We start from the raw sequence: 72,089 nt of genomic DNA, 5'->3' as shown, positions 1-72,089 counted from the left end.
CTAGTGCTTCTTGAATCCTTTCTCATGTGTACATTTTTCCTACTCCCAGAAGTATATCCTTAAGTAGTTCTTTCATAAGAATTGGTTAGTAGAGCATTACCCTCCCCTCTACTTAGAACATGACTTCCAGGAGTATAAGTTGCCCTTGCATGTCTCCCAGCGATGAGCCTGCCCCTGGCATCATGGGAATGAGGAAGCCTTCCTGACCAAAAGGGGAAAAAGAAAAGTAGCAAAATGAGGTTTCAGTAGCTAAGAGATTTCAAATACAGTTGAGAGGCTGTTGTAGGGGTTACTCTTATGCAAGTTTAAGCTAGATATTTCAAATTGCCATGATATGTCATGCCCCAACCAACAGTATTCCTAAAAACCCTGAAGAATACCCAGGGCTATATTTGAGACTCTATAAAAAGTTTCACTCGCTATGTTTATTTTCCAGGAACTTAAAACCTCCAGTTTGTTCTTATGCCAGATAAGCCCTGAAAACCAGAGGTGCTGATCTCCCCAAGAACATCAACCAGTTGCATCCTCCTACCCCATAATGTCAACACCCCTTCTCAACGTGAAGAAGTTCAAATGGCCATTGCCAAAATATCCCATAAGACTGAGAGAATGATCAAATGTGAGGAAGGAGATGTAACAGAGAAGATAAGATTTAACAACCGATTATGACTAATGAATCATTATACAGATATTTTTTTTAGTCTCTAGTGTATTAGAACAGCTAGAAGGAAATAACTGAAATTGTGTAACTGTAATCCATACCATATCTTGAAATTTGCTCTATAACTACTTGTAAAATTGTACTTTGAAAGTCATCACTTTTCTGCATATGTGTTATATTTCACAATAAACAATGTTAAAAAAAAAAAGGACTAAAAGGGGACCTGGTCCTTGAAAAAATCATAAACTAACTTACTTTTCCCTGAACCTCCCTCAGAAGAGCTCATAAAGTGAACAGTAAATGTCCTTATGGATTAAACTGTGTTTATAAAAAAAAGAATTGCTGACTAGCAAATTATCTTAGTTCATGCCTGAAAATCTCTTTATTTGACCCTTACTCTTGAATGATGGTTTAACTGAGTAGACAGGTGGCCTAGGTCAGCAGTTCTGAGGATATTTTTCTATTATATTTTGGACTCAATTTTTGCTGCTGAGATGTCACCTCTCACGCTAATTGTTGTTCCTTTGTAGCTAATACGACTTTTTGTCAGGTGGTTCTAAAATTTGCTTTTGAGGTTCCACAGTTTCACTGCTATATATCTAAATGGACTTTATTTGTTCTATTCAGCATTTGTTGTCCTTCATCAAATGTCTTTTATTAATTCTAGAATATTTTCAGCTACTAACTACTTAAGTATGTATTCTCTCTATTTTCTATTTCTAGAACTTCTGTTGATATTTTACCATTTCATTTCATTGTCCATGTGTCTTTATTTTTCTGTTATTTAAAAACATATCCATCTCTCTGAACTGTAATTTGAATACTTTTCAAATCTATGCTCCATTCTTTGTTGTGCTTTTTTATTTACTACAAAGCAGTGGTGTTAATGCTCCTCAAAAATAATCTTAAATCTTAAAAGGAGAACTGCAGGTTGATCCAAGGCAAAGGAGGGAGGACATTTCCATTAAAAAGGACACTATGCCTCCTCCAATCATACCCATTTAAAATAGAGAATGATCATAGGGCTGCTGTGATTTTTTTAACATAAATATTTGTTAAATAAATGGATTTATAATTTATCCAATTACAATTTACTGTCCTGTTTTTACCTGTTAAATCTGACAGGTCAGTAGGATGCAAAAGGACATGTGGTTTAGGGTCAATCAGATATGGTTTGGATGTCAACTTTGCCATTAACCAATTGTGAGACTTTGGCAACTTATTTTAACCTCATCGAGCCTTTCTTAATCTTAGTTTCATCAACTATAAAATAAATCCATCAGCATTGTCATGAGGAACCAGTGAGACAGTGTATATAAAGTCCCTCGTTGCAACGCCTAGCCAACAGCAGGTGCTTCATCAAAGGCTATCATCATTTCTTGTGTAAGAATCTTAATCAGAACTGGTGCCATCATGTGGATTATCCTCATTTAGTATTTGAGATCTTCTCATTAATCATGTCCTATCATAACCCCTTCACTGTGACTCTGTCCTATCTAGAATACACAGATTAATAATTTATCTAGGTAAGGAATGAAATAATTGCTTGCAGAGATAACTGTGGTAAGTGATATTTCATGCACTTTTCTCCTGCAGCAGTCCCTTTGGACAGCTACTGAAATCCAAAAATAAATCAACTGGGGTCCTTTCTTGCAGCAGCTGGTGTAACACAAATTCTACCTGGGAGGCACACCCTGCAAGAAAGACCTCTAGGACTGTTAAAAGACAAACACTTAGAAAATTGAGTCAATCAAAATAGAACTGTTATAAGCACACTTTCCCTGTAATTTTTCAAACTAATATATTTAATTCTGTCTGGCAGTCTTCTAAATTGAACTCACATTAGGTAGGTAAGCCCATTGGAAGAATATAATATAGTGATGCAGGAATTTCTCTGCTTTTGATGCGGGCACTTAGTGTCTACAAAAGTTGAGGCTGCCATGTACTCAGGATATGACGGTAAATATTGCCTTCACTAGGCTGTCCTCTTGAATTCTTTCTCTTGTGATAATTATGATAGTAAATGGGATTTTTCCTGAATGTACATTTCAGTGATTAACATCCCTACATGTGCAGTGCACTCAGATCCTTTCCTTGGATGGGCTTCTTGATTGTACAGCCCCTGGGAATGGAAAATAAATGGCCATCTTTATTAAACAACATCAATTAGCCTATTATCTGCAACCCACTATTGCACGTGCCATCATTACCCAGAACACACAGAATGTCTGGACCATTGGCAAAATGGTTATCCCATTATTAATATTTATCAAATAGTCTTTGTGTGCCTGATAGTATGCAAAGCACACACATACATTAATATATTTTAATATATCTAATATATATTCAATTTGGGCTTCATGATAACCCCATGAGGGCAGTACTGTTATTAGCCCCATTTTATTGATGAGGAAAATGAAGTACAGGAGTTAAATAATTAGCTCAGAAATGCACAGGTAGGCTGGGACCAACAGGAAGTTCATCTTACCTTCGATACATGAATGTGAGGAGTCCTCACTGCTGGCTGATTCCTGGAGTCAGCTGTCATGAGGAAGCCATGCTTCTACCCACCAGGCCAGCCTGTAATTCCTCCAGATAGACTGTCAAAAAGGCTAAATTTCAGCCCTGCTCTAATTTAAATTGCATATTTACTTTATACCTACCTTTATAACTCCACTCTCACTTACACAATGTTCTCCTCTTTCTTTTCTTTTCCTTTCCTTTTATTTCCTTTACTTTCCATTTCCTTTTTCCCCTTCCTTCCTCCCTCCTTCCCTCCCTCCCTTCTTTCCTTCCTTCCTTCCTTCCTACCTCTTTCTTTTTCCCTCTTTTATGTTTGCTACATGCTTTGGGGATAAAAGGAGGAGGAAAAGGAAGAGGAGGACAAGGACAAAGAGGAGGAGAAGAGAGTCTCTCCACTTGGGAGGTTTTCATTCTAGGTAGGAAACAGGTTGCATAAATGTGAAATAGCTGAAGAATGACATGATACTATCTTATCATGGGCTGATCATACACTTAGGTGGCTCTGGATGGATGAACCATCTTAACTTTTTCAGCCTCTTCCTCACACACATTTGTCCTCTAGCCTCACCTCTCTCTGTGGCATTTGTTCACCACATCCTTGCCTTGTGGCATTCAGGCCAATTTTCTTAATCCTGCCATAGTCCTCCTTGTATCCCTCTTTGCTGCTCATACCTTGTAAGACCTTCTTAATAGAGCAGGGGCCAAAGCCTCCTGACCAACTTGACATCATAAATGTCAAACCACTGAAGGTGAAGTGGAATTCTACCTGACCAGCTGACAGAGGTCCAGTGAGAACAGTAAGTTAGCTTAAGTACGCACCCTTTATGTGTCTTCAAAGGGATGTGGAAACTTTGAGACATAACAAGCATTTCAGAAAGTACTTCTTGCCTCCCGGTTCCCCTGGCTGGGTCTTCACACCTTCCCCAGGAGATTTCCTGCCATGTGGGGCATTTACCTTTAAGATCAGAATAACTCATTTCCCACAGTGCCCCACCACTACTAGTTTATAGACAAAAGAAGTTACTTTATGTAAATACTTTATGTTATAGAACTTCAGAAGAATCTAACTCTAACAGATATTTCTGTTTAAAATTATTTTTTGTAATACTTGCACAAAATCAAAGAATATGAAAAGAGCATAATATTCATTTGTCAAAACTCATCAAACTGTACACTTAAAATAAGTGCACTGTATTGGATAGAAATTATAATTCAGTAAGATTGATTTGAAAAGGAAAAAAAAATGGTTAGGACATTAAAAGCAAGTTCCTCTCACATCCCTGTCCCCCAGCCACCCTATCCCTCTCTGGAAGCCACCACTGTTATACTTTTTGGGAAAATGAGTATCCAGACGTACTCCCTGCATACATGCCTTTCTAGTCCTTTTAAAAACGCACATGCACACACACAGGCAGCATTTTTACACTCTGTTCTGCTCCTTGCTTTTGTCTCTTAATAACATATCATGGAGATGGTTCCATGACAGCATATTCGGATTGCTTTGTTCTTTTGAAGGGTAGCAAATTTTTCCCTCTATAGATACAGCATAATATCTACATCATTTCTTTTTAAAGAACTTTTAGATTGCTTGCAATCTTTTGTTATTATAGACAATGCTTATGTATGAGCAAATCTCTAGGGCAAATTCCTTTAAGTGGAATTATTGGGTCAAATGGTATGTATGTTATAAAAACTGGAAATAGTTTAAACACACAAAAAGTTTAAAGGATAATATAACTAACACTCTACCCAGAATTAATATATCTCAACAAGGAAAATCACATTTCGTTTAGGAAGCACTGAAGTGTAAAATAACTAATTCATGGGTAATATATTAATGATTGGAATAAGGAGGTTGTCTGATTTTACTTTAAGATCTGGAAGCCTGCATTCCAGTGTTGCTAGGATTGTAAATGTATTCCAGCTAGCGGCCTCAGCTGGGTCCCCAGTGAATTGTTATTTCTAAGCCATCACCTATGTGTTCCCAAATATAGGACTTAGGCGTGATTGACTCTCTCTAAGCAATGAGAAGACCCAGGCCCAGCCTCAGAGGTTGTAGGGTCTGGCAAGAGACCTGTATTAGCCAAAAAGCAACTGCACAGACTATGTAGAATCTCCCCCAAGTGTCCAGCCTTATAAGTAAATGACTTTACAGGGATTAGTTTTATTCCTTATAAAATGGAATGAGCTTTCAGTCTTATCTTTTAAATTGGTTGTGGCTTAATCTCTTTGGAAAAGCATATGTGTGTTTGTATGTGTATTATGATTTCCTTTATATTTTCATACTGCATACCGTCTGCAAGGATTTTAATAATGATTTCCTGAATAGGAATCCAGGGGTTTGCTCTGTATCCCACCCCCTGCCCAAATTGTGTTCATTTTCTTTTAAGGTTGCATATAGAGTTAAAGCTTTCCAGTTTCCTTTAATAATGACTGCAGTATTAAACGGAGCCTAGTAACTTTCAGGCTATTATTTGTGTGGATGGCTCTCTAGTGCTTTTAAATTTACTTAATTAAAATTCTAGAATGATATGATTCCAGTGGGTTACATTAGTCTCACCCTCACCTTTCTCCATTAGTTTTCTCTTATAGCCCTTTTCTTTGCAAGAAATTTCTCATTGAAAATGACTAGAGCTTAGCAGACTGCTTAACTCATAATTCATTAAAAAAAAATACCCATAAAAATAATTAAAAGCTTTCATTGGTGAGCACAACAGAGTTAAACTCAGCTTGATATGTGTACAACATTTCACTGCCCCAACGATATATCTAACATCCCCTTAAAATGAAAAGGGAAAGGCTGTTGTTTCCAGAGACTTCCTATCAATCTTTTATTTCTCTTTTTATTTGAGCTGAAATTATCCCATCAGTTAACCACTGAGTTTGATTTTGTAATCTACTTGCAGCTGAAGAGGAGGGAACAAAATACTTTGCACTCTCTTTTCCCTCTGAGTTATGCCTAGGACATAGTGAGATTAGCACAGCACAATTCATTGCCCAGGCATGCAAGCATCGCATGCACGTGACAGACCTGTTGTGCCTCTAATGTTTTCCCTCCCTTAGTGACAGCAAACCCACTGGCCTCCAGTAACAGCTGAGCTCTAGCAGCCATTGGCTCCAAAGCCCTCCCTGCGCCTTTCATAGGGACAGGCTAGCTGGGGCGGTGGCCAATCGCGTGGTTTGTATCCAGGAGAACATGGCACAGTTAGCTATTTAAATCCAACCAGGATGATGTAAGCAAGCGTGGCTGAACGGGTTGGCAGAAAGGCAAAAGCAAGGGAGAAATCTTGTCAGGCCGCATTATTTACGGTGAGCCGCGCTGGGCTCTGCAGAGACAGGCACTGCGACCAAACCCCAACACCTGGTGCTGCCCTCGCCGACCCTCCGGGAAGGAAGAATGGTTGCAGAAAATAATTTGACGCTAAATTACGTAGGGACTCATTAATTCTTACATGATTCTTTTTTTAATTGGAAGAGCAGGTCTTTACTTACGCAAAAGCACAAACCTGCTCTGGTTTGCCAGTTGCAAGAGGTTTCTCAGGAAAGCTGGGCGCTCCCTCTCTAGCTGATAAGAGAGAGCGTTTGCATCCGCCCCTGGAGGGCTGTGGTCCCAATAACTCTGAGATGAATGAAACTTGCAAAAAGAGTTCTCAGCTTGGACGCTGTTTTGCAGCACAAGCAAATGTTCAGGCTCAGGAAATGATGCGAAAGACACTTTGAAAACTGTAAGATGGGCTTGACACAGCATTGGCACAGGATACGCGAGGGGAAGCGGCGTGGTGAGTGGAGATAACGGTCCCTGCGGCCACACAGAGAGCTGGTTTCACACCCGAGCCTTAATCCCCTCGGCAGCAGTGGTTTAGTGCACTGAGGCGCGTGGGCCTCCGGGTGGGGCCGCAGGGTGCCAGCGGCAATCTGGCTGCTCCTGTGGGGCAAGGAAGGGGGACAGGCCAGGTGGAAGGAGGGCGGGGCCCTGAGAGCGCCTTCTTACCAGCGAGGACTTGACAGTTCACCTGCACACACACACACACCATACACTCCTCTTGAAAACTGCATTGGCTTTGGTTGTTTTTGGCTCTGCTCACACATACTTTTCCAAAGCACCTCCTGTAGACAAAGCTGGCTTGGGGACAAGAGGATGCAGGATTTGTCCTTCGGATCGCTCGGGCGACAGGCCATGCGATGCCACATACACAGGTGCTCAGTAAAAAGTAGACTCAGAGGACAACACTGATTACTTGTAACAGGCGGGTAAGTTAATAAAAGCAAGATGCCTGTTTCCGGGCAAACGCGCCCCGGTGCGAGGGAACCTGGTTCCTGCTGTCGATCTGCTCCGGAGGATCGCTTTTCGTCCAGACGGCGGTGCCCTTTGTGTCAGGAGAGGGCTTTCTTTCAAAGTGTGTTGCTCCGCTTTTGTGATGCAGATTAGGAATCCGTTTTTACTTGCCTGCTCTTAAAAAGGAAACATTCTGAGCACAAGAAAGGGAGCTTTTCAACCCTGAGAGTGTCCTGCGGGTCTGGGTACATATGGTGAGACCCTCTCTTTGATAATTAGCTAGGGCTCCTGGCGCGCTGGCATTATTCCACGCGTCAGCCCCCGCCCCGTCCTTGCTCTGTTAGTTCTGTTCTTAACGAGTAACTAACATTCGTTTAGTGACTTTTGCTGTAGAGAGGGGAGAGAAAAATTTGACGATGCTATAAATTTACAGCAATGATTAGATTTGGTTTGTTTTTCTCCCCCAATATTCTTCTTTTAAGGAGTAGGAAGGGAGGGATTCATATCTCTTTGCCATTTTGTTTCCGTAATGTTGTTATTGAGGCTGTAATTTTAATGAGTTAAGGAAAGCAGAACTATTCAAGGACTCCTTCAACCAACGATTCTGCATGAATTCTGGAGGGGCGGCCAAATGTAAATGATGTAATAGAACCGATGCAGGTGATAGGTAGAGCAAGAGAATAATTCTACAATATTGCAAAATCCATGAACAGTATCTCATTTCTGTCACACACTCCCAGGCAAAGGATGATAAAAATCTTCCTCTATAGGTAGATATGACTCCTGTTTCAGGGTGCTCAAAATCTAGTAAAGAAAACGGGCATGTACGCAAATAACTCTCAGATAAGATATGTAAGGACAACCGTGAAGTAAACCAAATATAACAAGAGTGCTGAAGAAGCGATAATCCATTCCAGTGAGTGAGACCTCCAAGTTGAGTCTTGAGGGATGAGAAAGATTTCAGTAGGCAGATGGGGTAAGGTCCAAGAAGCACAGAAGGTCCAAGAAGGCCATATGAAACTCTGTGGCCTTACAAAAGAATACTCTAAGTCTATACAAACAAATATAGCAACATGTCCCATATAGAATATGAAAAACGAGGTTACTTAGCAAAATGTAAAGAATTCCTACTTTTACAGTTAAAAATATATATATGCATAGAAGTTAAACTTTTAAGTTCTAAAGACAGTCGGGGTTGAAATTCCAGCTCACTACTTTCAGTGGATTGTATTTATGCTGAAAATATTTACTGGGAGTGGGGGATATTGTTCTCTCCTGTCCATTAATTCCAGCCATGGTCATGTGACCTGCTGTCATTAATGAAATGTAAGCAGAAGTGATGGATGCCCGTTCTGGGTAGAAGCTTTAAGAGCCATTAAATCTTCTGCCATGTTCTCTTTTCCCTATGTCACACTGATTGGCTGAGTCCCGGAGTCCCAGATAGAGCTGCTCTGAGCCTGGGTCCTGGGATGAGGACAACATGGATCAGAGCCACAAATGGTTCATTTGCACGAGCAAGAAATAAATCTTTGCTGTTATAAGTCACTGAAATTTTGAAGATGTTTGTTACTACAGCATAACTCAGCTGGGTTGACTGATAAACCCCTTACAACCTGTGGAATCTAATTTGATCTCTTTAAGTCTCAGTATCCTTGCTTACAAAATAGGGACAATAATAGTATCTACCTCTGAAGATCATTGTGAGGATAAAATGAGTTAATCTAAAGGGCACTGCATGGAATCTAATCTATAATAAGAATTAGATAAGTCGTTGCTATCTTTAAATATGCATAGAAAAATGTCTGGAGGAATAAACACCAACCTATTACAAACACTTCTTTCTTGAACGTGAGATCACAGGTGCCTTTCATTTTCTATTTTATTTTTTTCTTTAATCAGATTGTTTCTAATGAGCATAAGTTATCTTAATCATCATAAAAATAGATATTTTCACTTTGGAAAAATACACAGCAGCCTGTACATTCCTCTATCACAATGCTTATTGCACCAAACTCAGCTATTTGAAGGAAGGGACACATGCATGCATTGCCCTGTGCTACTAGTGTCTCGCCTGCTGGATGGCACAAAAATAGATTCTCAGGACACATTTACACAAACGTAATTCATCAAAGTTTCCAGTCTTGGATGGCTGGCTGAATGGTAGGTCATTTACTGAGATAAGAAATACAAGAGCAAGCAGTACATGGGGTGTAAACTCAGAATATGATATATTATAGCTAATCGGGAAGCTAGAAACATGATTTGGAGCTCACAGATTTTGTGGTTCATCCAAATAGAGATGATGAGTCAAATCTGAGGGTAGAGAGTGGGAGTATGAGCCCTTTGGTCCCCACCACCCCTAATCATCTCCCCAAGACCGAGTCCAAGTACTTTTCAACAACAACATTCAGTGCACAGATATCGACTGAGCACCTACCATGGTCCCAGCCTGAACAATAAAATAAAATGTCTCTGCCCTCAGCAGTTTATATTCTCTGGCAGGAGGCAGACAAAAACCAATAACAAAATAAATAAGTAAAATGAATAGTGTATCATGTAGTGATCAGAGAAAAATAAAAGAAGGAAGTGGAAAAGGGCACGCTGGATAGAGGGAGAGGGTGCCATTTTCAGCAGGGTAAGTCATGGTAGGCCTTGCTGAGGACATGACATTTGAGCATAGACCTTGAGGAGGTGTGAGATATCTGTGAATGTGGGGGGAAGACAGCCCAGAGAGAGGGATCAGAAAGGGCAGAGGCCTTGAGGTGCAAACATGCTCGTGTTTAGAGGAATCACAAGGAAGTCTGTGTGGCCGGAGTAGAATGACTAAGGGAGCTCAGAGAGAGAATTGGGGTAGGAGGGAGGGTTTACAGATCATTTAAGGCCTCATCAGCAGGCCATTGAAGGGACTTTGGGCTTTATTCTAAATGATATGGGAAGGCCCTGAATTTTGATTATAAAGGCATAACATAATCTGGTTTATGTTTTGAAATCATCAGTCTGGTTATTATATTGCACACAGATTGATCAAGGGCAAAGGTAGAAGTGGGAAAACAGTCAGGAAGTTATTGCAGTAATAGCTGATGGGTGGCTTGTGTGGGAGTGGTAGCTGCAGAGGTGATGAAAAGAGGTCAGATCCTGGATATGTCCTGAAAGTGCAGCGAGCATAATTTGCTCATGGATTTGCCATGTTATATAACAGAAAGAGAGAAAACAAGGACAACTCCATGGATTTTGGCATTAGCACTGTAAGAATGAAATCACTGAGAGGGAAAGACTTCAAGAGGAGCATTTTGGGGTAGAAAGTTAGGAGTTCAGTTTTAGACATGATATCTTAAGACTTTCTTGGATGTCCAGGTGGAGATGCTAAGTAGTGGTTGGATCTGTGAGCCTGGGGTTCAGAGAAGCGATCCAGGCTGGATACATATGTTTGAACATTCTCAGCCTCTAAGCAGTATTTAAGTTGTGAGGATGGATGAGATCACCTAGGAAGTAAGTGCAGAGAGAGAAGGCATCTGGGGACTGAGCCCTGGGGCCCTCCAATATTTGGAAGCTGGGGAGAAAAGGAGAATGTGAAGGAGAATGACTGAGCATGAACGAGGGAGGAGGAGAACCAGAGGTGTGAGGCATCCCCAAAACAAGTGAAGAAAGTGTTCCAAGAAGGAGGAAATGCCACTGATAGGTCAAGTGAGATGAGAACTGAGAATTGTCCATCGGATTTAGCAAGGTAGAGGCTACTGGTATCTTGTCAAAAACAGTTTCAGTGGAGAGGTGGAGACTGTGTGAAGCCTGACAGGAGACTCAAAAGAGAATCACAATACTTTGCAGAGTAATTTGGGCAGAAAATAAAAATGTATTTGCAACGCTCTCTTGAGGGACTGGGGGAAAATGTGGAAATATTAAACTTCCCCACCTGGGGAATTACTGATATTCTCACAAGCATTGGGGACTACCAATTTAGAAGGTTGAGCCCTTGATCTTGGGGCTTACCCTTATGAAGCTTGTTGCTGCAAAGGAGAGGCTAAGCCTACTCATAATTGTGCCTAAGAATCACCCCCAGAGAACTTCTTTTATCGCTCAGATGTGGCCTCTCTCTCTAAGCCAACTTGGATGGTAAACTCACTGCCCTCCCCAGTACATGGGACATGACTCCCAAGGGTGTAAATCTTCCTGGCAATGTGGGACATGACTTCCCGGGGATGAGCCTGGGCCTGGCATCCTGGGATTGAGAAAGACTTCTTGACCGAAAGGGGGAAGAGAAATGAAACAAAATAAAGTTTTAGTGGCTGAGAGATTTCAAATGGAGTCAAGAGGTCATTCTGGAAGTTTTTCTTATGTGTTATATCAATATCCCTTTTTAGTTTTTAGTGTATTGGAATAGCTAGAAGGAAATACCTAAAACTGTTGAACTGCAACCCAGTAGCCTTTATTCTGGAAAAACAGTTGTGTAACTATATACCTTATATGGTGTGACCATGTGATTGTTAAAGCCTTGTGCTTTTTTTTTTTACTTTACTTTACTTCAATTTTTTTTTTGGAGTAATGAAAATGTTCAAAAATTGATAGTGGTGATGAATGTAGAACTATATCATGAAACTGTGAACAATTGATTGTACACTTTGGATGACTGTATGGTATGTGAATATATCTCAATAAAATTGAATTAAAAACAACAACAAAAACAGAATCACAAGAAAGGAATCAGAGATGGTGAGTTTAAACAACTGTTTGTAGGAATTTTGCTGTAAGAAGAGTAGGAAAATGGAGTGATAGCTAGAGAGAGATATGAGTCTGAGAGTTTATTTTTTCATTTTCTTTTTTTTAAGATGAGAGAAAACACAGTGGTTAGTATGCTGATGGAAAGAATCCATTAGAGAGGAACAAATTAATGATGCAGGAGAAATAAAGGGGGACTTCCTCGTATATGACCTTGGATACATGAAAGGAAATAGGGTCTATGGCAGAGACAGATTGGCCTTAGATAAGATCCAGGTTCATAGACCAGAGAAAGAGAAGGGGGAGGGCGAATGTAGGGACACAGGTACGGGAAAGTTAGCAGAGGTGGTGGTGGGACTGTTAAGTGTGGATGTTCTCTTCTGATTGCTTCTATTTTCTCTGGGAAATAGGAAGCAAGGTCATCAACTGAGAGAGAGGATGAAGGAAGGGGTGTTGGAGGTTTGAGGAGGGAGGAAAGTGTGTGAGCTCATGACCCAGGAGTGTGAAAGGGTGGATAGATTAGGAAACATATTGGGATGTCATGCCGGCTCTGAAGGACCCCAAGTTCAGCGACCATGAAGTAAAGTGAAACAGTCAACAGGGTTGTGTACTACTCTCCACTGTAAGTTCAGCAGAGGCAGAGAGATGAATTTACATAACTCAAAAGCTGGAGGGAAAACCTGAAAGAGAGGAAGGAATGGGATCAGGAGCAGATGTGAATAGTCTGGGGAGTTGGAAAGAAATCAGGGAGGCAATTATTATTTTTAGAAGGAAGGTGTTTTGGTTGCTAATGCTGCTGGAATGCAAAACACCAGAAATGGACTGGCTTTTATAAAGGGGGTTTATTTGGTTACACAGTTACAGTCTTAAGGCCATAAAGTGTCCAAGGTAGCACCTCAACAATCGGGTACCTTCACTGGAGGATGGCCAATGCTGTCCGGAAAACCTTTGTTCACTGGGAAGGCATGTGGCTGGCGTCTGCTTGCTCCCAGGTTGCGTTTCAAAATGGTGTTCTCCAAAATGTCTGCATCAGCTTCCAACAGTCATCTCAAAATGTCTGTCTCAGCTACTGCGTGTTCTTCAAAGTGTCCCTCTTGCTTGTAGCAATCTCGCTGCTTCTGTCTGAGCTTATATAGTGCTCTAGTAAACTAATCTAGGCCCACGCTGAATGGGCAGGGCCACACCTCCATGGAAATTATCTAATCAGAGCTATCACCTACAGTTGGGTGGGTTGCATCCCCATGGAAACAACCTAATCCAAAGTTTCCAGCTTAATCAACACTAATACATCTGCCCCCACAAGACTGCATTAAAGAATAGGGCTTTTGCTGGGACATAATATATCCAAACCAGCACAGTTGAGAAATATTTTATTAAAACTTAGACAATGTAAAGGTTTTCTTGCTTCAGAAAATTCTTAGAGAAAGGATAAATACACAAATAGAGCTATATTGTGTCTCATTCATCTTGGTAGCTCCAGCATCCAGCCCATAATAGATTTTCAATAAGCCTCTGTTGAGCTGAAATGAGCTGATCTAAGGGTGAGACATTAGCAAGTCGGTCATCCCTGAACGATGTCAAATAAGTGAAAATTTTTAAAAATCCATCTGATTCTTATAAGATACTGAATAATAGCACTTGGAGATCTGCTGCTTTGTAGATTCCTTTAGTCTTGGAATGTAAGACATTTCTTTTGAAAAACACAGGTCAGGATACATTTTTAAAAGAAAATTGTTTTGCAATTTCTTAAATGCACACCAACACAGGGATGAAAATAGCAATTACCCATATTCACGCCACAGAAAATTAAGTACCCTTAACATTTAGACATATTTTCTTCCAGCCTTTTTATTTAGTACTGTATTTTTAAAACCTGCTTTTGTGCAACTATGTGCTGACAAAAATATGAAATGTCTTTGTGTGTGTACTGTGAAGTCACATATACATGCTCACACATTTATGACTTTTTGCTTGCTCTTTCCCAGAGTTTCTGAGCTGGAGGGTGCTAGGAGTTACTGCGTTACAATAATGGCAATAGGTGGCAATAATGGAATAATGGAATAATGGCTTTACACGTCAACTTACAGGATGTACTTCCCAATAATACATTTTTAAAGCATAAAAACTGTAAGTAATACCTGCGCAGAGTCCCTTAGTTTTCAAACATAGAGGCAACCACCATTACTGATTCCTTGCATTTGTTTCCAGAAATATGCTTTGCATATACAAGCATATCTTTTCTATTTTTCTACACAGATGGTAGCATACTATGTGTACTATTTCATACTTCAGCACAAGATTTTGAAAATTTTGAAAGTGCTTAACATTAAGCTTTTTGAATGCGCAAATAAGTGATAACAGCCTTCCTTCTTCTCTGATCTCAGACAATTAACTTGGTGGCCAGAAAGTATTCCCTGCGAGCAGGACACAGACCTTCAAAACACAAATTCCCATGCTTGCTCTTTCTGATTGAGTTTACTTAATTAAAAGCCCACAAGAAAACCCTTTATATTTTTGGTGCTGAACCAAAATCCTGCAGAACACAACAAAACCACACAGAGGGAAATTTGGGCCTCAGCTTAAAATACAGCTGGGCGAGCCCACACTTAGTTGCTGGAATAACAGCCAGCTGGGAGGGCTAAATTTAGTTTGGAGCCTTTAATAGGGTCAGCTCTACTGTCTGTAACCTCCACGCAGAGCACTCACCCCACCTCTCTGAAGTTGGTAGAAAAAAGAAACGACAACATTTGTCCAAAATGCTGACGTGGTAAAAAAAAAAACCCAGTCAATCTAGTGTGCTTTATTTTAGTTTATTTTTTTTTTTAGCTTGCTTAGTTGATTTTATTTTATTTTATTTTATTTTTATCTTCATTTTATTGAGATATATTCACATACCACGCAGTCATACAAAACAAATCGCACTTTCGATTGTTCACAGTACCATTACATAGTTGTACATTCATCACCTAAATCAATCCCTGACACCTTCATTAGCACACACACAAAAATAACAAGAATAATAATTAGAGTGAAAAAGAGCAATTGAAGTAAAAAAGAACACTGGGTACCTTTGTCTGTTTGTTTGTTTGTTTCCTTCCCCTATTTTTCTACTCATCCATCCATAAACTAGACAAAGTGGAGTGTGGTCCTTATGGCTTTCCCAATCCCATTGTCACCCCTCATAAGCTACATTTTTATACAACTGTCTTCAAGATTCATGGGTTCTGGGTTGTAGTTTGATAGTTTCAGGTATCCACCACCAGCTACCCCAATTCTTTAGAACCTAAAAAGGGTTGTCTAAAGTGTGCGTAAAAGTGCCCACCTGAGTGACCTCTCGGCTCCTTTTGGAATCTCTCTGCCACTGAAGCTTATTTCATTGCCTTTCACATCCCCCTTTTGGTCAAGAAGATGTTCTCCGTCCCACGATGCCAGGTCTACATTCCTCCCCGGGAGTCATATTCCACGTTACCAGGGAGATTCACTCCCCTGGGTGTCTGATCCCACATAACGGGGAGGGCAGTGATTTCACCTTTCAAGTTGGCTTAGCTAGAGAGAGAGGGCCACATCTGAGCAACAAAGAGGCATTCGGGAGGAGGCTCTTAGGCACAATTATAGGGAGGCCTAGCCTCTCCTTTGCAGCAACCGTCTTCCCAAGGGTAAAACCTATGGTAGAGGGCTCAACCCATCAAACCACCAGTCCCCTGTATCTGTGGTCATGTTAGCAACCATCGAGGTGGGGTAGACAAATACCCCTGCATTCTCCACAGGCTCCTCAAGGGGGCACTACATCTTTTTTTTCCTTGTTTTTCTTTTTTTTTTTTTAACTTTCCCTTCTTTTTTAAATCAACTGTATGAAAAAAAAGTTAAAAAGAAAACAAACATACAATAAAAGAACATTTCAAAGAGACCATAACAAGGGAGTAAGAAAAAGACAGCTAACCTAAGATAACTGCTTAACTTCTAACATGTTCCTACTTTACCCCAAGAAAGTTACCTGATACAGCAACATTTCTGTGAACTAGTTCCTACTATATCCATCAGAAATTAACAGACCATAGTCATTCCTGGGCGTCCCCAGAAAGTTAAATAGCTTATCTGTTCTTCTTGGATTATTGTTCCCCCTTCCTTAATTGCTCTCTATTGCTAGTTCCCCTACATTCTACATTATAAACCATTTCTTTTACATTTTTCAAAGTTCACATTAGTGGTAGCATATAATATTTCTCTTTTTGTGCCTGGCTTATTTCGCTCAGCATTATGTCTTCAAGGTTCATCCATGTTGTCATATGTTTCACGAGATCGTTCCTTCTTACTGCTGTGTAGTATTCCATCGTGTGTATATACCACATTTTCTTTATCCACTCATCTGTTGAAGGACATTTGGGTTGTTTCCATCTCTTGGCAATTGTGAATAATGCTGCTATGAACATTGGCGTGCAGATATCTGTTCGTGTCACTGCTTTCCGATCTTCCGGGTATATACCGAGAAGTGCAATCGCTGGATCGAATGGTAACTCTATATCTAGTTTTCTAAGGAACTGCCAGACTGACTTCCAGAGTGGCTGAACCATTATACAGTCCCACCAACAGTGAATAAGAGTTCCAATTTCTCCACATCCCCTCCAGCATTTGTAGTTTCCTGTTTGTTTAATGGCAGCCATTCTAACCGGTGTTAGATGGTATCTCATTGTGGTCTTAATTTGCATCTCTCTAATAGCTAGTGAAGCTGAACATTTTTTCATGTGTTTCTTGGCCATTTGTATTTCCTCTTCAGAGAACTGTCTTTTCATATCTTTTGCCCATTTTATAATTGGGCCGACTGTACTATTGTCATTGAGTTGTAGGATTTCTTTATATATGCAAGATATCAGTCTTTTGTCAGATACATGGTTTCCAAAAATTTTTTCCCATTGAGTTGGCTGCCTCTTTACCTTTTTGAGAAATTCCTTTGAGGTGCAGAAACTTCTAAGCTTGAGGAGTTCCCATTTATCTATTTTCTCTTTTGTTGCTTGTGCTTTGGGTCTAAAGTCTAGGAAGTGGCCGCCTAATACAAGGTCTTGAAGATGTTTTTCTACATTATCTTCTAGGAGTTTTATGGTACTTTCTTTTATATTGAGATCTTTGGTCCATTTTGAGTTAATTTTTGTGTAGGGGGTGAGGTAGGGGTCCTCTTTCATTCTTTTGGATATGGATATCCAACTCTCCCAGCCCCATTTGTTGAAAAGACCATTATGGCTCAGTTCAGTGACTTTGGGGGCCTTATCAAAGATCAGTCGGCCATAGATCTGAGGGTCTATCTCTGAATTCTCAATTCGATTCCATTGATCTATATGTCTATCTTTGTGCCAGTACCATGCTGTTTTGGCAACTGTGGCTTTATAATAAGCTTCAAAGTCAGGGAGTGTAAGTCCTCCCACTTCGTTTTTCTTTTTTTTAGGGTGTCTTTAGCAATTCGAGGCATCTTCCCTTTCCAAATAAATTTGATAACTAGCTTTTCCAAGTCTGCAAAGTAGGTTGTTGGAATTTTGATTGGGATTGCATTGAATCTGTAGATGAGTTTGGGTAGAATTGACATCTTAATGACATTTAGTCTTCCTATCCATGAACATGGAATATTTTTCCATCTTTTAAGGTCCCCTTCTATTTCTTTTAGTAGAGTTGTGTAGTTTTCTTTGTATAGGTCTTTTACATCTTTGGTTAAGTTTATTCCTAGGTACTTGATTTTTTTAGTTGCTATTGAAAATGGTATCTTTTTCTTGAGTGTCTCTTCAGTTTGTTCATTTCTAGCATATAGAAACATTACTGACTTATGTGCATTAATCTTGTATCCCGCTACTTTGCTAAATTTGTTTATTAGCTCTAGTAGCTGTATCGTCGATTTCTCAGGGTTTTCTAGATATAAGATCATATCATCTGCAAACAATGACAGTTTTACTTCTTCTTTTCCAATTTGGATGCCTTTTATTTCTTTGTCTTGCCGGATTGCCCTGGCTAGCACTTCCAGCACAATGTTGAATAACAGTGGTGACAGCGGGCATCCTTGTCTTGTTCCTGATCTTAGAGGGAAGGCTTTCAGTCTCTCACCATTGAGTACTATGCTGGCTGTGGGTTTTTCATATATGCTCTTTATCATGTTGAGGAAGTTTCCTTCAATTCCTACCTTTTGAGTGTTTTTATCTAAAAGGGATGTTGGATTTTGTCAAATGCTTTTTCAGCATCTATTGAGATGATCAATTGATTTTTCCCTTTTGACTTGTTAATGTGTTGTAATACATTGATTGATTTTCTTATGTTGAACCATCCTTGCATGCCTGGAATGAACCCCACTTGGTCATGGTGTATGATTTTTTTAATGTGTCTTTGGATTCAATTTGCAAGTATTTTGTTGAGGATTTTTGCATCTATATTCATTAGGGAGATTGGCCGGTAGTTTTCCTTTTTTGTAGCATCTTTGCCTGGTTTTGGTATTAGATTGATGTTAGCTTCATAAAATGAGTTAGGTAGTGTTCCATTTTCTTCAATGTTTCGAAAGAGTTTGAGTAAGACTGGTGTCAGTTCTTTCTGGAAAGTTTGGTAGAATTCCCCTGTGAAGCCATCTGGCCCTGGGCATTTATTTGTGGGAAGATTTTTGATGACTGATTGGATCTCTTTGCTTGTGATGGGTTGGTTGAGGTCTTCTATTTCTTCTCTGGTCAGTCTAGGTTGTTCATATGTTTCCAGGAAATTGTCCATTTCCTCTACATTATCCAGTTTGTTGCCATACAGTTGTTCATAGTATCCTCTTATAATTTTTTTAATTTCTTCAGGATCTGCAGTTATGTCACCTTTTTCATTCATTATTTTGTTTATATGGGTCTTCTCTCTTTTTGATTTTGTCAGTCTAGCTAGGGGCTTGTCAATCTTGTTGATCTTCTCAAAGAACCAACTTTTGGTGATATTTATCCTCTCTATTGTTTTTTTGTTCTCTATGTCATTTATTTCTGCTTTAATCCTTGTTATTTCTTTTCTTGTACTTGGTTTAGGATTGGTTTGCTGTTCATTTTCTAGCTTCTTCAGTTGATCCATTAGTTCTTTGATTTTGGCTCTTTCTTCCTTTTTAATATATGCGTTTAGTGCTATAAATTTCCCCCTTAGCACTGCTTTTGCTGCATCCCATAGGTTTTGGTATGTTTTGTTCTCATTTTCATTTGTCTCTATATATTTAGCAATTTCTCTTGCTATTCCTTCTTTAACCCACTGATTGTTTAGGAGTGTGTTGTTTAACCTCCAGGTATTTGTGAATTTTCTAAGTCTCTGATGGTTATCGACTACTAATTGTATTCCATTGTGGTCAGAGAATGTGCGTTGAATAATTTCAATCTTTTTAAATTTATTGAGGCTTGTTTTATGTCCCAGCATATGATCTATTCTGGAGAAAGTTCCGTGAGCACTAGAAAAGTATGTGTATCCTGGTGATTTGGGATGTAATGTCCTGTAGATGTCTGTTAAATCTAATTCATTTATCAGATTGTTTAGGTTTTCAATTTCCTTATTGGTCTTCTGTCTGGTTGATCTATCTATAGGAGAGAGTGATGTGTTGAAGTCTCCCACAATTATTGTGGAAACATCAATTGCTTCCTTTAGTTTTGCCAGTGTTTCTCTCATGTATTTTGTGGCACCTTGATTGGGTGCATAGACATTTACGATTGTTATTTCTTCTTGTTGAATTGCCCCTTTTATTAGTATGTAGTGGCCTTCCTTGTCTCTCAAAACATCCCTGCATTTAAAGTCTATTTTATCTGAGATTAATATTGCTATACCTGCTTTTTTTTGGCTGTAGCTTGCATGAAATATTTTTTTCCATCCTTTCACTTTCAGTTTCTTTGTGTCCCTGTGTCTAAGATGAGTCTCTTGTATGCAACATATTGATGGTTCATTTTTTTTGATCCATTCTGCAAATCTGTATCTTTTAATTGGGGAGTTTAATCCATTTACAGTCTACGTTATAACCATGAAAGGATTTCTTAAATCAGCCATCTTATCCTTTGGTTTATGTTTGTCATATTTTCCCCCTCTCTCTATTAATATCCTTTATTGTATCCATACCGAATCTCTTTAGTACTGAACCTTTCTCCAAGTCTCTCTGTCCTGTCTTTGTTTCTCTGTCTGTAGGGCTCCCTTTAGTATCTCCAGTAGGGCAGGTCTCTTGTTAGCAAATTCTCTCAGCATTTGTTTGTCTGTGAAAAATTTAAGCTCTCCCTCAAATTTGAAGGAGAGCTTTGCTGGATAAAGTATTCTTGGTTGGAAATTTTTCTCACTCAGAATTTTAAATATATCGTGCCACTGCCTTCTCGCCTCCATGGTGGCTGCTGAGTAGTCACTACTTAGTCTTATGCTGTTTCCTTTGTATGTGGTGAATTGCTTTTCTCTTGCTGCTTTCAGAACTTGCTCCTTCTCTTCTGTGTTTGACAGTGTGATCAGAATATGTCTCGGAGTGGGTTTATTTGGATTTATTCTATTTGGAGTTTGCTGAGCATTTATGATTTGTGTATTTATGTTGTTTAGAAGATTTGGGAAGTTTTCCCCAACAATTTCTTTGAATACTCTTCCTAGACCTTTACCCTTTTCTTCCCCTTCTGGAACACCAATGAGTCTTATATTTGGACGTTTCATATTATCTATCATATCCCTGAGGTCCATTTCGATTTTTTCAATTTTTTTCCCCATTCTTTCTTTTATGCTTTCATTTTCCATTCTGTCATCTTCCAGGTCACTGATTCATTGTTCAGTTTCCTCTAGTCTTGTACTATGAGTGTCCAGAATCTTTTTAATTTGGTCAACAGTTTCTTTAATTTCCATAAGATCATCCATTTTTTTTATTTAGTCTTGCAATGTCTTCTTTATGCTCTTCTAGGGTCTTCTTGATCTCCTTTGTATCCCGTACTATGGTCTTATTGTTCATCTTTAGTTCTTTGAGTAGCTGCTCTAGGTGCTGTGTCTCTTCTGATCTTTTGATTTGGGTGCTTGGGCTTGGGTTATCCATATCATCTGGTTTTTTCATATGCTTTATAATTTTCTGTTGTTTTTGGCCTCTTGGCATTTGCTGAACTTGATAGGGTTCTTTTAGGATTTGTAGACCAATTGAAGTCCTTATCTCTACTTTATGAGATCTACAGCTTCGTGGAGTACACTTTCTCTAACTAGCCAGCAGGTGGCGTCCACGAGCCACCTGTTCTCCACAAGTCAGTTCTCCCCTGCGTAGCCTTTTTGGTGAGTGGGGGAGTGAGTCTTGTGGGGTCCAATTGGTGTACCAAGCTTGCGTGTGTAGTTGGTATTGCCTGCCCTGTATATGGGGCGTGTTTCTGGGCAGTCAGGGAGGGGGGGTGGCTCTAACAATCAAATCTCCCTGGTGATCCTAGAGTTTTAAAGCTGCTGCAATAGTCTAATCCTTCAGTTCAGTCCTGCCACAGTTTGTCTCTGCCATTGACCCACAAGTCCTTGGTATTGGCGTATGGCTCCTGACACTTGCAAGTGGGCCCCTCTTCCAGGCTGTGCACCCCGGGTCCTCTGTTGAGGGATGACTGTGCTATGTCGCAGGTGAGTGCCGTCCCCCCAGGGCAGTTCTGGGCTGCTGGGCTGTGTAGGGAGGCTCCCAGTCTGCTGAAATGATGACTGAATGGGGCTTTGTTAATTCACACTGCTCCACCTTCCCAACTCTGGAACAATCAGCTGAGGTTGCAGGAAAGGCTAATGTCCACGCCCAGTTTTGTGGTGTGTGCCTGTTATCTGAAGCACTTCCGTCACACTGGGTTGTCTGGAGCAGCTCTGGGCTATGGGGCTGGTGACGGGCAGGAGTGTTTCCTGTCCACCAGGATGATGGCTGTGAGCGGACATCCCCCTTTTCTTGGGAAGTTGTGGTGTTTGGTAAATTTTCTCAGCCACTGGATTATTGCCTTTTGTCTCAGAGCTCTCTTAGTTCTGCTCTTGTCTTGAGCTGCCCAAATTGCAAGTCTTTGAAGCTTTCTGTATTGGGCTTCTTAGAGTAATTGTTTTAGAAAAAGAAAAAAGGATTAAAAAAAAAAAAAAGGGCCCTCCTCAGAGATCTAATGGGTTATTGAAATGCTAAGAGACAAAGCAATTGGGGCCATTAAGGAAAGGTCCACAGGGCAGAGAGATCAGCTTTTCTTTGGGATTTGCATATGAGCCTCAGGGCCTGAGCTCTGCCCTTCCCCTTTCTATGTTCACCAGAACTCCAAAAATCGTCCGCTTTTATTTTGGAGTTTTTCATGTTATTTTTTTCTATGCCTGTCTCCTCTCTGCTGGGCTGGCTGCTCTCAGATTCTCTGGTGTCTGGTCTCAGTCTATTTATGGTTGGAGTTTGGATCAGTAGAATGAGTTTCCAATAAGGGCTGCCACTGCAGTTCTCCCTTCTCCTTCCCGGAGCTGACAGCCCCTCCTCCCACGGGACTGAGCCTGGCCGGGAGGGGTGCGGGTCCCCTGGCCACAAAAACTTACAGATTTCGCTGATCTCAGCAGTTCCACGTTTTCATGAGTGTTGTATGAAGTATGCCCAAAGTCAGATTGCTTTGTGGTGTCCAGTCCACGCAGTTCCTGGCTTTCTACCTACTTTCCTGGAGGAGTAACTAAAACATACAGCTCACCAGTCCGCCATCTTGCCCCGCCTCCGCCTAGTGTGATTTAATAGGCTGCAAAAGGTTTGATTGGCCACAGATCAATGGGTCAACAGTATGATTTATTGTTGGGGGAATACAGAGCAGAGGGACTAGGATGATTCCAAAGAGTGAAAAGGGCTAATTAAAATTAACTTTAAAATTTGAATTTTGATTTATGAAAGAACTGGACCTATAAGTGGTCCTTACCCTTAGGGACAACCTAAAGGAAATGAAAGGTGAGTCTCCTGAGTCTCCGGAATGCTGCCTTCCGGGGAGCCCCCTCCTATGCTGTAACCTGCCCCCCAGGGGAGGGCTGCCAAAGTCAGGGAGCCCCCAAACATGGTCTCGAGTCTTGGTTTCATGATTTGATTAGCTTCCATTTCCTGGTTTGTTCAAGGTAACAAATGAGCTCTGAGCCCCCAATCCCCCCAGGTCTGGAATTCTTGATGTTTTTGTGCCTCTTACAACTTGCATTGCAATGTGGAGTTGCTCTACACCCCCTACCCTAGCCTTCTGGAAAGCCAATGGCGGGTAAACAGAGGGGCTTTGGTGCCTCGAGGTGAGGCCACATGTTGAAAATATAAGTTGGTAAGGGAAGAACATAAGGAACCTGAGAAAGTTTGACCCCCACCATGTTCCTGAAGGCCTGGCAACGCGGACAGTGTCACTGATGTCAGCTGGGGATGCTCTAGGAGAGGCATGTGATAGAGTTCATGGAAAATAAACATGAGGAGGATGCCAAGTTTAGCCCGTAGGGTGCCCGGGGAGCAATCACATGAGTTAGCAGGACTTCTGATGCACTCACTGCACTCACATTGCGGAGCAAATGACTATCACTGACCTCACTGTCCTCCTGAGCCCCCTGCCCACTGGGTTTTGGCAAATAGAGGCTAGGTTGAGTCGGCTCCAGCCTTTTAAAAATTTAAACAGGTGCAATGTTTCAAATCCTGTGCATTTAGGGTTACTTCAGTTTATGATTTAATTGCTCATGCTGAATTCCAGGCTCCCCAACTCTCTACTCTGCTCCTCTCTTAGAAGGTGTCCAGTGCACCCAAGGCACAGGGAAGGCTGTGACAGGGGACATCATGGCAGTTGTAGGATAGGGAGGACACCCTGGCCTCAGGCTTGTCTGTGTGCGAACTCTCTCCATAACCCCCAAGCTTAGGCTGGCTTATTAGTGTCCTAAGGCTGTCATAACAAATTACCACTAACTGGGAGGCTTAAAACCGCAGAAATTTATTGTAGCACGTGTCTGCAGGCTAGAAGTTTCAAATAAAAGTGTTGGCAAGGCCACGTTCCCTCCAAAGGCTCTAGGTAAGAATCCTGCCTTGCCTCTTCCCAGCTCCTGATGCTTGCTGGCATCCCTGGCATCACCCCAATCTCTTCCTTCATTTCCACATGGCCTTCTCCCTTGTGTGTCTCCAAAGCGCCCTCTCCTTACAAGGACTCTCGTCCTTGGATTAGAGCCCATGCTAATCCATATGTCCTCATGTTAACTAATTACATCTGCAAAGACATTAATTCCAAATGAAGTCACTGTCATGGGTACTGGGGTTAGGTTGCCAAAGACATCTGTTGGGGGCTCACAGTTCACTCTGCAGCAGCTGGTTTGGTGTTCTACTGGTCTCAGCTGCTTGTGAACTCCTGGTGTGTTCTTTCTTAGCTCGTTTGGGGCACCTCTATCCCTCCCTGTGGATCCGGCCTCCTTTTGCCTCTTTCTTTCGGGTACTTTGTGTCCTTGGCACACTCTCCCAGTGGACCCTGGCTGCCCTACAGCCTTGCCTGCAGGATCATTTCATCCCCAGCCACACTAGGGCCCCTAGCAAATCTCCTGGCTTGTAGGAGCAAAGGATGCTCAAGAGTTGCAAACGAGAGCCCCCCTCTGTCTGCTGTGCCGTTCTACCTCCTATCACAGCAGGACTGCCCCGTTGTGACCTGCACAGCAGCTCTTTCCAAGGGCCCAGATGGGGAGTGGGATCACAGGCCTGCCTCTCCTAGTGTTTCCTTTCAGCAGATCCGATGCGCCTCCTCCAGAGCCAAGTCCGGGGCCAGCCACCTGCCTTCTACCTCCCGGCATTCCTTGGGGCCAGAGGGATGGGATTTTTTAAAAATCCCCTTTTCTGCCTACCTGCAACTTCTCCTATGTAAATGTTCCTGATCTTATATTTCATAGCTCTTAATATGTTAAACAGGAGTTCATATGTTAGAAAATCTTTTCTTAAGATTTGCTATTTTGCTGCAGATCCTATTTTGAATACTAGAAACTGAATATTAGTTTTTTTTTCTGTTTGTATTTGTTCTTAAATAATCCCAATTCCCCTTTGGACTAGAAAGAAGGTGGTGAGCTCATAAAAAGTAAAAAAGAGTGTCATGACCCAAGTGGGCCTTTGCTGCTGAGAGATGAAAGACAACGCCGGTCATGTTCAGAGGCATGAACTTTTTATTCGGGGCTTACTTACAAGGGAAAACAGAAGTCGGTCACGTTGCCCTGAATTCAGGAGCTTCTCTGAATGGATTCAGAGCTACCCTGAATGGCAGCGAGTTCAGAGCTCAATGTGAAGATACTCCGCACTTTGGGGGAGCTGAACAAGCTGGTTATAAGGGCTTGACATTCCAATGGGTATGAGAGCATAAGGGGAGCGTGGGGGTCTTGCAATGTATGGAGGGATTGATTGTAATCAACAGGGAGGAGGGGAGGATTATAGATTATCTTGTAGATAACAGTATCTCAGGGAGTTTCAGGGAGGAGGTAGTTATAGATTACATTTAGCACCAGAGGCCAGATTTTACAAGGAGAATAGGTCAAAACTTAACTGTCTTAGGTCAAGCAAACTGCTGTGTGCAGTCTTCAAGACACTTGGGGAAGGCCCTGGGCCTGGGGACCCCCTAAAGAGTAAAGCACATTCATAATTTTAAAAATATTATCTAGCATTATATTTTTGTGTGCCTGTTTATTTGACCAATGTCTCCCCTGTTGAATAGCATGTTACTTGAGGGACAAAACTTAAGTAAGTTGGCTTCAGAAATCAGGGCCCTAAGGAATGTAGGCCAGGTTAATTTTGACAAGGGACAATTCCTGCTTATAGGAGTGATTGGGAGGGAGTACAGATCCAGTAGCTGGCAGGGCACCTTAGATTTATCCACAAAGCTGTGCAAAAATAGCAAAGGCTTTAGCACAGGGTCTGACTCTATCCATATGGGGATTTAAATAGAACTTAGTTAATCTGTCATTTATAGTCTCTGAAGCAGTGCTTCTCCAACTCTAGCTGCACCAAAGTCACCTGGAGACTTGCTGAAACAGTCCCTGGGCCTTGTCCCCAGGTTCTGATGCAGGAGGTCTGGGGTGGGACCTGGGACTCTGCATTTGTACCAAGCCCCCAGGTACTGCTGCTGCTGCTAGCCCACACACCACTTTTGAGTAGCACTGTCCTAAAGATAAAGGAATGGAGGCCGAGATGGAGATGACACACGACCACCGGAGGCATTAGCGGCCAGCTGTAACATTTGGGTTAAGATTCCATTCAGACAATTACAGGCAGTCACTTGCATCACACATATTGAAGAAGAAAATATGACAGAATCTGGGAGGTGGCTTCCAGGCTTCTAGACGAGGGAGGAAAATCATCATGCTAGAGCATCTGAGTAAAGCTCCAGGTCAAGAGGATTTTCTTCTTATAATAGCTGTGATCACTCCCAGCCGCCCTTGGTTGGGCAGGAAGGCAGGACAGGCAGCCTCTTTCTTGATCCTGCTTGGTCTCCAATGAACTAAGGACCCTTGCAGATATATTAGCCAAAAGTCCCAATCTGCAGATAGTTGGGTCTCTGCCCGCGCCGTAAACCTCTTGAGGGCTGGATGTGTGCTGTGGACTCCCCCAGACACTGCCTCTCAGGCCTGATCACTGGGGGGAGGTTGACCCCAGCTTTGTACTGCGCAGTGGGGTGGTTTCAGGCAAGGGCCCTGAGAGGTGCCTAAAGAGCACAGTAGACACCTCACAGGGATGCGGTGATGGTAAATGAGACATTTTCTGTGACCACACTTAGCCCTCAGCTTGACATCGAGTAATTTCTCAATGCTCTGAGGCAGGAACGCTGGTGTGGAAAAGAAAGCAATGTCCTTCGAGAGCAAAGCAGAGCCCATGGGAAGCCCCCCTGACATTCTCATCTTGATCCTGCTCCTGTCCCTATGTAGCACCCTGAGCTGGGGGTGAGCCCAGTTCTTTTCTTTTTCAGCGTCTTTTATTAATGTTGGATAATACCACCCTTTGACTGGGTCAATACTTCATTTTATTTTTATTTTTTATTTTTTATTTTTTTTAATCTTCATTTTATTGAGATATATTCACATACCATGCAGTCATACAAAACAAATCGTACATTCGATTGTTCACAGTACCATTACGTAGTTGTACATTCATCACCTAAATCAATCCCTGACACCTTCATTAGCACACACACACAAATAACAAGAATAATAATTAAAGTAAAAAAGAGCAATTGAAGTAAAAAAGAACACTGGGTACCTTTGTCTGTTTGTTTGTTTGTTTCCTTCCCCTATTTTTCTACTCATCCATCCATAAACTAGACAAAGGGGAGTGTGGTCCTTACGGTTTTCCCAATCCCATTGTCACCCCTCATAAGCTACATTTTTATACAATTGTCTTTGAGATTCATGGGTTCTGGGTTGTAGTTTGATAGTTTCAGGTATCCACCACCAGCTACCCCAATTCTTTAGAACCTAAAAAGGGTTGTTTAAATTGTGCGTAAGAGTGCCCACCAGAGTGACCTCTCGGCTCCTTTTGGAATCTCTCTGCCACTGAAGCTTATTTCATTTCCTTTCACATCCCCCTTTTGGTCAAGAAGATGTTCTCCGTCCCATGATGCCGGGTCTACATTCCTCCCCGGGAGTCATATTCCACGTTGCCAGGGAGATTCACTCCCCTGGGTGTCTGATCCCACGTAGGGGGGAGGGCAGTGATTTCACCTTTCAGGTTGGCTTAGCCAGAGAGAGAGGGCCACATCTGAGCAACAAAGAGGCATTCGGGAGGAGGCTCTTAGGCACAACCATAGGGAGGCCTAGCCTCTCCTTTGCAGCAACCGTCTTTCATTTTAATAAATAACAAATTTCGTATTGCCTCAATTAAAGAATCTCCTGGATGAAGTCCATTTATACAGGGACTGGTTAGACGGTCGTATGAGCCGGAACTGCCTTCCTGAGGCCCAAATGCCCCAGAGCACGGTTTATTCTGCCCTGGATCCACTGAGGGAAAAGGGATAACTCTCTAAAGTTTGATGCCTCCCCAGTCTCTCTCTGTCACAGACTCCCCGCTTTCCAAGCCCTCCTTCCTCCCTCATTTGGCAGCTTGTCCCGCACTCCCCCCCTGCAGTAAGTCTCTAGTTCTCTTTAATCAGGGAAGGATAAGGTAATCAGCTTATTCACACACAAAATGTTACCCCAGCCAGCCTTCTGTTTTAAGCCTTTTATCATTAACTGGAATGAAAGACTTTTTCTCTACTTAAAAGAGTTTTGGGTCTCAGTAGGGAGGATTAAAAATGTTCCATTTTCAGGGCAAGGACTCTGGGTCAGTTAGTGTTCCTGGCTCTTAGGGAACCTGGGGGTAGCCAGTCAGAAGCCAAACAGTCCCCTCCTTCCTCCAAGAGTGGCCCAGAAGGCTGGAGGCCTGGTCTGAAAGAGTCTGGAGAGGAGGAACTTATGCTGATTTCTGCCTTTCTTATTCACTTCCCTACCTAAAGACAGAACCACCTCTTTCCTGTCTCCTTAAATCGGGCCCCTGCTTTGTCCTGACTTTGACCTGGGACTCCCAAATATAGACATTATCATACTCTTGACAGTATTTTCGATTATATTTAATGATTTTTTTTGTATCAAACTTCCTGACTTTAACTCCCTTTCATGCCTGTATTATTATTATTATTATTATTTTTTTTTTTTTTTTACCTCTACTAACAACATTTCTGCCATGGAAATGTGTCATTGAAATCATCCTACTTTTTAACAGGGTCATTACTTTATAGCAAAGACATGGTACTTATTTTGGGGACATAAAATGTAGCATTTATAATATAACTAAGGTAAAAGATTTGACTTGAGAATAAGAACCCAAAAGAGAAATTAGAAACATTGTTTCCTTAACTCTAGGCACTGGAGAAGTCAAAGAAGCAATTTCATTTAAAGGCTATTTCTGAAAGGAAATTTGGTAGTGTCAGGAAAGCTGCAAGTTAGAGGGAAAATTCAGTAAAATAAAAGGAAGCCAGTTGTGTAACAGGCATTAAAATGCCAGCACTCTTCTTGGAGGTGGACCCAGGCAATTCCACATGAAAGCAAGGAGGTTACAATGTCACATTGCTTAGCTAAGGGGGGCAGTCCTCCCGAACATGCTATTTGACTTCTGTTACTTCTCTCTGTGATTCCAGTTATTTATGTACCTTTTAGAATCAAAACAAGACCATAATAGCTCAAGCATAGACTGGTTCATTATCATTTTGCAGGAGTATAAGTTGGGACTTGTACTTTTCATTCCACTTCCTTTTTTAAATAAATAGTTTTATGGGTTTGTTATGAACCATCTCAAACCCTAATCTGGAGGTATGGATGTCTAAATAGAATTCAATAAAATTTTCTTCATGTCAGATTAGGAACACCCCTCTCCAGCTGCAAATCCTTTAGTGGCTGCAAAATTGAGAGTAAAATCCTTTGCTCTGAATTCAAGGATCTCCACAGCCTTGCTGGTTTTCACGCTCTTCTTGTGGAAATGACAACCTTCTTGGAAGCTGCCCCCAAACCAGACAGACCCTCTTCTCCTCTGCAGTCCCATAGTGCATGCTCCTCTTATGACAACCCTCTTATTTCGTCTTGCAATATATATATTGACTTCTATTTCTGTCCACCTCCCCACCCCATTACATTGCAGGCTGTTGGAGGGCAAGAACTGAGGTTTCCTATCTTTGAAATCCCTTGAGTGCTGAAAATAATAGCTTGAACATAGTTATACTTGACAAATACATGTTGATTGATGGTGAATCAGAAAAAAATGATTTTTATAGGACATTATCAAGAGATTTATGCCTACATCAATTATGGAAGTTGTCTACGCAGATTATTTAAGCCCTTGGATAGGAATTCCATAACCTACCAAAGTAAGCCCACTTTTTAATGCAATCGCTCGTCAGGACAAAACTTTCATTATTTTAGCAAATAAAAGTACAGTGTTATTGCAATTTTTACTTGTTTTCTGAAAGTTTAACCTTCATAAAGTTAAAGAGAAGATAATTGACACCCTTTGTAAACTTGGAGAGAGATACCAAATCAGAATCAGGAAAGGTTAGGAAAGGAATTAGGTCTGGATAGGAAGGAATCCAAAATTCCAAAGGAGACTCAGCTTTGAGTTGAGCAGGAGATCATGGGGTACATTTAAAAATTGTTTTCCTAATTAAAAGCAAAGATCATGGCCTACTCCATAACTCATTTGACAAAGGATAACAAATAGTTCCAGTTCTTGCCAAATAAAGATGCAGACTCAGGCTATTAAAAGACAGTCCAAAGAGGCCTTATTGATTCTCCCCCACCTTACTCTCCAAAGGATTCGCGTTGTCTTTATGCAAATACACACAATATATCAAACTAAAAACAAACAGACAAAGGGATAGGGCAAAGGGAAAATAAGGGTGGAACAGTAAGATAAAGACAAGGGTAAAATCAATATGCAGAAATCTATGCCAGCAATTCTTGAACTTCCGAGTTTGGCTACAAGTTCCCTGGGGATCAAAGCAAACAAGGAAACCTGATTCAAATTTCACAATGTACTTAAAATCAAAATCTAGTTCTTTAGTGCCTGTGTGCCAGAGACTGAACCTTACTCTCAGTACTTCTATTTATTTTGGGTTAATTAATCTGGTGCCTGCCGTGATGGGCCATCTGTGTGTGAAACCCTGGGGGCAGCAGCAGAACCCTCAGTTAAGCCTGTGGTCCGTATGTCCAAAAGCACAATGTCCATTCTGTTCACGAGTCAACCCAATGATACCAGCCCTGGGAGGAAGAAGATAAGTGGAGAAGAATTCATCCTGCATGGCAGCGTCACATGCAAAATTTTCAATAGTGATCTTGATGGTGAGAGCTGCCACCACAAAGACTCTAGAAAATTCCAGCGAGGCAAAGCCTACCTTGAACATCTTCTTGACAATTGACATCTTCCCTCTTTCCGCCTTCCAGACAGCGTGATATTCTCTGGTGCCCAAAGCCCCCATTCTGCTTCCCCCAGAGTCTTTGCCAAGTGCCCCCTGGCTCCACAATTGTCTCTTTTCCTTGACAGATTTCTCTCTCTCAGATAGCTATTAGGAAGAAAACCATGTGAGTAAAATAATTAATACAATGATGTGCATGACTGATATATAAGCCTCCCAAGAATAGGTTTTATTTTTTAGGAGTAGCTTTTTAACCCACTTAAAACTAATTAACTGACTGAAAGATGGATTGATTAATATATTGTGTGTGTGTTTGGAGCAGAATTAGAGATTTTTAAACAAAGGCACCTTCTCAGTGTCTCTTGCATGCCTTTAATAACCACTTTGATATCCATCAAAGGCAAAGGATTTAGCAACTTGACCTCTAACTTCTAAAAAGTTATAGCCTTTGCCCTAGTGGGATGTGAAACATATTGGAGTTACTTAAACCAGTTACACTCCAAGCCTCAATCCTAATGTATAAAGGGGAATAACAACAGAAATTATTTTAGGGAATTTGAATATGAAGCAATAGGCATTTGGAGATACTTTTCTCTTTCTCTATCACTGAACTTCCCTGCTTCATCCCCTTGCCAAGCATAAACCTGGTTAACCACTTGTTTAATGCTTGAAATTGTATGTTCTTAAAAGCATTTTTCTTCTCATCTACCCATAGTTGCTCTGTTTCTGGATAGGATACAGCATCTGCTCACATACCATGCTGCTCTTTGCCTTATGTAAAAATCTTCCCAACTGGTGCTGTCTAATAATTGAGGTTATCAACCTGCTGGTAGGCTGCCTGTGCCAAGGGATTAGATGTGGGGTCCTCATTGCTCACCAATCAAGAATTATTGCACACGCCACATGCCCCAGGCTGCTTTATCCTATATCATGTTGCCCCTAGGAGCAGAATTGTCAGCAGTAACCATTAACCAAAAACAACTGTTGTCTATATATATAAATTATGCTTTATTTTGTCCTGTGGATAGCTGGGTTCCAGAAATGAGCATTGAGGTTATTCTCAGATTCTCAATGAATAATCTCTGATATTTTGAGTCAATTTAAAAATAATAGCCAGTAATGACAGAGTCATTTGGTTGGACAAACCCTCTCAAAATAATAATTACAATATTTGGGACAAAATGTTTATAAAAACAACTATCAGAAGGCACTGGAGAATGACCAAAAGCTGACAAAGATTGCATCGGAGTCTATCATGATGATATTTGTTACTCTGAGTTTTTTTCTTCCTTTTTCTTTTTTTTTCGCTTTAGGTAACTTCCCAATCTGTGTGCAGTGTAGGAACAGCAGAAATCTGTAGCCTCAGTGGAGCTACTGGATCAAGGAGTCAGATGGCAGAGTTCACTTACAATGTCCAGAATCAGCATAACTATAACCAAAAACTAAAACTAGCAAGTGATTTTAGTAAGGTCTCAAGATATGAAATTTATAAGCAAAAATCATTAATATTTTTGTACATTAGCAGAAAATAATAGGAAATAAAACTAAAACCCCAAACAATTTCATTTATAATAGTACCAAATTATAAAATACTTGGGAATGAATTTAACAAAACATGCAAAACCTCAACAATGAAAACTACAAAACATTGCTGAGAGAAAGTAAGATATAACTAAAAAAATGGAGAGTTATATTATGTTCATATATTGAATGATGATATTTTTAAGAAGTTGATTCCCCCCAAATTGATCTATAGATCAATTGATCTATAGAATTGGTTGATTCTGTGTTGATCTATAGATTCTCAATTGTAATCCCAGTAGGATTATGATTTTGTTGTAGAAATTGGCAAATGATTCTAAAATGTATATGCACAAGCCCTAAAATAGTCCAAACATTCCTGAATTAAAAAAACAAAGGGCTCAGGTGTTGTGGTAGACTGAATAATGCTTTCCCCCCAAAGATGTCCTTGTCCTAATCCCCAGAACCTGTGAATATGTTCCCTTATATTATAAAAGGAACTTCTCAGATGAGATTAAGTTAAGGATCTCAGGATGGGAAGATTATCCTGGATTATCTGAGTGGGCCTAATGAAACTACAAGAGTTCTTATAAGAGGGAGGCAGTAAGGTTAGAATCAGAGAAGGTGATGTGAGGTTGGAAGCAGAGACTGGAGTGATGCAGCCAGGAGCTGAGGCATGCTGGCAAACTTTAGAAGCTGGAAGAAGCAAGGAAGAAATTCTCCCCTGGAGCCACCAGAAGGAACCAGCCTTATCAACACCTTGATTTTAAACCCTTAAGACTCATCTCAGACTTCTGACAACCAGAACTTTAAGAGAGTAAATATATATTGCTTTAAGCCACTAAATATGTGAAAATTTGTTATGGCAGCAATAGAAAGTGAATACACCTTCTATAAAAGACATATACTATAAGTCTGCAGCACTGAAGATGGTGTGGCATTGGTATAGAGATAGTCGTAGCAATCAATGAAACATAATTGAATAAAAATAGAGCCCCACCTACACAGTCTATTAATTTTTCACTTAGGTACCAAAGTAAGCCAATGGATAAAGGAAAGTATTTTCAAAAAGGTGCTGAACAAGTGGATATCCACATTTTAAAAATGAACACTGGGGGATGTGAAATGAAATGAAATAAATTTCAGTGGCTGAGAGATTCCAACAGGAGCCAAGAGGTCACTCTGGTGGGCACTCTTACGTGTAATATAGATAACCCTTTTTAGGTTCTAATGAATTGGAATAGCTAGCAGTAAATACCTGAAACTATCAAACTACAACCCAGAACCCTTGAATCTTGAAGACAGTTGTATAACAATGTAGCTTATAAGAGGTGACAATGTGACTGGGAAAGCCATACAGACCACACTCCCCTTTGTCCAGTGTATGGATGGATGAGTGGAAAAACGGGAACCCAGTGAACTTTTTTACTTTAATTGTTTTTTCACTTTAATTTTTATTCTTATTACTTTTGTGTGTGTGGTAATGAAGGTGTTCAAAAATTGATTTTGGTGATGGACACACAGTTGTATAGTGGTGCTGTGAACAATTGATTGTGTGCTTTGTATGACTGTATGGTGTGTGAATATATCTCAAAAAATTGAATTATTAACAAAAATGAATGCTGATCCCTACCTCACACAATACACAAAAATTATTTTGAGATGGATTATAGATGTAAACATAAAAGTGAAAATTGCCAAGCATGTTCAAGAAAACACAGGAGAATATCTTCATATCCTTGGATTTGTCAAAAATTTATCAGATAGGATGCAGAAAGTAATAACCATAAAAGAAAAAAGTTAAATTAATCTTCACCAAAATTAAAATATCCTGGCACCCCAAATAGTGACAGTATACCATGCCCTTACCAAAAGTAGTTCCCAAATACCTAGGTCCTACCTGAGATTCTATAAAAGATTCACTCACTGAGTTTTATCTCTCAAAAACTTAAATCCACCGGAGTGTTCCCAGCCAGACAAGTCCTAAAACCCAGAGGCAAAAGCCTCTTTAAGAGCAACAATTAGATGCAGCCCCCTTCCCCATACTGCCAACACCCCTTTTCAGTATGAACTAGTTAGGGTGCTCAGTGCCTAGACACCCCTGAAGACGGAGAAAGAGGAAGGAGTAGTAACAAACAAGATAAGATTTAACAGAAGTCTATGAATATTGAAACTTTATTTAATTATGTATATGTATATGTATATGTATATGTATAGGTGTGTGTGTGTGTGTGTGTGTGTGTGTGTGTATCTATGTTAGGATGCTGGGTGTTGGAATAGCTGGAAGGAGGTAAATGACATGGTGGAACTGTACCCTATAACATCCTTTGAAATTTGCTGTATAGCTACTTGTTGAACTGTGCTTTGAAAGTCTTCACCTTTCTGTATTTACCCTATGTTGTAGTTTGCTAATGCTTCCAGAATGCAAAACACCAGAGATGGATTGGCTTTTATAAAGGGGGTTTATTTGGTTACACAGTTATAGTCTTAAGGCCATAAAGTGTCCAAGGTAACACATCAGCAATTGGGTACCTTCACTGGACGATGGCCAGTGGTATCCGGAAAACCTCTGTTAGCTGGGAAGGCATGTGGCTGGCGTCTGCTCCAAAGTTCTGGTTTCAAAATGGCTTTCTCCCAGGATGTTCCTCTCTAGGCTGAAGTTCCTCAAAAATGTCACTCTTAGTTGCATTTGGGGTATTTGTCTTCTCTTAGCTTCTCTGAAGCAAGAGTCTGCTTCCAATGGCCGTCTTCTAAATGTGTCTCATCTGCAGCTCCTGTGCTTTCTTCAGTGTCCCTCTTGGCTGTAGCAAGCTCCCTCCTTCTGTCTGAGCTTATATAGTGCTCCAGTAAGCCAATCAAGGCCCATGCTGAATGGGCAGGGCCACACCTCCATGGAAATTATCTCATCAGAGTTATCACCTACAGTTGGGTGGGGCACATCTCCATGGAAACACTCAAAGAATTCCAATCTAATCAGCACAAAAATGTCTGCCCCACCAGACTGCATCAAAGAATATGGCTTTTTCTGGGGAACATAATACATTCCTTATATTGTATTATAAGGAAAAAACTGAGACTGTGGAACTGTAACCCAAAACAATTTTTTAAATTACCTATATAACTGCTTTTTGAGCTACACATCAAATGTTAGTGCCTTTCTGTATGTATGTTATATTTTACAATAATGGGAATAGCTGAAGTTGTGAAACTGTGACCCATGACATTCTTTGAAATTTGTTCTCTATTTGCTAAATTGTACTTTGAAAGTTATCACTGTTACGTACATATGTTAAAGCTCACAATAAAAAAATGCATTAAAAAAGACACCTTTAAGAAAATGAATAGACAAGCTGACAGACTATAAGAAAATGTTCATCAAACATGTGTATGACAAAGGTCTTGTATCAGAATGCTGCATATAAAGAACTCCTATAACTCAAGAGTAAAAAGGTGAACATCGTTTAAAAGGGGTAAAAAAAATTTGAACAGACACTTCACAAAGATACAGAAATAAACAATAGCATATGAAAAAGTGCTCAACCTTTTTAGTCACCAGGGAAATGCAAATTAAAATCAACATGAAATACTATATACCCACCATAAGACTGAAATGTAAAAGGCCAATAAAGCCAAATGTTAGTGAGGATGAGGAATAATTTGAATTCTCATATGTCGATATGTTGAAGTATGAAATGGTACAATCACTTTGGGAAATGGCTTGGCAATGTCCTACACAATTAACAGAAACCTACACTTTGGCTTGGCAATTCTGTTCCTAGGTATTTATCCAAGATAAATGAAAACACATATCTATGAAAATGCTTTATATAATGTTTGTAACAGCTTTTTTCACAACAGCCAAAAGCTGAAGCAACCCAATGTTCACCAACCAGAGAATGGGTAAACAAAATGAAGTATAGTGTTACAATAGAATTCTATTAAGCAATAATAAAGAAGAAACTACTGATACATTCAACAACATGGATGAATCTCACAAACATTATGATGAGTGCAAGATGGTAGAAATAAGAGTACATACTGTGAAAAAAATAGAAAGGGTGGCTGCCTCTGAAGGGAGGGAATGACTAGGAGGAGATGTGAGTGAATTTTCTGGGGAGATGGAAACACTCTGTTGCAATAGAGATGTAGGTTACGTAGCAGTATTCATGTCAAAATTGCACAAAAAATACTTGTGCATTTTAATGTGTTGCTACTTCATGTAAAGGAACAAACAGTAAAAAGAAATTGAGTGTGGGAGTGTGTGTGTGTCTGTGTGTGTGTGTGTGTGTGTGTGTGTATGGTGGAGATATAGATCAAATAAGAAGGGCAAATATTGATAATTGTTGAAGCTGAAAGTCGAGTACATGGGTGTGCTGGTTTGAATCTGTTATGTACCCCTGAAAAGACTATGTTCTTTTTATCCACTCTTGTGGGGGCAGACCTATTGTGGGTAGGATCTTTCGATTAGGTGGTTTCCATGGAGATGTGACCCATCCAATTGTGGCTGGGACCTTCAGATTATATTATTTCTGTGGAGATGTGACCCTACCCATTCAAGGTGGGTCTTAATTAGTTTACTGGCCTCCTCTACGAGAGGATAAAAGGCAGAGACATTTGGAAGAGAGCTCAGAGACACTTAGAGATGGAAAACACCCACAGACATTTTGGAGACAGCCATTGAAACCAGAACCAGGTGAGAAACTAAGAGATGAATTCCAGAGTTTGCCCCAGAGGAGCTAAGAGAGGACCCCAGACACTTAGAGAAAAACACCCTGGGAGAAACAAGCAAGGACACACAGGAGCTGAGAGAGAGAGAAGCTAAGACAGAAGCCCAGAGACGTTTTTGAGAAAGCCAAGGGAACCAGAAGCTAAACCCAGGAGAGGCCCAGCAGACTCTGGCCATGTGCTTTCCCATGGGACAGAGGAACCCCAGATGCACTGGCTTTTCTTCAGAGAGGGTATTGTCCTACTGATGCCTTAATTGGGACATTTTTATGGCCTTAGAACAGTAAATTTGTGAACTAATAAATCCCCAGTGTAAAAGTCAATCCGTTTGTGGTATTTTGCATTCTGGCAGCTTTAGCAAACCAGAACAAGGATACTCATTATATTATTCTGGTCATTTTGTATGCATTGGAAATTTTCCATAATAAAAGTTTAAAAATATCATAGTTGATATATAACTCTTTTTGACTACAGCAAAACCCACTGAACATTATCTAGTATTTTTAATTAGCTGGAAGTTAAATATTGTTGGGAATGAGAAATGAAGTGGCTTGCATCATGAATGTGTTTCTCTTTATTTATTGGTTCATTTTCATTTGTTCCAATGTTCAAAAATAGAAGAGGTTATCACTGTGATGTGGTCTCAGTATTGAGCTTTAGAACCAACATTTCCTTATAGAACAGACTAAAGGATTTGGGTGTTATTTTCAAATTCACAAGCCTTCAGTTCATATAGAAAATTGTATGAGGATATATTTGATAAACACAAAGCATTAAATTGTCTGGTTTTTAAAAATCCAGATGAAGGGATGAAATGGTTTTCTGCTTCTTCCACATCCTCAATATTCATTTCTCTTGTCCTTGGAGGTCAAGAGTGCTTGTTATTATAGTTCCTGAAAATGAGATACTTTAAAAAATATTTTAAATAATTGTCCTCAAGTCCCCAACCAGCAGAAATCTGGAATACCACTATTCCCTGAAACATATAAACATGAATGTTTTATGAATGGTTAATTCATCTCTAAACTTCTTGGTGAGTGTGTTTAGTTTTAGCATCTTGCTTTATATGGGTTTTAAATTTCATAATTTTAACACCCCAATGTATTTGGAGGCAAAAAAGAGAAACAGTGTGGAATCATGTAAAACAAAGCAAAACAAAACAAAAAGCACTTCAGATTAAAGTCACTGAGGCAATCTTTAGAGAAAGAGGTCAAATTGTAGAACTGAATTTTCATAAGATTCTAATTTCAGTTTTCTTCAAATGTGTAGGCATTCACACTGGAATGTCTCTGGCTGGACTACTGGGGGAGGTTTTGCAATCTGTTTCCTGGGAGCATGTGGTTTTAGAAACGGAACACCTATTCTACCACGGCAGCTTTGGGCATCCAGGCAGTAGGTACCACTCAGCACTCTGGCCAGGTACTAGGGATGGAGTGGGAGTTTTCTGGAATAAATGAATGCCCACCAATTTTTTTCTGTTCTTGAGTCATTTGTTTGGAGATTGAAAGTCTTGAAAGAGTCTGATTGGCTCAGCTTAGGTCTTGAGACTTTTCCTGGGCTGTTCTGGTGGTGACAGGAAGTATCTGCCAGAAGGAACCACCAGGAACCCTTAGCATTCTCAGCAATAGGACAGGTTATCTTCAATAGCTGAATACAATGGAGGAAAGGAAATTCCGCAGAAGGATATAGGGTGCTGTTGGGGAGGGGAATCTGGATGCTGTGTCAACTTCTGGGAGGGAACGTAACAGTCTGATCAGAAAGAAATTCCTGAATACAACCAAACTTCACCCATCCATTTTTTTTTTTCACTGACACATTTCCTCAGGCCCCTCCACCACAGGAAGTAACCAGACTTTATGTTCCTGCATATCACAATCATTGCAGTGCTAGACACAGAGTGGGTAAATCAAAATGCTCTGGGCTGCAAGAAAAAGATAAACCTTAACCCCAATGTGACTTGAACAATAAGGACATTTATTATTACATGTAACCAATTATCCTGAGATAGGAAGGATGCAGGTGGGATGATTCAGTGGCTAAATAATGGTATAAGGGTCCTAGATTGATTCCATCTTTCTGTTCTGCCACTTTCAGTGTGTCAGTCACAGAATGGCTACAGCAGCTCCAGGCTTCAAATCCCACACATTCCTATCCTGAGGCAGAACAAAGGAATTATTCTCTCTCTCTCTTTAAAATTAATTAATTTTTTATTAGAGAAGGTGTAGATTTACAGAAAATAATGCAGAAAATACGATGTTCCCAAATAACCAAATAACCAGCCCCTTAGTCCCAGACACAGTTTTTTCTATTATTAACATTGCATTAATGTGGTAACTTTGTTATAATTGATGAAGCAGTTATTACCTACACTATCAAATATAGTCCATAGTCCATATGAGGTTTCACTGTGTACAGTCCTGTTTTTAAAAAATTTATTCTAGTAGCATATATACAAACTAAAATTTCCCCTATTAACCACATTCAATTATATAATTCAGTAGTGTTAATTATGTTCACAGTGTTGTGATACCATCACCACCACCCATTACCAAAACTTTGCCATCACCCCAAACAAGAAATTCTGTGCCAATTAAGCCTTAGCTCCCCATTCCCTACCCTACTCTGGCCCCTGGTAAAATATGTTCTATTTTCTGACTTTACGAATTTGCTTATACTCATTATTTCATATCAGTGAGATCACATATTATTTGTACTTTTTGTCTGACTTATTTAACTCAACATGATGTCTTCAAGGTTCATCCATGACATTGCATGGATCAGAACTTGATTTCTTTTTACAGTTGAATAATATTCCATTGTATGTATATATGACCTTTTTTGTTTATCCATTCATCTGTTGAAGGACACGTGGGTTATTTCCATCTTTTGGCAATTAGGAATAATACCACTATTAACATCAGTGTGCAAATACCTGTTTGAGTACCTGCTTTAGATTCTTTTGGGTATGTACATAGAAGTGGGATTGCTTTATCATCTAGGAATTCTATACTTAACTTTCTGAGGATCCATCAAAATGTTTTCCACAGTGGCTTCACCATATTACATTCTCACCAACAATGAGCAAGTGTCCCTATTTTTCCACATCCTCTCCAACACTTGTAATTTTATGTGTTTTTTTTAAATAGTAGCTATTCTATTCTATTGGGTGTGAAATGGTATCTCATGGTGGTTTTGATTTGCATCTCCCTAATAGCTAATGATGTTGAGCCTCATTTCATGTGCTTTTTAGCCATTTGTACATCCTCTTTGGGGAAATGTCTATGCAAGTATTTTGCCCATTTTTAAATTAGATTGTCTGTTTATTGTTGAGTTGTAAAATTTCTTTATATATTCTGGATGTTAAACCCTTATCAGATATGTGGTTTCCAAATATTTTCTCCCATTGACTAGGTTGCCTTTTCACTTTCATGATATAGTCCTTTGATGCAAAAAACTTTTTAATTTTGATGAGTTCCAGTTTACCTATTATTTCTTTTGTTGCTTGTGCTTTGGGTATGAAGTCTAAGAACCATTGCCTAACACAAGGTCCTAAAGATGCTTCCCTACATTTTCTGCTAGGAGTTTTATAGTCCTGATTCTTATATTTAGGTATTTGATCCATTTTGAGTTAATTTTTGTATACAGTGTGAGATAGGGGTCCTCTTTCATTCTTTTGCATATAGATATCCAGTTCTCCTAATACTATTTGTTGAAAAGACTATTCTTTCCCAATTGAGTAGACCTGGTGGCAGCCTTATGAAAAGTCAATTGGCCATAAAGGTGAACTCACTGCCCTCTCGCCTACATGGGATCTGAGTCCCAGAGGTGTAAATCTCCTTGGCAATGCAGGATATAATATCCTCTTATACTTTTTTTAATTTCTTCAGGATCTACAGTTATGTCATCTTTTTCATTCATTATTTTGTTGATATGGGTCTTCTCTCTTTTTGATTTTGTCAGTCTAGCTAGGGGCTTGTCAATCTTGTTGATCTTCTCAAAGAACCAACTTTTGGTGATATTTATCCTCTCTATTGTTTTTTTGTTCTCTATGTCATTTATTTCTGCTTTAATCCTTGTTATTTCTTTTCTTGTACTTGGTTTAGGATTGGTTTGCTGTTCATTTTCTAGCTTCTTCAGTTGATCCATTAGTTCTTTGATTTTGGCTCTTTCTTCCTTTTTAATATATGCGTTTAGTGCTATAAATTTCCCCTTAGCACTGCTTTTGCTGCATCCCATAGGTTTTGGTATGTTGTGTTCTCATTTTCATTCGTCTCTATATATTTAGCAATTTCTCTTGCTATTTCTTCTTTAACCCACTGATTGTTTAGGAGTGTGTTGTTTAACCTCCAGGTATTTGTGAATTTTCTAAGTCTCTGATGGTTATTGACTTCTAATTGTATTCCATTGTGGTCAGAGAATGTGCTTTGAATAACTTCAATCTTTTTAAATTTATTGAGGCTTGTTTTATGTCCCAGCATATGATCTATTCTGGAGAAAGTTCCATGAGCACTAGAAAAGTATGTGTATCCTGGTGATTTGGGATGTAATGTCCTGTATATGTTTGTTAAATCTAATTCATTTATCAGATTGTTTAGGTTTTCAATTTCCTTATTGGTCTTCTGTCTGGTTGATCTATGTATAGGAGAGAGTGATGTGTTGAAGTCTCCCACAATTATTGTGGAAACATCAATTGCTTCCTTTAGTTTTGCCAGTGTTTCTCTCATGTATTTTGTGGCACCTTGATTGGGTGCATAGACATTTACGATTGTTATTTCTTCTTGTTGAATTGCCCCTTTTATTAGTATGTAGTGGCCTTCTTTGTCTCTCAAAACATCCCTGCATTTGAAGTCTATTTTATCTGAGATTAATATTGCTACACCTGCTTTCTTTTGGCTGTAGCTTGCATGAAATATTTTTTTCCATCCTTTCACTTTCAGTTTCTTTGTGTCCCTGTGTCTAAGATGAGTCTCTTGTATGCAACATATTGATGGTTCATTTTTTTTGATCCATTCTGCGAATCTGTATCTTTTAATTGGGGAGTTTAATCCATTTACATTCAACGTTATAACCGTGAAGGCATTTCTTGAATCAGCCATCTTATCCTTTAGTTTATGTTTGTCATATTTTTCCCCTCTGTCTATTAATATCCTTTATTGTACCCATACCGAATCTCTTTAGTACTGAACCTTTCTCCAAGTCTCTCTGTCCTTTCTTTGTTTCTCTGTCTGTAGGGCTCTCTTTAGTATCTCCAGTAGGGCAGGTCTCTTGTTAGCATATTCTCTCAGCATTTGTTTGTCTGTGAAAAATTTAAGCTCTCCCTCAAATTTGAAGGAGAGCTTTGCTGGATAAAGTATTCTTGGCTGGAAATTTTTCTCACTCAGAATTTTAAATATATCGTGCCACTGCCTTCTTGCCTCCATGGTGGCTGCTGAGTAGTCACTACTTAGTCTTATGCTGTTTCCTTTGTATGTGGTGAATTGCTTTTCTCTTGCTGCTTTCAGAACTTGCTCCTTCTCTTCTGTGTTTGACAGTGTGATCAGTATATGTCTCGGAGTGGGTTTATTTGGATTTATTCTATTTGGGGTTCGCTGAGCATTTATGATTTGTGTATTTATGTTGTTTAGAAGATTTGGGAAGTTTTCCCCAACAATTTCTTTGAATACTCTTCCTAGACCTTTACCCTTTTCTTCCCCTTCTGGGACACCAATGAGTCTTATATTCGGATGTTTCATATTATCTATCATATCCCTGAGGTCCATTTCGATTTTTTTCAAATTTTTTCCCCATTCTTTCTTTTATGGTTTCATTTTCCCTTCTGTCATCTTCCAGGTCACTGATTTGTTGTTCAGCTTCCTCTAGTCTTGTACTATGAGTGTCCAGAATCTTTTTAATTTGGTCAACAGTTTCTTTAATTTCCATAAGATCATCCATTTTTTTATTTAGTCTTGCAATGTCTTCTTTATGCTCTTCTAGGGTCTTCTTGATTTCCTTTGTCTCCCATACTATGGTCTCATTGTTCATCTTTAGTTCTTTGAGTAGCTGCTCTAGGTGCTGTGTCTCTTCTGGTCTTTTGATTTGGGTGCTTGGGCATGGGTTATCCATATCGTCTGGTTTTTTCATATGCTTTATAATTTTCTGTTGTTTTTGGCCTCGTGGCATTTGCTGAACTTGATAGGGTTCTTTTAGGATTTGTAGACCAATTGAAGTCCTTGTCTCTAATTTATCAGATCTACAGCTTTGTGGAGTACACTTTCTCTAACTAACCAGCAGGTGGCGTCCACGAGCCACCTGTTCTCCACGAGCCAGTTCTCCCCTGCTTAGACTTTTTGGTGAGTGGGGGAGTGAGTCTTGTGGGGTCCAATTGGTGTACCAAGCTTGCGTGTGTAGTTGGTGTTGCCTGCCCTGTATATGGGGCGTGTTTCTGGGCAGTCAGGGAGGGGGGGGTGGCCCTAACAATCAAATCTCCCTGGTGATCCTAGAGTTTTAAAGCTGCTGCAATAGTCTAATCCTTCAGTTCAGTCCTGCCACAGTTTGTCTCTGCCACTGACCCACAAGTCCTTGGTATTGGCGTATGGCTCCTGAGACTTGCAAGTGGGCCCCTCTTCCAGGCTGTGCACCCCAGGTCCTCTGTTGAGGGATGACTGTGCTACGTCACAGGTGAGTGCCATCCCCCCAGGGCAGTTCTGGGCTGCTGGGCTGTGTAGGGAGGCTCCCAGTCTGCTGAAATGATGGCTGAATGGGGCTTTGTTAATTCACACTGCTCCACCTTCCCAACTCTGGGACAATCAGCTGAGGTTGCAGGGAAGGCTAATGTCCACGCCCAGTTTTGTGGTGTGTGCCTGTTATTTGAAGCACTTTCGTCACACTGGGTTGTCTGGGGCAGCTCTGGGCTATGGGGCTGGCGATGGGCAGGAGTGTTTCCTGTCCACCAGGATGATGGCTGTGAGCGGACACCCCCCTTTTCTTGGGAAGTTGTGGTGTTTAGTGAATTTTCTCAGCCACTGGATTATTGCCTTTTGTCTCAGAGCTCTCTTAGTTCTGCTCTTGACTTGACCTGCCCAAATTGCAAGTCTTTGAAGCTTTCTGTATTGGGCTTCTTGGAGTACTTGTTTTAGAAAAAGAAAAAAGGATTAAAAAAAAAAAAAAAAAAAAGGGCCCTCCTCAGAGATCTAATGGGTTATTGAAATGCTAAGAGACAAAGCAACCAGGGCCATTAAGGAAAGGTCCACAGGGCAGAGAGATCAGCTTTTCTTCGGGATTTGCATATGCGCCTCAGGGCCTGAGCTCTGCCCTTCCCCTTTCTATGTTCACCAGAACTCCAAAAAGTCTCCGCTTTTAATTTTGGAGTTTTTCGTGCTGTTTTTTTCTATGCCTGTCTCCTCTCTGCTGGGCTGGCTGCTCTCAGATTCTCTGGTGTCTGGTCTCAGTCTATCTACGGTTGGAGTTTGGATCAGTAGAAAGAGTTTCCAATAAGGGCTGCCACTGCAGTTCTCCCTTCTCCTTCCCGGAGCTGACAGCCCCTCCTCCCCTGGGACTGAGCCTGGCAGGGAGGGGCGCGGGTCCCCTGGCCGCAAAAACTTACAGATTTCGCTGATCTCAGCAGTTCCACGTTTTCATGAGTGTTGTATGAAGTATGCCCAAAGTCAGATTGCTCTGTGGTGTCCAGTCCACGCAGTTCCTGGCTTTCTACCTACTCTCCTGGAGGAGTAACTAAAACATACAGCTCACCAGTCCGCCATCTTGCCCCGCCTCTGCTGTCGGATAACCGTCAGAGCGAAGCGAGTCATCCTCCTTGGGTCCGGAGGGAGGCAAAGCAAGGACCACAGCTCGGCGTCCCTTGCCCAGGCACCACACCGCGCTGCCCCCGGCAATGCAGGATATGACTCCCGGGGATGAACCTGGACCCAGCATCATGGGATTGAGAACATTTGCTTGACCAAAACGAGGAAGCAAAATGAAACAAAATAAAGTTTCAATGGCTGAGAGATTTCAAATGGAGTCAAGAGGTCACTCTGGTGGGCATTCTTATGCACTATATAGATATTCCTTTCTAGGTTTTAGTGAATTGGAATAGCTAGAAGTAAATACCTGAAACTATCAAACTCCAACCCAGTGGCCTTGACTTTTGAAGATGATTGTATAACAATGTAGCTTACAAGGGGTGACTGTGATTGTGAAAACCTTGTGGTTAACACTCCCTTTAGGCAGTGTATGGATGGATGAGTAGAAAAATGGGGACAGGGACTAAATGAAGATTAGGGTGGGACTGGGGGGATGATTTGAGTGTTCTTTTTTACTTTTGATTTTTATTCTTATTTTTATTCTTTATGGTGTAAATAAAATGTTCAAAAATGTATTGGGACAATGAAGGCACAACTATATGATGGTACTGTGAACAGTTGATTGTACACCATGGATGATTGTATGATATGTGAATATATCTCAATAAAACTGAATTAAAAAAAACATATCAATGTTAAAGCATACCATATTAAAACTTTTATAAACAACAAATAAAATTATGGTATTTTGCTAATATAAAAAAAATCGACTGGCCATAGATGTGAGGGTCTATTTCTGAACTCTCAGTTCAATTCCATTGGTCTATATATCTATCCTTGTGCCAGTACCCTGATATTTTGACCACTATAACGTTGTAATAAGTTTTAAAGTCAGGAAATGTGAGTCCTCCAACTTCTGTTCTTTTTTTTAAAAGATAGTTTTGTTATTCAGAGCACCTTAAACTTCATGTAAATTTGATGATTGATTTTTCCATTTCTGCAAAGTAGGTTGTTGGAATTTTGATTGGAATTGCATTGAATCTGTAAGTCATCTTGGGCAGAATGAACACCTTAACAATCTTTAGTTTTCCAATCCATGATCATGGAATGTCCTTCCATTTATTTAAATTTTCTTTGATTTCTTTTAGCAAAATTTTGTAGTTTTCTGTGTAAAAGTCCTTTATGTCATAGGTTAAATTTATTCATAGATATTTTATTCTTTTAGTTGCTATTGTAAATGGAATTTTTTTCTTAATTTCCTCTTCAGATTGTTCATTACTAGTGTATAGAAACACTACTGATTTTGCATGTTGATCTTGTACCCTGACACTTTGCTGAATGTGTTAGTTCTAGGAGCTTTGTTGTAAGTTTTTCAGGATTTTCTTTATATAGAATCATGTTATCTGCCAATAGGCAGAGTTTTACCTATTCCTTCCCAATTTGGAAGAATTGTATTGTTTTTTCTTGCTTAATTTCTCTTGCTAAAGCTTCCAGTACAATGTTGAGAAACAGTGGTGACAGTGGGCATCCTTGTCTTGTTCCTGATCTTAGAAGGATAGCTTTCTGTCTTTTACCATTGAGTATGTTAGCTGTGGGTTTTTCTTATATTCCCTTTATCATGTTGAGGAAGTTTCCTTCTATTCCTATTTTTCTGAGTACTTTATCAAGAAAGATGCTGGATTTTGTCAAATGCCTTTTCTGCATCAATTAAGATGATTATGTGGTTCTTTCCCTTCATTTTCTGTTAATATGTTGTATTACATTTAATTGACTTTCTTATGTTGAACCATCCTTATATACCTGGGATAAATCCCACTTGATCATTGTGTACATTGTGTATAATTCTTTTAATGGGCTGTTGGATTGACTTTACTAGTGTTATATTGAGGATTTTTGCACCCTATATTCATTAAAGAAATTGGTCTGTAATTTTCTATTCTTGTAATATCTTTATCTGGCTTTGATATTACGGTGATGATGACTTCATAGAATAAGTTAGATAGTTTTCCATCCTCTTCAATTTTTTGGAAGAATTTGAGCAGGATTGGTATTAGTTATTCTTGGAATGGTCGGTAGAGTTCACCTGTGAAGCCATCTAGTCCTGGGCTTTTCTTTATTGGGAGGTTTTTTTATGACTGATTCACTTTCTTGCGATTGGTCTGTTGAGATCTTCTGTTTCTTCTAGAGTCAGTGTATGTTGTTCATGTGTTTCTAGGAAATTATCCATTTCATCTAAGTTGTCAAATTTGCTGGCATACAGTTGTTCGTAGTATCTTCTTAAAATCCTTTTTATTTCTATGAGGTCGAAAGTAATGTTATCCTTCTCATTTCTGACTTTACTTATTTGCTTCTTTCTTTTTTTCTTTGTCAGTCTAACTAAAGGTTTGTCAACTTTTGGTTTTGTTAATACTCTCTTGATTTTTTTCTTCTCTGTTTCATTTATTTCTGCTGTGATCTTTGTTATTTCTTTCCATCTGCTTGCTTTGGTATTAGTTTGCTGTTCTTTTTCTAGTTCCTCCAGGTGTGCAGTTAGCTGTTTGTTTTAAGCTCTTTTTTGCTTTTTAATATAAACATTTAGGGGTGTAAATTTCCCCACTGCCTTTGCTGCATTCCATAAGTTTTGATATGTTGTGTTCTCATTTTCATTCATCTCAAGATTTTTACTAATTCCCCTTGTAATTTATTCTTTGATCCACTGATTGTTTAAGAGTGTGCTATTTAACTTCCATATATTTGTGGATCTTAAGGTTCTCTGCCTTTGTTGATTCCTAGCTTCATTCCACTGTGGTCAGAGAAGATGCTTTGTATAATTTCAGTCTTACTAAATTTATTGAGTTTTTTGTGATCCAACACGTGTTCTCTCCTGGAGAATGAGCTATGTGCACTATTTGTGTTAGGTTTACTTCATTTACCATATTATTCAATTTATCTGTTTCCTTACTGATCTTCTGCCCAGATGTTCTATCAATTCATGAGAGTGGTGTTTTGAGGTCTCCAACTATTATTTTAGAGGTGTCTTATTCTTCATTTTGCCAGTGTTTGCCTCATGTGTTTTGGTGCACCATGGTTAGGTGTGTAAATATTTATGATTGTTACTTCTTCTTGGTAGTTTGCCCTTTTGTTAAAATATGGTGTCCTTCTTTGTCTTTTGTAACAGTTTTTGACTTAAAATATATTTTGTCTGATGTTAGTATAGCTACTCCAGGTGTTTTTTGGTTTCTGTTTGTATGGAACATATTTTTCCATCCTTTCACTTTCAAGCTATTTGTGTCTTTGGAGTTAAAGTAAGTCTTTGTAAAGAACATATAGTTGGATTGTGCTTTTTTATCTATTCTGTCAATCTGTATGTGCTTTGATTAGGGAGTTTAATCCATTACCATTCAGTATTATTACTGTAAAGGCAGTACTTACTTCACCTTTTTTCCTTTTGTTTTTACATGTCATATCTTTTTTCCTCTCTTTTCCTTTATTGTAGCCTCCTTTTCTGTATAGTTGATCTTTCATTATGTATGTGACTGATCCCTTTCTCATTTCTGTTTCTGTATATTTTTAAAATACTTTCTTGGTTGTTACCCTAGGGTTTATATTACACAACCTATATCTATAACCCACTAATTCAAAAAGATACCATCTTTCAATAGCATACTCATTCTCTATTCCCATAACCTTCCATTTTCCCTCCATAAATTGTTTTTACCCCACATTACCTCTTTATATTTTGTTTGTCTATTATCAAGAAACATGACTTTTTCCTGTTCGTTTGTATTCTGATTCTTATAGGAATTAAAGAGTAGAGTTGTATATTCAGGATACAGTACTATTGAGTTTTGCATTTACCCTTTTACATTCTTTACTGAAGATCTTCACTTCTCCACACAACTCCAAGCCACTATCTCCTGTCTTTTCCTTTCAGCCTGAAGAACTTCCTTTAGTAATTCTTGTAGGCCAGATCCTTTGTTAACTCTCTCAGTTTCTGTTTATCTCTGAATATTTTAAACTCTTCCTCATTTTTGAAGGCAGTCTTGCCAACTAAAGAATTTTTGACATGCAGTTTTTCTCTTTCAGTACCTTAAATAGATCATAGCACTGCTTTATTGCCTCCATGGTTTCTGATGAGAAATTGGGACTTAGTCTTATTGAGGATCCCTTGTATGTGATGAATCACTTTTCTCTTGCTACTTTCAGAATTCTCTCTTTACCTTTAGCATTTGACATTCTGATTAGTATGTGCCTCCGAGTAGATCTATTAGGGTTTATTCTGTTTGGAGTACACTGTGCTTCTTGGACATGTATATTTGTGTCTTTCATAAGAGTTGGGAAATTTTCAGCCATTATTTCCTCAAATATTCTTTCTGCCCCTTTTCCCTTATCTTCTCCTTCTGAGATATCCATGATGAGTAAGTTTTTATGTTTCATGCTGTCACTCACATCCCTGAAACACTGCCCATTTTTTTCTATTTTTTCTCTATCTGTTCTTTGACTGTATGATTTCAATTGTCTTGTCTTCTAGTTCACTGATTCTTTCTCTGCCTGTTCAAATCTGCTGTTTTATGCCTCTAGTGTAGTTTTAATCTTCATTATTATGCCTTTCATCCCCATAACTTCTGTTGTACGACTTTTTAAGCTTTTGAATTCTTTTTGCTCACACAGTGTTTTCCTAATATCCTTTAGATCTATATCCACCATTAGTTTATTTCTATCCACATTTTCCTTCATCTCTTTGAATTGATTTAGGAGATTTGTTTGAACTTCTTTGATTAGTTGTTTCAAATTCTGTTTTTCCTCTGAAGTTTTAATTTGGTCCTTCATGAGCCATATCTTCCTGTTTCTTTGTATGGCTTCTAATTTGTTTGATAATGACTTGGCATCTGATTATTTTGATGTGTTAACTCTGAAGGTCAATTTTTCCCTCTTGCCTAGGGTTCTGTTGTTGATTGGTTTTGTTTTAATGCTCTTCTTTGATGGCTTGATCCAACTTATGCTGTATATTTAAAGTAGCCTGTGTTTAACTGTTCAGATATTCTCAGCTCTTCTGCAACTGATTCTTAACCTGGAAATGCAGCACAATTTTTAAAATTGCCCCTTTTCATGCAATTTTTTCACCTCTAGGAGAAAAATTCCTTTCCTCTGTTCATTCTTCAGGAATCTTGATCTATACTGTTTGTTTTTGTGCAGAATTTTCTTCCCAGCTCCTATAATTTGTTTAAATTCTCTCCTTCACTCAGTGTCCCCATTTCATTAAAATTTTCAGTTCTGGGACCTGTCCTATCTTATAGCAGTTCAGTTTCCCCCTTTTTTTGTTTTTCCTCTGAGGCTTTTCTGCCCTCAGTTTCTTCCCCATTAGGCTGTCCCACCTCAGGGAGCCACATGTCAATCCAGAAAGGTCCATTTTGCATTTAGATGATCTAGAAAATACAGACTGGATTGAGCATGTGCATCACCTGCCAACAGTTCTGTGGTCTCTTTTTTCCCTGGGGGGCACTTTTGTCTGTAACAATCCTCAGCCACCTGTGTTCCACCCTGGGTCTCTGTGGACTTGGGTTCCTATGCCTGGATATGTGTGTGGTTCTAACTCGCTGCTGTGAGTGGCTCTCTGGTCTGCAGTAGGAGGGACCCAGGCCATGCTTCCTCTGTGTGACTCTCAAGCTATGCAGAACTGAGTAAGCGAGAGGGTTCCAGACTGGCAGGACCAGGATGCAAATCTCCTACCTGATTTTGGTGTTTTTTCTTCAATTCAGCATTTGTAGAGCTCTTCTCCAGTCTCTATCATACTCCAGAGACCCAAGCAAGTGGGATTTGTCCTTTCATTAGTTGATTCTGAGAGGAGACTTTTCCAGGAATGTCCTACATTGCCATGTTGATGACATCACTCTTGCCCATTTTTAAATTGGGTTGCTTGCCTTTTTGTTGTTGAATTGTAGGATTTTTTCATATATTCTGGAGATTACATTCTTATTGGATATATGATTTCCAAATATTTTCTCTCATTCTAGAGGTTGTCTTTTTACTTTCACAATGAAGTCCATTGATGCACAAAAGTTTTAAATTTTGATGAAGTCCCATTTACCTATTTTTTCATTTGTTGCTCATGATTTTAGTGTAAAGTCTAAGAAATCATTGTCTACCCCAAGATCCTAAAGATACTTTTCAAAATTTTATTCTAGGGGCTTTATAGTTTGAGTGCTTATATATAGGTCTTTGATCCATTTTGAGGTGATTTTTGTATGTGGTGTAAGGTAGGGATCCACCTTCATTCTTTTGCTTATGGATATCCAGTTTTCTCAGAAATATTTGTTGAAGACACTATTCTTTCTCAACTGACTGGACTTGGAACCCTTGTCAAACATTGGTTTGCCATAAACATGAAGGTGAACTCTCAATTGGATTCCATTGATCTGTATGTCTGTCCTCATGCCAATACCATGCTGTTTTGATTACTGTAACTTTGTAATAAATTTTAAAATTGGGGAGTGTGGGTCCCCCAATCTTGTTTTTCTTTTCATGATAGTTTTGGTTACTCATTTCCCCTTACACTTCCATATAAATTTGATGATTTTCTTTACCATTTCTGCAAATAAGGCTGTTGGGATTTTGATTAAGATTGCATTATATCTGTAATTCACTTTGGGCAGAATTGACATCTTAACAACATTTAGTCTTCCAATCTATGAACAGAGAAAATTCTCCCATTTATTTAGGTCTTCTTTGATTTCCTTTAGCAGTGTTTTTGTTTGTTTGTTTTTTAAATGCAATTTTATTGAGATACATTCACACCCCACTTAATCTATCCAAAGTATACAATCAATGGCTCACAGTATCATCATATAGTTGTGCACTAATCACCACAATCAGTTTTAGAACATTTTCATTACTCCAAAATAAAGAAAAAAAAGCAAAAATGAATGCCCAAATTATCCAAACCCATCCCCCCTCAACCATTATTTATATTTTTGTCCCTATTTCATTACTCATCTATTCATACACTGGGTAAAGGGAATGTCAGTCACAAGGTTTTCACAATCACATGGTCAGACCATATAAGCTATATAGTTATACAATTATCAAATTATCATTGAGAATCAAGTCTACTGGATTACAGTTCAACAGATTCAGGTATTTCCTTCTAACTATTCTAATACACTAGAAACTAAAAAGGAATATCTATATAATGCATAAGAATAACCTCCTGAATGACCTTTGACACTATTTGAAATATCTCATCCACTGTAACTTTATTTTGTCTCATTTCTTTTCCCCCTTTTGGTCAAGAAGGCATTCTCAATTCCACGATGCCATGGCCAGGCTCATCCCTGGAAGTAATGTCCCATGTTGCCAGGGAGACTTACACCCCTGGGAGTCATGTCTCATGTGGGGGAAGAGGGTAGTGAGTTTATTTGCAGATTTGGCTTAGAGAGAGAGGCCACATCTAAGCAACAAAAGAAGTTCTCTGGAGGTGACTCTTTGGCATACTTATAGGTAGACTTGGATTATCCTTTGCAGGAATAAGTTTCGAAAGGGCAAGCCCCAAGTTCAAGAGCTTGGCTTATTAAATTGGGAGTCCCTAATGCTTGAGAGAATATCCAGAGTTCTCCAGGTGGGGAAGTTTAATATTTCCACATATTTTTCCCAGTCCCTCAAAGGGACTTAGCGAATACTTTTTATTTTCTGCCCCAAATATTCTGGAATATATCAGGGTATTCCATTAACCTGTATAGAATAACAGGATCTCATTCCTTATTCTAGATTCTATGTAATTATGTTGTTTAAGTAAACTGACTGTAAAGGTTAAATTAATGTGCTGTAGAAAATTTAAATTTTGTACTAAATAAGCATCTCTTCCTTTGGTCTCACATAAGAGTTGAAGTTTTAAAATACAGCCAATATCATCCTTTACCCTGTATTCTGATTTACCTTTGCCCTAACCAAGTCCATTCATTCATAACTCTAATTGAAATCTCTTTTTCAGCTTCTTTAGCAGTTGCTATATGGAGTAATGCTGCCTTTCAGAGCTGCAGAACTCTATCTCTGGATATCAGGTGTCACTCAGATACCCAAAGTTCCAGGGAACTAACAGGCTATACCCAAAGAGCTCAGCATCTCAGAATTTAGAAAATAATCATTAAAACTCAGGAATAGATGTGACTGCTATAAGGACTTACAACCTAGGAACCTTTACAATGAGCCTTATTGAACATTCTGTATTCCTAAATCAATTGCCCACTCTCTGCCCACATTCTATCCCGTGATAGCCTATGCTCTCAAATTCAATTCTCAGTGTTTGCGCATCATAGTTAGTTTATATTAGTGAGACCATACAATATTTGTCCTTTTTGTTTCTGGCTGATTTCACTCAACATAATGTCCTCAAGGTTCATTCACCTAGTTGCATGCCTCACAACTTCATTCTGGCTTGCAGTCATTCAGTATTCTGTTGCATGTATACATCTCAGTTCACCCTTCTGTTCGTCAGTTGATGTACCCTTAGGCCACTTCCATCCATTGCAAATTATGAATAATGCCACCAGAAACCATGTGCAAATGTCTATTATTTGTGTCTCTGCTTTCAGTTCTTCCAAGTATATACCTAATAATGGGCTTGTAGGACCATATGACAACCCTATACCCAGCCTCCTGAGGGACCACCACACTGTCCTCCAGAGGGGCTGCACTATTTTACCTCCCTACCTATAGTGAATAGGTATATATCTCTCTCACGTCTTAGCCAGCACTTGTATCTCTCTATTTTTTTAAACAGTTTAATTCATACCACATATAATCTGTTCTAAGTGAACAGACAATGGCTTCTGGTATAATCACATAGTTATGCATTCACTACCACAATCTATATGAAAACATTTCCATTTCTTCCACAAATAAAAAAGAAGAGGAAAAAGAGTTAAAAATCAATAATAATAATAATATGAAGAAGAGAAGAAGAAGAAGAAGAAGAAGAAGGAGAAGGAGAAGGAGACGGAGAAGGAGAAGGAGAAGGAGGAGAAGGAGAAGGAGAAGGAGAAGGAGAAGGAGAAGAAACAACAATGACAAGAATCATATACCTCCTTTATATCATCCTCTTATTGACATCTAGCTTTGGTACATCTTTAGCAGTGTTTTGTAGTTTTCTGTGTACAGATTCTTTCATCCTTGCTTAGATTTTTTCCTAGATATTTGATTCTTTTAGCTGCTATTGTAAAAGGAATTTTTTTCTTAATTTCCTCTTTAGATTGCTCATTACTAATATATAGAAACACTACTGATTTTACATGTTGAGCTTTCACCCTGCCACTTTGCTGAATTTGTTTATTAGCTCTAGGAGCTTTACTGTAGATTTTTCTGGATTTTGTATATTTAGGATCATGTCATCTGCAAATGGGGAAAGTTTTACTTCTTCCTTTCCAATTTGGATGCCTTTTGTTTCTTTTTCTTGCCTACTTGTTTTGGCTAAAACTTCCAGTACAATATTGAGTAACAGTAGTGACAGTGGATATCCTTGTCTTGTTCCTGATCATAGAAGGAAAGTCTTCCATCTTTCACCATTGTCTGTGCTCCTAGTAGTGGGTTCCATCTATGTCCTAATCATGTTGAGGAAGTTTCCTTCTAGTCCTATTTTCTAGAAGGGGTGCTGGATTTTGTCAGATACCTTTTTTTGTGTCAATCAAGATTGTGGGATTTCCCCCTTTGTTCTACTAATGTGCTGTAACATATTAATTGATTTTCTTATATTGTACCACCCTTGTATACCTGGGATAAATCCCACTTGATCATGGTGAATAATTCTTTTGATGTACTGTTGGATTCATTTTGCTGGTATTGTCTTGAGGATTTCTGCACCTATATTAATGAGGTATATTGATTTTTAATTTTCTTTTCTTGTGGCATCTTTATCTGGCTTTGGTATTACGGTCATGTTGGACTCATAGAATGAGTTAGGAAATATTCTCTCCTCTTCAATTTTCTGGGGAAGTTTGAGCAGAATTGGTACTAATACTTCTTGATTGTTTGGTAGAATTTACCAATGAAGCCATCTAGTCATCTGCTTTTCTTTGTTCGGAGGTTTCGGATTACTGATTCAACCTTTTTTCTTGTTATTGGTCTGTGAGATCTTCTATTTTTTTCTTAAGTCAGTGTAAGTAGTATGTTTCTTCCTAGGAATTTGTCCATTTCATCTAGGTTATCTAATTTGCTGGCATACAATTATTCATAGTATCCACTTAAAATTCTTTCTATTTCTGTGGAGTTGGTAGTAACGTTCCCCCTTTCAGTTTCTGATTTTATTTATTTGTGTCTGTTCCAGTTTGCAAATGCTGCTGGAATGCAAAATACCAGAAATGGATTGGTTTTCATAAAGTTTTTATAAACCAAACTTTGTATTTGGTTACAAAGTTACAGTCTTAAGGCCATGAAGTGTCCAAAGTAAGGCATCAAAAATTGGGTACCTTCACTGGAGAAAAAGGCCATTGGCATCCAGAAACCCTCTGTTGGCTGGGAAGGCATGTGGCTGGCATCTATTTGCTTCCAGGTTTTGTTTCAAAATTACTTACTCCAAAATGTCTGCATCAGCTTCCAACGGCCATCTTCAAAATGTGTCTCCCAGCTGCAGCTCCTCTTTGAAGTGTCACTCTCAGTTTCTCTGACTCTTCTGTCTGTGAATTGACTTCAGTAATCCAATTAACACCCACCCTGAATGGGTGGGGTAACAACTCCATGGAAATTATCCAATCAAACATTTCACTCACAGTTGATTGAGTCACATCACCATGGAAATACTCAAAGGATTCCAGTCTAATCAATAGTGATACATCTGCCCCCACAAGATTGCATCAAAGAATATGGCTTTTGCTGGGACATAATATATCCAAAGTAGCCCAATGTCCTTTCTCTTTTTTTCTTTGTCAGTCTAGCTAAAGGCTTGTTGTTTTTATTCCTCTTTTCAAAGAATCAACTTTGGGTTTTGTTGGTACTTTCTATTTTTTTTTATTCTCTATTTCATTGTCTCTGCTTTAATATTTGTTATTTTCTCTCTTCTACTTGATTTAGTTTAGTTTGCTCTTCTTTTCTTAGATCCTCCATTTGTGAGTTTAGTTTTCTGATTTGAGATCTTTCCTTTCTTTTAATGTAAGCTTTTAGAACTGTAAATTTCCCTTTCAGCACTGCCTTTGCTGCATCCTGTAAGTTTGAGTATGTTGTGATTTCATTTTCATTTGTCTCAAAATACTTCCTAATTTCCCTCAAGATTTCTACACTGACCTATTGGTTGTTTGAGAGTTTGTTGTTTAATTTCCACATATTTGTGAATTTTCCAGTTCTCTCTCTGTTGATTTGTAGCTTCATTCCACTGTGGTTGGAGAAGATACATTGCATACTTTCAACATTTTAAAATTTATTGTGGCTTTTTTGTCACCTATTGTGCTGCTTTGAATGTATTATGTCCCCCAAAACTCCATTATCTTTGATGTAATCTTGTGTGGGCAGAGGTATCAGTGTTGATTAGATTGTAATTCTTTGAGTGTTTCCATGGAGATGTGCCCCACCCAACTGTGGGTGATGACTCTGATTGGATAATTTCCATGGAGATGTTACCCCACCCATTCAGGGTGGGTTTAAGTTAAATTACTGGAGCCATATAAATGAGCTGACAAAAAGAAGGAACTCCATGCAGCTGAGAGTGACATTTTGAAGAGGAGCTACAGCTACAACTACAGCCAAGAGGGACACTTTGAAGAATGCACAGAAGCTGAGAGAGTAGCTGCAGATGACAGTTTGAAGATGGCCTTGAAAGCAGACTCTTGCTCCAGAGTAGCTAAGAGAGGACAAATGCCCCAAGAGCAACTGACAGTGACATTTTGAAGAGGAGCTGTGGCCTAAAGAGGAACATCCTGGGAGAAAGCCATTTTGAAACCAGAAATTGGAGCAGACACCAGCCACGTGCCTTCCCAGCTAACAGAGGTTTGCTGGATACCATTGGCCATTCTCCAGTGAAGGTATCTGATTGTTGATGTGTTATCTTGGACACTTTATGGCCTTAAGACTGTAACTGTGTAACCAGATAAACCCCCTTTTATAAAAGCCAATCCATCTCTGGTGTTTTGCATTCCAGCAGCATTAGCAAACTAGAACACCTATCATATGGTCAATCCTGAAGAATGTGTATTTTGCTGCTGTTGGGTAAAGTCCTCTATATATACTGTTAGGTGTAGTTTAATAGTATCATTCAATTGTTGCATTTCCTTATTGATCTGTCTAGGTAGTCTATGCAATATTGAAAATGGTATATTGAAGTCTCCTACTATTAGTTTAGAACTATCTTGTCTGCCTTTGAATCTATCAATATTTGCTTCATAAATTTTGGGGCTCTGCCGCTGGGTGCATATATATTTATATTTTTTAGGTCTTCTTGTTGAATTGGCCCCTTTACCAGTATATATAAAGGGACTTATTTATCCCTTTACCAGTTTTTTACTTAAAATATATTTTATCTGATATCTGCAGAGCTACCCTTGCTCTCTATTGGTTACTATTTGCATGGCATATTTTTTCCATTCTTTCTTTTTCAACTTACTTGTGTCATTGATATTAAGTGAATCTCTCACAAACAGTATATAATTTGTTCCTGCTTTTTTATCCATTCTTAGAATCTAAACATCTTGAGTGGAGTTTATTCCATTTACATTTAAAGTAACTACTGATAATACAGGACTTTTTTCTTCCATTTTGCTATTTGGTCTTTGTCTTATACCTTTTTTGTCCTTCAGTTCTTCCATTAATGCCTCCTTCCATAATTATCTGATTTTTTGTAGTGTACCACTTTGAGCCCTTCTCATATCCTTCTGTATATATTTTTCAAATATTTTCTTTGTGGTTCCCATGGGGCTTAAACAATATCCTACATCTACAACAATTAAATTTGATTTGATACCAGCTTAACTTCAGTAGCATACCCACAAACAATGTCCCTATATCCCTCTATCCACCCACTTTTTGTTGTACTTGTTACAAGTTATGTCTTTGTACATTGCATGTCAAAAACCATGGATTGAGATCGCGTGAGACCACAAAGGGAGCAACAGCCTGGGGCACGCTGCGTGGCATTGATGCAAGTAAGATGGCAATGGCTACTTAAGTGAGTCCGTTGCTCAGGCTCTCGTAATTGAGCTCTCGTGAGTCCGTCGTTCCCGCAGGCCGCCTCTTTCCTGGTGGAAGCTGGTCGCTGACCTGGCCTGGGGGCGGAGAGCTTCCCAGAGGCGCGGCGGCTGCCTCGCTGGCCCCGGTAAACCCTGGCCGCCCTTCGTCTTGAGTGGGGCGGGGAGAGTGCGCTGGCAGCACCCGCCCGAGAATACCAGCTTTGCTCACCTACTGCCTGTGTGGTTGTTGAGTGAAAATCCAAAGGAAGATAGCTGTCAGCTGAGCTATTAACAATGCAACCACAGGATGCGAGGTCTGCAAATCAAATATGTTTTCCCAGTTGGCAAAGGGAGATGTAGTGTGGAGAGAAGGAATGGAATTTCTCCAAAACCATAGCCCAGATATCTCACACTCAGAAGAATTCCTTTACATGTGATTACTTGCATGAAGATTCCACCCTCAGATCCACAGTGACTCAACATGCATCAATTCCCACGAGAAAGAAACCATCTTTAAGCAAACCACTTGGAAAAGTCTTCAGTGATCAGTCTTTTAATAAACATAAGCAGAGTCACACTAGAGGTAAATCCTATGAATGCCATCAAAATGCTACAGTCTTTATTAAATATGCTGGCCACAAAGAATACAATAGAACTCAAACTGAAGATAAACCATACAAACGCTTTCTATGTGGGAACGCATTCATTGGATTTACTGACTTTCGACAACATGAGAAAACAAACACTGGAGAGAACCCCGATGAATGTAACCTATCTGGAAAAGCCATCAGTCAATCTTCTAGTCTTCAACAAAATGAGAGTACTCACTCTGGAGATAAACCTTATGAATGCAATACATGTGGGAAAGCTTTCATTTATTTTTATATCCTTAGAGTACATGAGAGAACACACACTGGAGAGAAACCCTATGAATGCCATCCATGTGGGAAAACCTTCAGCCGATATTCTAATGTTAGACAACATGAGAGAACACACACTGGAGAGAAACCCTATGAATGCCATCTATGTAGGAAAACCTTCAGCCAGTATTCTCATCTTAAACAACATGAGAGAAGACACGCTGGAGAGAAACCTTATGAATGCCATATATGTGGGAAAGCCTTCAGTCAATCTTATTATCTTAGACATCATGACAGAACACACACTGGAGAGGAATGCCTTGAATGTTATCTATGTGGAGAAACCTTCAGTCATTATTCTCATCTTAGCCAACATGAGAGAACACACACTGGAGAAAAACCGTATAAGTGCCATATATGCAGGAAAGCCTTCAATAGTTGTTCTGCCCTTAAACGACACGAGAGAACTCACACTGGAGAGAAACCCTATGAATGCCATACATGTGGGAAAGCCTTCAAAGATTGCTCTACCCTTAAACGACATGAGAGAACTCACACTGGAGAGAAACCCTATGAATGCCATAGATGTGGGAAATCCTTCATTGATATATATGCCCTGAGGCAACATGAGAGAACTAACACTGGAGAAAAACCCTATGGATGTAATCTGTGTGGGAAAGCCTTCACTCGACCTTCTAGTCTTCAACATCATGAGAGAACTCACACTGGAGAGAAACCCTATGAATGCAATACATGCAGGAAAGCTTTCATTGATTTTTTTACCCTTAGGCAACATAAGAGAACACACTAAAGAATCCCATTGAGTGCCATGCATGTGATAAATCCTTAGTTCGATATTCTTATCTTAAACATGAGAGAATGCATGCTGGAGAGAAACCCTATGAATTCCACACATGCCTTCAATTATTAATATTAGGGAATGCACACTGGAGAGAAACCTATGAATGCCATGTATGTGGGAAAATCTTCAATATTCTAATCTTACAGAACATGAGAGAACAAACAGCTGAAGAGAAACCTTATGACTGCCCTACATGTGGGAAGTCCTTCAGTCATTGTTCTACCTTCAGATAACATGAGAGAACTTAGTCTGCAGAGAAAACCCATGAATGTCATCTATGTAGGACGCTTTTGCGCATACTTCTGCCCTCAGGCAACATGAGAGAATGCACAGTAGACAGAAGCCATAAGAATGTTATCTGTATGGGGACACATTAATTTTTCTAAACTTAGGTAACATGAAATTATTCAAACTTGAGAGGAAACCTATGAATGTCATCAGTTTAGGGAAGCATTCAGTCAGTATTCTCACCTTAGATGGAATGAGACAAGTCACACTACAAGTATTGAATATGAAACAGATTTCAACCATAGTTTTAAACTTTAAACACATCAGAAAATTTACACACTGAAGAGATGCTATGTAATCAATACAGTAGTGTCTTTAGTTATCAGTACTATTTTAGTTAATATAGGGAAACTTGTATAGGAAACCACCCATAGGAATATCATTTTTGTAGCAAAGTGTTATTTGCTAATGCAGCTGGAATGCAAAACACCAGAAATGGATTTGCTTTTATAAAAGGCATCTGCTTGCTCCCAGATTGCATTTCAAAATGACATTCTCCATATAAAAATGTAACTTATGAGGGGTGACAATGTGATTGGGAAAACCATATGGACCACACACCCTTTTGTCTAGTTTATGGATGGATGAGTAGAAAAACGGGGGAAGGAAAAAAATAAAGTCACCCAGTGTTCTTTTTTACTTTAATTGTTCCTTTTCACTTTAATTTTTGTTATTATTTTTGTGTATGTGATAATGAAAATGTCAAAAATTAATTTTGGTGATGAATGCACAACTATATAATGGTACTGTAAACAATTGAAGGTACACTTTGTTTTGTATGACTGCATGGTATGTGAATATATCTCAATTAAAATGAATTAAAAATAAAACAACCATATGGCCACTAAAAAAAAAAAAACAAAAAAACACATGGATTTATCATTGCTTTTTATGCATTTGCATTCTAGAACTTGTGAGAATTTAAAAGTGGAGTTACATACTGAAAAATACAATGTAATACTTACTGGCATTTATAATTACCTAATGGTTACCTTTACCAAAAGCCTTTATTTCTTAATGCTGCTTCAATCCACTGTCTAGTATTCTTAACTTTCAGTCTGAAGAACTTCCTATAGCATTGCATGTAGGGCAGGCCTAGGGGTGAGGCACTCCCTTAGCTTTAGTTTATCTGGGAATATCTTATCAGACAGTCTTGCCAGATGCAAACTTCTTGGTTAGCAATTGTTTTTTGTTTTGTTTTGTTTTTTTCCAGCACTTTAAAATTTATCCCCTTCCTCCATGGTTTCTGATGAGAAATTGGAACTTAGTCTTTTGGGCTTCCTGGTATATAGCATGTTACTTTACACTTGCAGCTTTCAGAACTCTCTCCTTGTCTTTGGTATTTGACAGTTTGACTGGGTGTTGTTCTCTTCAAATGTATCCTGTTTGTGGTTCATTGGGCTTCTTAAATGTGCATATTCATGTCTTCCATTAAATTTGGGGAGTTTTTTTGCCATTATTTCTTTGAATATTCCTTCTGTCCCTTTCTCTCTTTCTTCTCATTCTGTGACTCCCATTATGCATATATTGGTGTGGTTGATGGTGTCCCATTGGTTTCTTAGGCCCTGTTCACTTTTTTTCATTCTTTTTTTCTTTCTGCTCCTTTGCCTGAATCATTTAAATTCCTTTTGTCTTCAAGTTCACTGATTCTTTCTTCTGCCAGCTCCAATCTGCTGATGAAATTATCTAGGAAATTTTTTATTTCCATTATTGTGGTCTTCAATTCAGTATTTCTGTTTGGTTCTTTTTTAAAATTTGTATCTTTTTATTGAGATTCCCATATTGTTCATTCATAATTTTCCTGATATCCTTTAGTTATTTCTCAGTTTTCCCTTTATTTCCTTGAGCATACTGAATATCATTTAAAAAAAAAAAATCTTTGTCCAGTATGTCCAAAGTCTGGATTTCTGAATTTTTCTTGTTCCTTTGAATGGGCCATCCTATCCTGTTTATTTGTTTGCCTTGTAATCTTTTGTTGCACACTGCACATTTTAATAATTTAATGATTAACTCTGGGATTTAGTCCCTGAACTGTCTGTTCCTTAAGTTTGTATTGAGCTAGAGAAATGAAAGAGATTTCGTTGAGTGCGTGGAGCTAACAACAACAACAACAAAAAAAACCATTGCAGGAGGCACAAGAAGACAGCAGCATAGAGAGGAGTGGAAGTTAGTTAGTCCCCCTGGAACAACTAATAAACAACCAGGAACAACTAGTAAATAATCTGGAATAACTGCTGGGGGACAACTGTGACTGTCCACACATCGTACACCAACCTCAGTTGGGAGGAATGCCTGAGATTGCAGCATAAAATCTATAAGTAAAAACTGAGGACCCAAGCCAGGAGCCCCCTTTCCCCATGGCAGCCCAAACTGCAAAACCTTGCTGTAGTAGAAAGCAGCACTCTCTGGACAAAAGAATATACCTCAGTCCAGCTCCAGTTGGGGTTTTAATTAACAAATGTGGACTGCTCAATACAAGCTAGAAATCCACAACAAGTAGACAGAGGCTTTTAGTGATGACTGACCTTAAAGAGCTGGAAGACTTCTCTGTCCCAGGAAGGGGAGCCCAGAGGACCAAGTGCTATCTCTGGCTGGTGGGTGAAGCTGGGGGTGGGGTGTGGACTGGCCCTGAAGGGGGGCTTTCTGTCCCTTTTTCTCTCTCTCAACCTGGGTGGCTCAGTAGAGAAAGCCACAGCCATTTTCAGTTCACTGTGCTCTGACCCAGACAAGGGTGGAGATAGCAGAGTCAGAGAGACAAATGCAGATGATAACTCCTTAGGGGGTGTGTGATGGTTAGGTTCATGTGTCAACTTGCCCAGGTGATGGTTCCCAGCTGTCTGGTCAAGCAAGCACTGGCCTAACCATTGCTGAGAGGATGTTTGTGGCTGGTTAATAAACCAACAGTCTGGTTTATTAAATCATTAGCCAATTGGCTGCAGCCGTGACTGATGACTCAATGAAGGGCATGTCTTCCACAATGAGAGAATGCAGTTGGCTGGATTTAATCCAATCAATCAGTTCAAGACTTTTAACTGAGACAGACAGAAGACCTTCACTTTTTTTCAGCTGATCAGCGAAGCATTTCCTGAGGAGTTCGTCAACGTTGCCAGTTTGTTTCCTGAGGAGTTCATCAAGCATGTTAGTTGAAGATCCCAGTTCATTTCCTGAGGAGTTCATTGAAGTTGCCAGTTCGTTTCCTGAGGAGTTCATCGAACATCTTCATTGGAGTTGCCGGTTTGCTGACTGCCCTACAGAATGTGGACTTGTGCATACCCACAGTTGCATGAGTCACTTTTATAAATCTTATATTCATAGATATCTCTCATTGATTTGGTTTCCCTAGAGAACCGTAACTAGTACAGGGTGTATCTTCCCTAAGAGGAAGGAGGCGGTACCCAGCTCTACTACCGGCCTCCCATTCAGAACAAGACCCCAGAGCCTGGGGGAAAACAGCCCAAACAGAAACTAAGTGGGTCACACCTCCTTACACCAGTCAGGAGCAACAGGCTGACAGACACTACCTGCTGGGCAGGTTAGGAAAAGCACAGTGGCTTGAGGCCTCAGAGGGTGTGTCAATCTTCTAAGACACACTCTCAGGGAAGCCTGATACTTAGTATTGCCCCCTTCTGAGATCTGAGCCTGTTCTGGTCTGGGAAAACCTGACTGGGGTAATCAAGGAAACCAGATGCCAGGACAACAGAAAACTACAACCTATACTAAGAAAAACAAAGTTATGGCCGAGTCAAAGGAACAAACTTACACTTCAACTGAGATACAGGAATTGAAACAACTAATGCTAAATCAATTCAAAAAGTTTAGGGAAGATATGGCAAAAGAGATGAAGCATATAATGAAAACACTGGGCATACATAAGGTAGAAATAGAAAGTTTGAAAAAACTGGCAGTTACTGTAATCCTTTAACTGTTTTCTAGAGTTTGAGGAAGATGGCTCTATCAGTTTTTGCTAAGTGTATGAAAATTCTGTGGGGGAATGGTACCCCAGAGCATCTTATGCTGCCATCTTGCTCAACTGGAAGTCTCCCTGTGGCTCTATTTAAAAGATAAGAAATCTTCCCTAGAATTCTCTCAGCAGATGTCTTTTCATGTCTCATTGGTCAGAAGTGAATCACATGTTTCTTTTGACAGTTGCCAGCAAGGGGCATGGAATTTCCATGATTGATTTAATCAAGATAGGTGGGAATGGAGCCAACCTTCCCAGAAGTTCATGACCATGAAGAGTACAAATGAATAACTAAATAAATTTGTGTGTGGTTTTGTTAGTGAATAGTAGACATTTGTTAGTGAATAGTGGACGTTCATCATATTTGTGGTTTCCCAGGGGAAATATTTGAAGAATTTCCCATATGATGACTTCTGCCCACACAAGTTAGAAGCAGAACTCACCTTCCCAGTCTGCAGTTTGGGTGCAGGCATGTTAACCTGGACTCCACCAATCAGAGACACCTGCATTAGGCTTGCATTCAATACTGAATGACGTGAGGAAGCCAGTGCCAGGAAGCATGCATTTTCCAGTGAAGGGGGAGGGGCATTGCAGAAAGACATCTGTTTCTCCAGGAGAGCATGGTAGAAGACCTAGTGGTAGCATTCAACGCATAGCTAAAATGGCCACAGGTCTCAACTGGAGCAGTTTGGTGGTGTAATTTGAGTATTATTCCAGGTTATCTGGAATATCAGTTTACAGGCCTGATTTCCCAGCCAGCCCTCCTGGGGTTTTATAAGCTCCTTTTATCCCTGAATAAATTCCTTTCCTTATGCTAGCTTGAGTGGATTCTGTTGTTCATTACCAGGAACTGTACAAGGAAGAGGCGAAAATGACTGTTGGGTAGGCAAAACCATGTCTCCTACGGTAGGGAATTGGTAAGTACTTGGCCTTGCAACGCACCAGGGACTGGATTCTGCCTGGTGCACCCGATGTACAGATACAGAGAATAAAATGTGACAATTCCCCAGAAGTTGTCCCATGCTGCCAAGCTCAACTTCCTTCCTGCTACTACCTGCCTTGTGATGGCACAAGGACTATTATCCTTCTCTGGAAATCTGCCTTTACTGTCTCTTTCTTTACATGTTTCCACTGAATGGCTTGATACCCTGAGATTTTCTTCCTCCTGGTCTAACGTTTAGGTGTAACTTGATTCTGTGTGGAAGAAATCACAGACCAGTTTAACCAAGCCAAGCAAAACATGAATAAAAAGGAAAAAAAAAAAAAAGAAAAGAAAAAAAGAACCCCCCCCAAAAAAAACCACAAAAAAAAAACCCTCTGAAATGCTGCGTATGCTTTTTGTATCCTCTTCCAAATAACTAAAAGCTAATGTACCTTCCCTGTAATTTATTTAACATTTTTATTAAACAAAAAATTATGGCAATATTAATGATACTCTAAATAACAGAAGGCACAACAGCCTTCACAATTCTGTTCTGCCCTGCCCACTGCCTCAACAGAGCTACTGGTACCTCTTAGCACTGCATTACTTGCATATTTCAATGACTATCTTGTTTTTCTTTTCAGTAAGTGGATATAATATATTTACCTCACCACCACCCCCCACCCTCCCACCCCCCAGGAGGCTCCCGGCTTACAAATGTTTTTACATTAATTCTATGTTAAACAGGCGTAAAAACATTATCCTTCTTTTGGATTTTTTGCTCAGAATTGCAATCACCGAATCACAGATGTTTCTAATGGTTTTGCCTTGCTGTTAGCAATGTATGTGTGGACAAGTTTCACACCACCATTGCCAGCAATGGTTTAAAATATTTTATTAATTTAATGGGAGCAAAATGGGACCTTACCATTGTTTTATTCTGAATATTGCAATTATTTTTGAGGTTTTCCTATGATTCTGATAGGGAAGATTCCCTGGGTAGTCATTGTCATAGTTTTCCAAGACAGTCAGCACCAGAGTCCTGGATGGTGAATGTTATAAAGATGTGCACATTATGAAGAATGTTTCAAAAAGTGCCATGTGGTTTTCTTCAGGAACTGGCTTTAGGCAGAATTAATCCTTTTAGCTGGTTATTATATTGGATTGTTCTAGTTATGTCAAAGGATGGCCTGGGGGAAGGAATTCTTCATTTGTCTGAACATTGCTGAACATTTAATTTCCAATTTTCTGCTTGGTGCATAATGAAACATGTTCATTGAATTTGTGGCAGTAAGTGTAAACTGTATTTTTGACATTTGAAAAATTCGAACTAGATTAACATTATAGAACTGCATGGGTTCTCTGTGACATTCCTTCCCCAAACAAAATTGCTATTTTTCAAATAAATTACTCCTCCTTTTTGTAAATCTTATTTTCTTTGCTAAAAATAAAAGCAGTCACTTTTTAAATATTAGCCACTGGAAGAAATTTACATCTTGGCAAACGTGGCTTAATTTTGAATGCTAGTATAGAATTTCTCACAGAAAGCTGGGGTCCCGGAAAACAAAATGTTCTTTTTAGAACTGTGTTTTGAAAAGGGAAATTAACTGTAATTCTTGCTTTTCCAGGCTGTGCCATCCCGGGGGAGTGCGAGCAAAAAGTAACCAAAATAGTTTTTGGCTCCAAGAACACACCAATGGAAAATGCTGAAATCCATGTCTTCGAAATCCTTTTCTGTCCCCTAGCAGAAGTCCCTCTGGCTAAAACGTGTAGATGATGGTCATTTAGTTTACTCCCCCTTGGTCCCCACCTCTGCTTCGCCCCCTGGTGGACCCAGGCCACCACTGCTGATGCCTAGGTTTGGTTTGACCTTGATGGTTTGACCAAGAGCCACCCCTCCTCCAGTCACTTCCTGACTCTCAGGCCAGCCCCAGGTGTCCACTGGAGCCCTTCTGGCTGAGGAGGAGGAGCAGGCTTTGTTTCCTCAGAGCTTGACAGCCCCTGCTGTGCAATCACCCCCTGACTAAGCACTCTCAGGTTCTTACAGCTCCTTTTCCTGAGAAACTCCACTCAGGTTCCCCAGGCACTAGATCCAAGGACATTTAATGTTGTATATTGTTGCCTCAAAAAAGTCCTCCCTTCCCCACGTCACTGACACACAGGCCCCAGAGAAGAGCCCGTCTGCATCTGAGAGCCTGGGCCCTGAACATCAGTCCCCAGAGTCCACCACTGGTTTTCTTTCAGATATTTCAGTGAGGCCCCAGGTAACTGGGACTGGGGGTGGGGCAAGGTATGACCATTGAGCCATCCAAGTCTCCCTTGGCATAATGAAAGAAATGACTCCCAAATATGCCCAAATGAAGAGCATAATGATATGCAGGTAGAACAGAAAGTTAGTCAGTAGTTTGGGTTATATTTTTTGTTGGGGTGAGACACACACACATATGGGAGGTGGGGTGTGGGGAGAGGGAGAGAGGGAGAATACAAGATTCCTTTTCAACCCTTTAGTCCTTAAAACCCTGCCTAGTGGTATCTATACTACTCTGAGTGCTTACTCCAACCTTAGTTTCATTTTCTCCCAAAGCAAGTGAAGCTAAGTCCCAATTCAATGTTTAAAGCTTGGAAAAACGCAGAAACACAGGTGCTGTGTTTTACTGAGCACATTAATATCCATGGAAGATGAATACTAGTGCCTCACTTGCTCTAAAACCTGGGCTAGGAGTGTGGCCAGCCATCCTGTATCCTACACAAGGAACCACATATGCTCTTCTTCCCACAGAAGCTCCTGGATCCTAAGAGGTGACCATACCCTAAAAGGCATCTTTTATCTCTGACCTCACAAGCTACCTGTTTTAGCTTCCCTAATAGGCTGTTTCCTCCCAACACCCAGAGTTACTTTCTCTTAAATGCTTTTCCTGGCTAAACAGTGATGCTCCCACCCTCCAGGTCTTTCCTGTACATCTTGTCTTCAATTTCTTCTCCATCAAACGTCTCACGGTGACATAGACTGCTAGAAGCTACTTTATTTCACAACCCAGAAACCGAGGCCCAAAGAGCTCCCAGAATTTCTCCACTTTATGAAGCTGCCAAGGGCATCGCTGAGGCCAGAAGGACCCCAGACTCTTAGCGTAGGCACTTTCCTCCAGAGTGCACAGGACAGCTCTGACTGACCTCAGACCTGGAGGCTGGTGACCCCTACAGGTGCCTATTTGCAGGAGTTGATTGGCAGGAGAGATTTGGGCTTTGGCTAACAGAAAACGAGGGATTTTGTGGGTGCTGAGAGGAAGAAATGGAGAGACAAGAAAATGTGAAGGTTGGAGATGGGTCTGTCCCTTAGCCTGCTGACTGTTTCTGAGGTATCTGGAGGGAGATGTAGTAAGAAGCTGAGGGAGCTGTGTTCATGAGGAGCTTTGGGAGACTGGGCAGAAGCAGTGCCCAAGACAAGGTGTTCCAGTTTGCTAATGCTGCTGTTTGCAAAATACCAGAAATGGATTGGTTTTTATAAAGGGGGTTTATTTGGTTACAAAGTTACAGTCTTAAGGCCATAAAGCGTCCATGGTATGGCATCAACAAAGGGTACCTTCACTGGAAAAAGGCCATTGGCATCCGGGAAACCTCTGTTAGCTGGGAAGGCACGTGGCTGTCATCTGCTTTCTCCCCAGTTGCATTTCAAAATGGCGCTCTCCAAAATGTCAGCATCAGCTTCCAACAGCCATCTTCAAAATGTGTTTCTCAGCTGCAGCTAGCCGTGAATTCCTTCTCTCTGAGCTTTTATAGGGCTCCAGTGAACTAATCAAGGCCCATGCTGAATGGCGGGGCCACACCTCCATGGAAATTATCTAATGAGAGTTATCAGCTATAGTTTGGTGGGTCACATTGCCATGGAAACAACCTAATCCAAAGGTTCCTACTTAATCAACACTAATACATCTGCTCCTACAAGATTGCATTAAAGAATATGGCTTTTCCTGGGGGACATAATATATACAAACCACCACACAAGGTATGCACAGAATCAAGGAGAACCTGCCCTACAACTCCCCCTTAGGGTGGCAGCAGGGGGATGGATGTCAGGGCTGGTAGAGCCACACTGTCCTGAAGGAAGGGTGCCCGCGGCTGGGGCAGTGAGGGGTCCTCAAGGTGGCAGGAGAGATGGAACATGAGCCTATTTGTTCCTGAGCCCAGGTGAGGTGGCCCCAGCCATGGCACTCGCAGAAATAGCTTGCAGGAAACTGAAGGTAAGGAGCCCGCCATCAAGCTAGAGGGGCTTGGGTGGAACTGCATCTGTACTTGTTGCCAGTGAATCCTGGCATGTAGGGTTATCATACTGGAGTTCGCAAGCCCACATTCATTTCTTCATTTGTTCAACAAATATTCCAGACAGATAAGATTTCTCCTCTCAGGGTGCATATATGCCAGATTTCCATTCTCTTCTCCTTTCTGTGACCCAAATGAACAAGCAGCATAATATACAGTGATTAAAAAAAAAAACCCAATAACCAAAAAAGAGATTTTCGGGGGCATTTTTAGAAACTTCCAGCAGAGGTATTCATCTTTCTTTTGATAAGGTCTTTGAAAGCAAGGGGTGTATCTCTATGTAAGACCTTCTGTACTGAGTGCTTGGTGAACATGAAATGTTGTTACCTTTAGGAAGAGCTTTCCACACAGCTAATCATGACCTCAGAATGGTCCCTGGCTGGAGAACGGCCATAAGCTCTGTCTGGAGCTGTACTAGGAGATCAGCTGGTACAAGATGCAATCACATCACTTCTTAAGAACATAAGCCACTTAGTGCAAAGCCTGTTGGGTGCTAAGCTGTGGTGGGAGGTGGGGGTAGGAGGGATTGGCTCCTGCTGCTTAATTAGAGGGCAAGGGGAGGTAGGGCTAGTGGGGGATCTGGGTCAGCTGCAGCCAGTGGACAGAGAGCAGCACGGGCCTGAATGAGCCAGGCAGGCTCCACTCTTGATAGAAAATGAGCTGCTTCAGACACTGCAGTTTATGCCAAGAATTTCTTCTCTTAATTTTATTTGAGCTCTCAAAATCAAAGTAGTTTGGAAATTGAAAAACTTCTGTTTCTCTCTACACCCTATTAAGAACCATGATTGAGACAGTGTTATTGGTTATTGAGGTTTTTTTCCCACTGTATATTATGCTTCTTGTTCATTTGGGTCACAGGAAGGAGGAGAGTTTATTTCCAGATTTATATTTCCTCTGGGTTTGCATCACAACTTTTCATCTATGAGTCCTGAAGACATGGAATAAGAAGTGAGAGAGTGAAGTGGTTTGTTTTAAATTAAACTCTTTTTTTTTTTTTTTAGATCATTGTGGATTCACATGTCATTGTAAGAATTAATAGAGGTACCTCTTCCCGGGTACCCTTTGCCCAGTTTCCCCCAATGTAACATCTTGTAGAACTTGAGTACATCATCACAACCAGTATACTGATATTGATACTATCTGTCACTTTATTAAGATTTACCCTGTTTTACGTGGGCTTATGTGTATGTTTAGTTTGAAGTGTTTTGAGCTCTGATGAAGAAAAGCCCATGGCAAGTGGACAGTAAATATCATGAGGGTTGTTTTTTTTTTTTTTTGTTTTTTGGTGGCTATTCCTTTTTGCATTCTTGGTAGATAAGATTGTATATCCTATTTAATATATAAGTATATCATATTGTATATCCTATATATGTACATCTAAAAAGCATAAGTAATTGTATGACTTTTCTCATCTCAATGAATGTGTGTGCTTAGTAAGATATTGCTATTAGAATCCCAGATACACTCAGCTAGAATAAAGCATGCTAGGATTCCTTTTGTCTGAATATTTAAACCTGAAAGCTGGACACTACAATTCTTTGATTACTCTGAAGTTCCATAGTTAAATTAAACCTTTCTTTTTTCTTTTAAAATTTTCCTTTTTGTCCTAATTTTCAAGTGATAATACATGCTTGGGCTAGTAACTCAAAAGTATTCAAAAGTACATTGTTTAAAAAAATAAAAATGGAATTTGAGAGCCCCAAAGAGTGGCAAGTAAGTATCCTGGGTGATTTCCTCCAAACGCACGGGTCCCCAGGCTTCTTAGGGGCTTCCTGCTGAGGGCAACTCACTGTTGTCATCACCCAAGAGAACCAAGAGGCATGTTTCTTCTGGAGCCGCAAGCCCTGGGGGCTGCAGCCTTCTCCCTCCTCCTGTCTGGGTCAAACAGGTTCTGTGGGGTGGCACACAAAAGTCATTGTGTACACAGGTCTGGTTAGCAAGCCTGAGGGGTCTTGAGGTATGAATTACTGACAGGTCAGGTTTTCCTCTCTCACCTCTGGCCTCCTCGGACTTTCCACCACCCAGCTCCCTGACTTTCTCCAGGACAGTGACCAGCCGGACCATACCTTAGACCTCATTGTCTGGCCATCACAACTCGAGGCACCTCTAAAATCTCCAGCCCTAATCTCCCTCTTGGACTTCCATGGAATTTTACAACCACTTCCCATGGAATTTTAGAGCTTGGCTATATCTTGAGGGCCATTTAGCTCAATTTCCTCATCTTACAGATGAGAAAACTGCAGATATTTAGTGCCGTGCCCACATGCACACAGCTAAGGGGTGAGAGAGCCAGCATTCAAATTAAGGCCTTCTGACTTCCAGGCCAGGGCTTTTCCACCAGAGTACATGTCTCATTTCCCTCCCTCAAACCACCTTGCCTGCATTTTGCCCTTGTGTGACCTCTGTCCTCCAGCCTCTCCCTGACTTCACAGATCCACACGCCCTTCTCCCTTTACTTCCCCAGCCAGCCTAGACTGTAGCCTACTGCTTAGACTTTATCTTCAGGGCTATTCCCAATTCTGGTCATCCCCATACACACTAGTTCTTCTCGTCTTCCTGGGCCATGGAACATTGCAACTAAAGGCCACCAAACTAATTGGATCCCATGGACTTACCAATGGGAAACAGGAGACAGGGGGACATGGGCAGATACTTTTATCTTTCTTTCTCCTGTGGACTGCTCCAAGGCAAGTTCCTCTTTGCAATC

Source organism: Choloepus didactylus, chromosome 7, assembly GCF_015220235.1.
Source record: "Choloepus didactylus isolate mChoDid1 chromosome 7, mChoDid1.pri, whole genome shotgun sequence".
Lineage (NCBI taxonomy): Eukaryota > Metazoa > Chordata > Mammalia > Pilosa > Megalonychidae > Choloepus > Choloepus didactylus.
Note: the sequence above shows the minus strand (reverse complement) of the source record.